The sequence below is a fragment of the Amblyomma mixtum genome, chromosome 1 (genome assembly GCF_055824585.1).
Source record: "Amblyomma mixtum isolate Tamu chromosome 1, ASM5582458v1, whole genome shotgun sequence".
Lineage (NCBI taxonomy): Eukaryota > Metazoa > Arthropoda > Arachnida > Ixodida > Ixodidae > Amblyomma > Amblyomma mixtum.
The window spans coordinates 320,847,258-320,919,346 of record NC_143012.1 but is presented as its reverse complement, the minus strand read 5'-3'; the positions used below and the strand labels follow the sequence as shown (position 1 = coordinate 320,919,346).

At 48.3% G+C, this 72,089-nt stretch overlaps 1 long non-coding RNA gene across 1 annotated transcript; it reads left to right on the top strand.

Moving 5' to 3' along the window:
- Positions 1-20,438: 20,438 nt before the first annotated feature.
- Positions 20,439-49,156, top strand: LOC149372672 (uncharacterized). The gene is made up of 3 exons (XR_016290921.1): positions 20,439-20,526; positions 21,332-21,444; positions 49,123-49,156. It is a non-coding gene; the product is annotated as an uncharacterized LOC149372672 (long non-coding RNA).
- Positions 49,157-72,089: the final 22,933 nt, after the last annotated feature.

The window sequence follows — 72,089 nt, the reverse complement described above, 5'->3', positions numbered from 1 at the left end:
ACGGCAAGCGACAGGAGATCGCAAACGGCCAACTACAAATCGCCCCCCCCCCCCCCCCCCCCACTCCGAAGGGGAGATCGCACGACAGTGACCCTTCCGGTTTACGGCAACGTCTTAAGCGTGGGAAACGCTCGGGAGGTCATAATTGAATGTGTTTTAGGAAGGCGCCGGATAGACCCGTGTAGAACTCAACTCCGGGGTCAGTTTAGTTTGTTTTCTTTTTAATTTTAAGAGAGAGTGTAGTGTGCCTGGTTTTCGCAGGTTTTCAGGTATAATCGGAGTGCTTCCCTTCGAGTCGTGAACAATATTTCCGTGTATTCTCGTTCCATACATATAAATAGTAAATATAAATATAATGAACTCTTATCTCCACCCGCATAACCTAGTAGTAGTAGTAGTAGTAGTAGTAGTACAAGACCTTTATTCGGCCATAATTTACAGGCCGAGCATGTCGACCGCCTGGGCGACCAGGAGTCGCTGTTCTGCCTCCCCTTCAGCGCCAAGCCAGTCGAGCCAGGTGGTGATAGATAAAGAAGGTGGGGGGTAGGAACCCGACTGCTGAGCAGCCGGGCAATAGAAGGGCAATGAGCCAGGTCCACATAGATACAGGGGCAGTTGGGACAGGAAGGGTCTGATCGATAGCGATAGAGAAAGAGGCGAGACGGGGTGATAGCTGCATTCATTTGGATGTGCCGAAGAATGCCAGCCTCCGGCACCGTGAGCGATGGATGAGGGGCCTCTCCCTTGTTCTGGCTCGTAATTCCGGGAAGCTATCTCATGAGACTAATGATCTGATTAAGAAACTTCAAAGCATGAGGACGTCTAACTCCATAGATAGAATAAAACTACTAGAGCTGTCGAAGTTAATAAATAAGCGCAAGGTAGCCGACATCAGGAAGTTTAACATGGAGAAAATCGAGCATGCTCTGAAGAGCGGAGGTAGCCTAAAAGCAGTGAAGAGAAATTCTAGGCATAGGTAAAAACCAGATTTATGCGATAAGAGAAAGAGGGCAATGGGGAGCCTCGGCAAGAGCGTCTGGGTCCGTGGGGCCGGCCGCCCGGTTGGTTAGTCCTCGGGCTAGTCGGTCGACCCCTTCGTTTCCAGAGTTTCCCGCGTGGGCGGGTGCCCAGACCAGGTTGGTCTTATGGTCGGGAGTGCAGCCGCGAAGGATGCGTGCAGCGGGGTGGCAGATAACACCTGCCGAGTAATTTTGTATTGCTCTTTTGGAGTCGCTGAGGACTGTGCGGGTACGTGGGTCAGCGATGGCCAGCGCGATGGCGGTTTCTTCTGCCGCTGTCGGAGAGTGAGCTACTACTGTGGCGGCGGTGACGAGAGAAGACTGTGGCGTGGTTGCACAAGCCACGTATGTGTTTGCACTTTGCCGTGCAGCATCTACGTATATTGCGTGTTCGTCGGCAAGGTATGTGGCATCTAGTGCTTGGGCTTTCAGCTGACGGCGCGTGTCATGGCGGCCAGGTAGCATGTTTTTGGGGATTGGTTTTATAACTAGGCGGCTATAGGCCCCTATCGGAATGGGCGTCGTGGGGTGGACGTCGCCTATGGGGTTGATGTTGAGACGGTCAAGTATGAGCCGCCCGTGTTTAGTGCGGGAGAGGCGGTGGATTTGGGCGGTCTTGTGTGCCTCTATGAGTTCTGTGAGCGTGTTGTAAATGCCGAGTTGGAGGAGGTGCTGTGTGCTGGCGTACTGAGGTAGCCCCAGTGCCGCTTTGTACGCTGAACGTATAATGCTGTTCACAGCTTCCTCGTCCTTCCGGCGGAGGTGATAGTAGGGGTAGGAGTAGACTATCCTGCTAATGAGGAAAGCTTGCGTGAGCCGACAGAGGTCATCCTCCTTCATACCTCTGCGGCGGGTGCTGATGCGGCGGATAAGTACAGCGTTATGAACGCCGCTGTGAGGTTCTTAGCTTTGTTATTCCATTGCCCAAAGTTTGTTTTCATGCAAAGAAGATGTAAACACACTGAGAAAGTTAGGTCCTTGCGAAAATTCTCCACGTATACATAACGAAGTCCGTACTAGCGAGGTACGACTATATATAATTCCGAACCACGATGAGGGTGAAACGCCGTGCCATGTTTGATGAATACATAGTATAGCGTTGTGCTAAAATAGTCTAGTGGGAAAACAACTCAAATGAATAAAGAAGGAATGAAGGGACGGTCTAGCCAATACCATGCGACTGACATACACGTCGAATGCATAAGCTTTGACTGATTCGGTTGCTTCGTAAGCAGCGTCACTTTTTCCAGGACCATTTGCGTTGGGAACTATTATTTATACGCTGAACAAATATATTCCAGATGGTACATCACGAATAGTTCACCTACCACGTGTTTTTTTCGCCACATTTTGCATTGGGCTGATCATGGTGAAAAATTCGTGGTCGGTGTCGCACAAATCTATTCACTCAATTTATTCTTTTCATTCACAGTTAGTGAATCGAATCGATTACAAAGAGGCGTTATGGAGTGCATAGGCGCGCAGTTGTCCTCTCCTTTTTAATTTCTCCGGCAACAGTCCTGTTTTTACTTTGCGATTCTCGTGGCTTCGTCATCATTCTTTTCTTTCCCTTTTCTTCTATCATAGGACATAAGTTAGGTTGGCGAGCTGTTTTCGTAAGGATCGGCAGCACACTACACTTTTCTTCAGGCGTTTTGCAGGGGCTTCAGATGCCTTGCAGAGAAGCGAGAGGTTTCGCTCAGGTGGACTTTGACGGGCGAGCCGATGTAAAAAACGCGCATTTCAACCTATGCGCCGTTGTGGCCTACCTGTTTTCACGAGTGTAATTTAAAGAAAGTAGACATTTGTGATGAATAATAAAAAATAACAGCCAAATATACAACGAAGCCACTTACAAATACATATAAATGAATACAACTTGGTTCTGTCGTGCCTTAATGAGCGTTATTCATGTCGCGTGTGTCCTGCAAAATTTGTATGTTTGCTCATGATTGTGTTTTTTATCAAACCGGTAATATAACACGTATCATCAAATATCCCTCAAAACCGACCTTAAAAAGCGGTATTAGTTGCTGTCGACATAGAAGCCATACATAAACGCTCCGAGCTCTCATGCCAGAATACCGGCTTTTCTTCTTGCGTACGCGTATACTTTGGATAGTGTATGCAATGTCGGGTGCAAAAAGTTGTACGCAACATTAGAGGTTGTATGGCTTGCTGCTTTTGCGGCCATTTTCGGCATTTAGGCCAAGCTGGAGCGCCACTCATCGAAACGAGCAAAATGACTTGGCTCTGGATCAAAACGGTCTCCTTCGATCACAGTACACCACATATCTAAGGTGCCGTAACTAGTTGTTACCAAGCTTCTCACATGATTCTCGGTCGATAGATTTTTATTTGCCTACTCAAATTTGTTCTATTTATTTTTGATTTTTTTGAAGCCGGTATCCGACCTTGAGGTCGCTAATGGAAACCTCAACCTCAGATGCTTAGAAACACTTCTAGAAAAGCTACCAGAGCCATATCTGTTAGTCGGAGAACTCCTCTTTCTGGGGAAGTGGAGAAACTAATCCCAGAGGTCGCATTTTAGAAGATTTTATTCTGTGCAGTAATGTGTGCCTACTGAATTCAGGACAGCCCATGTACTGCTCCCTAAAAACTGCAAAAATTAGCAGTTTAGATTTATCGTTTAGTTCACCATCACCTTTTAATGATGTTAAATGAGATCTTCTGGACAACCCACGCGGAATGGATCATTTTCCACCCATTATTATACCTGAAGAGATAACTGTACAGCAGCTGTATCCCACCTGTAGTCACATACGAGGCAGAAACGAGGAGGCTAACGAAAAGGGTTCTGCTTATGTTAAGGACGACACAGCGAGCACTCAGGACCAATGCCACTCCGCTAGCCCCGATTACACTGTGGAGGTCGACAGGACCAACACACCGAGGTATAGCCCGCAGGCAAATCGTTTATTTGGGGTGATTCCAAAATACGATAACCGCCCTCAGTAGCGCAGGCAGCAGGAAACGGGCACGGGGAAAGCTCGATGTCACCTGGAAAAGCCGCGTTTGTCTCATGGCTCCGTCCATCCCGTCCATCCCGTCACGCGTTGTCTCATGGCTCCTTCAACTCTCTCCCCGTGGTGGGCTGCCCGTGCGGCCACCGAATACACGAGGGGGAATGGAGGGTCGCCCACGTGACGATGTGGATGCTGCTTCCCAGCTTTCTTCTCTGCCAACCCCGAGAGAGCCGGGAGGGTAAAGGCCGTTGTACGATCGTTTTTGGGCGGATCCGCCAGCGAGCGAACCGCTCGCTTTCGGCCTTCGCTCGGCCGTGGGGCGGAATGGGTGTTGTATAGGGGTGTGCGAATATTCGAAATTTTCGAATATAATTCGAATATTATATTTTAGTATTCGTATTCGATTCGAAATCCAGGTATTCGTGTTGTTTCGAATACTCGACACGACGCTAATATTCGTATCTAGCCGAATATTATATTGCGAGCACCAGCGTTCATTTCGTTCCGCAAGTCCTATCGGCAGAGACATAACAACATGGCGGCGCCCAGAGCAATGCGTAACTTTGGGCCATGCAGTAGCTGACTGCGCTGGTGAACTTCTTTGTGGTTATACCTGCGAAGCTGGTATAGTCAGAGCTGTGCACGAAATACCTCGCAATACGTATCAGTTCAGTTCCAATTGAGAGGGCATTTTCTTCGGCTGGAGAAGTCGTTTCAGCTAGAAGGGAACTATACTTCTGCCTAACCATGTGGAGCAGCCGGTTTTTCCTTCACGACAACCTTTTATGTTCATCCCAGCAACAAGCTTTTGTGCTTATGGCAAGCTAGCCTTGATCAATGCTGTGTACTAGCCATCTTCTCTGATATTTCCACTATTTCCACTCTTCTAAGAACAATGTTCGAGACTTTGATACTTTTTGTGCAGCCACACACACCTTTTGTGCTCATTTCATCACTGATAGTTGAACTGTGATGTTCTTGGATGCTTAAATAAATGTTTTGTAGTGGTTAAATGCGTCTGTTCTTGATTATTCGATATTCGATTCGATACTCGGAACCAAGTATTCGTATTCGATTCGTATTCGAAAAATTTGATATTCGCACACCCCTAGTGTTGTACGATCATTTTGGAGCTGCCGGACGAGGCGGATGGTTTAAAGCGTTCCGATTGGCGCGCCCGGGATTGCCGTCTGTCCAATAGCATGCTCCTGTTGGCAACCTAGACGGTGCGAAAACGTGGTCTTTTTTTGCTCCTCGGCGACCGGCACCTAGGCTGAACTTCGGCATAGCCATGGCGTGCCGAAAGTTCAGCCGACAACAGGACGAAGAACTTTGCACACGCAAAGGTGACGCCACGCGGCGAACCACGGAGATGCGAACCGGTTTCAAAGTGAATCGTCTCGTGGGTTGATGCCTTGATTCCCCGCTGTGCCCGCGCATTGAGCCGCTGCGAAAGAGCTTCCGTACTACTGGGGCACGTGATGGAGGGCGAAGAAACGGGCGCATGTACAGTATGGTAGCACTCGAAATTAAGGCAGGCTGTGACCTGTACATTTCCGCGTGAGCGAATTCGGAAGCACATATTTGCGGAATCTGTAACGCGTACCAATCCCACGGATGCCGGGATGGATGCGTGCAATGTCAAGACCGCATACTAGGGGTATTTAAAATGAAGGATGTCAAATTTTCAGAAAGGAATGCTGCGATGGTCATACAATGACAAAGGATAACAAATTAACTGACAAAAGAGATTATGAAGTCTGCATTTATTGGGAGAAGCCCAAAAAACAACTAAGACAGTTGGAAAATGACATTATGGAGGAACATGTACCAGTGAACAGCCTCAAGAGGGAACAGTTATTGATGGATGAACTGAGGGGGCTAATTAGAAGCACTGTCCCCATAATGGGACAGAGGTGTGAAAAGGCCCAGGGAAAGTACCTGAAGGCATTCCTGAGGTTATAATTGAAAAGCAGGATTAATGATAGCCATCACGGGTGAACTGCTGACACCTACTGGGAATTCTTGTATGCAGTGCTGTACAGTTGGATACTAATTACCGCACATGCATTTGAGCATTGATCTTGCATAGTGATGGAAATGGGGCAATAGCTGCTGGGTGGTAACTGGCAAAGTCGAGCATTCTGAAGTAAGAAACAGTACGTGCAGCATGCACTCCATACATGCGTATAGGGAAGCGCACCTGAAGTTTGCTTCCACTGCACCAGCGCCACTTCTCCCCTGCCGGTCATTTTGGCGTTGCTGTCCGGGCACGTCGCCGGCGGAGCGCATTGAGCCAGCAGCCTGTCGGCTGGTACGCGCGTGCTGCTCGCGCAGCTGGCACTCTCTCTTTCATTGTGAGCACGTGCCGTCCTGCTCGCGGGCGCACAAAAGTGGTGTTGCCGCTCGCTGTGAATTCCGCGGCGTTCTAAGAGTGGAGAAACTGGTTGTGTGTGCGGCTGTCACAATAGTTCTCTGAACATCAACGGCCAAGGAATGCCCGTGTAAATCTACAGATTTCCTGGTGATGTCCTACATTCTTGGGAAAAAAATTTAATATTGGAAAATTGTAACGTACAGTAACGGAAATATTGAAGGTAATGGTCCACCCTTTCTATATGCAGCAAAATCTTAAATATTTTTCATCGCTCGTATCGAGCAGTTGACGATAGGAAAAACGTTAATACGAAAAAAAAAATTCAAGCCTATCGATGGGAGATTGCTATAGTCAAATCTTCCAGTATATGAAAAAAAAATGTGGTCATACATTTTTTACTATTCAAAAATGTTTTTGTCCGGAATTGTTGCGTATGAAATGGATCAGAACGAGAAACGGCAGGCCTCGATAACTGCTATGGGCAGGGTGAAGTAAGCTTTTTCCTGTTACTAAACACGTTTGGTATGTCGCACGCGTAATATTATTTCTGCGTAGTTTTTGCTGTAATTCACTAAGCATGCAGTGTTTAGTAAAGCTCGCGCTAACGAAACTCATTTTTTTTACCGTTTTTTATTTTGGAGACTGACTGCAGCTAGCGGCATTATGCAGACGCGTGTGAGGCAAGGTCAGTGATCGCCTGAATGTTCCGACTTGTGACGCCGGGCTCAATTTTCGAAGTTGCTTTACATGTAAAAAATTTCAAGACATAAAAATAATCAAAATGTTTGCTTGCACATGAATGAGCGTTTGCATATGAGCGATGGCTCTGCAAATAATTGTTTTGGGAATGCGCGTGCGCTGTAATCGGAATTAAAATAAATATACGAACCGCTTATCTCCGTTGTAGCGATTGACAAACTAGAGCAATTTTTCTCTTAGCCGTATATAGCAAGCAGCTGGTAGGCGCATTTCGTGCGTGTTTTCGTTTTTCTCCTCAGCCTCGCGTGTCGCCTTAAGGGCACTTTATTTTAAGTTAAAATAAAAATTATTTCCATCATTATTCATCGAAACACGTAACAAAATCATTATTATTTGGCCAACAAACCTGCATGCACCGAAGTGCTCAGTCACCCAACGAAATTAAGCATCTTGCGAAGATGGCCGTGCCAAAAAAAAATGGTATTTACCTCGAATTCCACGTCTTAAATGATCTCGTCATTTACTTGCGATACACATTTCGCCGTTACGGTACCGGCTTTTTCGTCAACAATCTGCTTCACGTAGTGAGCCTGATCCACTAGCAGTTCTTTTTTCAAGTTCGCAGCGAAAAAAAAAATTCACTGTCCACTATTTCTTTTAACCTACATCTCAGAGCGTACTGCTGCGACCGAAAGAAGTGCGAACAGCGGAGTGCCTAGGCTCTCCGCTGTTGGAATTTATTTTCGTCACGCTTATACTTGGCTCGCAACACAAATACGCTAGAGACATCCGTGATACAATAATGTACCACTCTAGCGTCTTTTTGTTACTACCGAGATAAAAACGCATTGAAGATAAATTCCGACTGCGCAGCGCGTGGGCGCCGTGCTGTTCGCATTTTTTTCTAGCGCCCCTGTACATTTTGCTAATCCTCTGAAGCTCGCCAGCGTTCAAGCACGAGGGAAAAAGCTCGGGACTGCACAAAGAGATTTGCACGCTGGCCAACACGTGCAAAGTACGTGCAGAACTGGCTTTTTTTCAGAGGAAAGCGCGCTGCTCGCGCAGCTACTCAATGGGAGGGGTGACCGGTTTGCCCGGACAAAAATACGGAGTCAGTCGGAGAGGGCGCTTTTCACTGGCGTCCGCAGCGCCCCCCTGCGAAGCTGCGGTCCCCTATACACAGTGGTTCCTGCACTCTGTCGTTTGTTGCCACAAAATTGTTGCATAGGGTTCTCTGTGCTGCTTAATGATAGCAGTGATGTCGGGTGAATATGACTTATTATTTTCAACTGGTAACCGTCTGTGCAATCAAACACATGCTTTTAGTGAGTTTCCATTGTTTGCAGAAGCAAACCGGCATCCTGCGTGGAGTACTTTAACACAGACGTTGGCTGCCTACCTACAACATAACTGCAAGTAAAAAAATAATGGTGCATTTCATGACAATGGTTTGCTGGATTTGAGGATGGTGACCTTGTGGAACACACATCAAACATCTGAGCAAGATGAAATTGCTGTGACTGAAATTTTATGAATCTGGTTCACATACCGCGTACCTCATGTATAGTAGGATAAAACTTAAAAGAAACAGCAGTTGTTAGCACTCGGTCATGGCCCGAGGCATCCTGTATTACTCCACTAACCAATAACAGTAAGCAAAGTAAGTTGTTCGATGTTTGACTTTATTAATCTATCCAGGTATCAGAATTCTAGAGCTTATCATTTTTTCTTGTAATAAGCTTCTTATGGTAGTATACAATAAAAGTTTTAACAGCGGACTACTTTTTTTGGCACGGAAGAATTCTGTGCGGCGGTCCAGATGGCAGAGCTCCACTGCAGACTTAAATTGAATCTGACTATAGTGTTCGGTGATAACATGTTCTGACAGCCAAAAACCAAAACTGAACATTGGTTGTTGGCTGAGCTTAGATGCCAATTCAATGCAAACAAAAATATTTGTTGTAGGAATAGATACGCATAGTTAACATGAAACAAAAAGAGACAACCCGCAACAAACACCTCACTGATACTGCCAACTGTCCAAAGCGATATCACGAACAGTGTATGCTGGACTGTCCTACACAAGAGGTGACGCAGAGCAGATGCCTCTGTGTGCTCTTAGATAAAAGGGAATAGTACCGAGGCTTAGTCCATGCTACTGCTTCTGACGTCAAGGTGACCTTGACAAGATTGGTTGTTGCATCTGTAGAGAGGGCATCTGCTGCTGCTGATGAGGACTGCTTGTTCACAGCCTTTAACAATGCTCTGTCATAGCACGTTAAAGAACCCCAGGTGGTCGAAATTTCCGGAGCCCTCCACTACTGCGTCTCTCATAGCCTTAGACGCTTTGGGACGTTAAACCCCATAAACCAAACCAAACCAGGTCATTTTTTCCCAGCTTGGTTCTTCAGCTGTGGGAAATCCAGCATCACCTGTATATCATTCTTCTTGTGTCCCTGTTCACTCCCGCCGCACTTCAACTCTATCCACATCATAGTATGTGTGGTAAAATGACATCAAACACGCCGCTGTCTCTCATTAAAGAAAAGGTGTATGTGTATGTGTGTATTATGCATGCATGAAAAAATCAGCATATTTTAGCATGTTACCATCAGATATGAATGCATCTATACATGAGAAAATTGCAATGTTCCCAACCTTTACTAATATGGAAGATCAGTGTTAACTGCAGGTGTTTACAATATCACAGAAAAATGACGACGCAATAATACTGATTTCTTTTCTGATTTTTTTTTCGTCATGTTTTTCACACCATTACAAAAATCGAAATAGAAATACCACTCAGTGGCTTCAAAGCGGACATGGTGCGCATCACTGTACTAAAGTGCACGCTTTTGTTCTACAGTGACAGTGGGCAGGCCGCTTCCTTTTACCAGTGCTTCCTGAGGTGACATTGCAGTGAACATTGTGCAAACCAGTATGCAGCATAGTAAACAAGTGTGGAAAGTTCTGTTGAGAGCCAATCAATGTTGACATGCACAGAAACAAGGTGGCATATTGTGCGTACAACCACAAAGCATTCTTAACTGTCCCATGAATTTAAAACAAAGTGGTTGCTCCGTATTTCAGAAAAGTATACATGTGCCATCCTCATTAATCCATACATAATTAGATAAGGGAGTAAGTACACTGGCCTAGAGGTTAAGGAAATGCAAGAACCGATTTGGAAAGTTTACATAGCAAATATTGGCGGAGACTAGGATAGAATGCTTTGTATAGTCAAGGGAACGGGAACTGCTTCATATTTTGCAGTTACCTCAAACAAACACCATCATATCAAGCAGAATGCGAAAAAGTTAATTTTCAGAAATAAGAGCTATGATGTCTCAGTACAGAATGGATTGAAAAATAAGCCATTGAAGTATGTGTGGGCCATAGATGCTTAAGTTCTCCAGTAAAGCTCTACAGCAATCTTGAAGGTACGTCCTTTCTGATCAGTAAAAAATAATATGAGAAATTTTAAGGGCAACACTGATTCCCAAAGCAGCAAGCAAAAGAGAGAATCTGTATTTGTTAATCGATATCCGCACCACTTGTTATATATAGAATAATGTCGTACTAGTTACTAATTACCAATTTCTTAGCAAAATATCCTTATTCCACTGCCAGTCTGGGTTGCAAGGAAACGAATTAACTGAGCCATCAGTAGCCATAAGGAAGTTGGAAAAAAACCAAGTTGAAGTGAGGCCGAAGGATGACGAAGAAAAACAGAAAGGCAGTGATGACTTTTGTCTTTTATTGCTATCTCTTTGCTGCAATCTGATGATGAGAGCTTTTAAGCTGAGCCAATTGCCCAGTTAATACTATCCTTAGTACATGTGACTATATACAAGTTACATGCATAAGCATACACATGTAGAATTCTCACTGAGCCACATCATGAGTCAGTGTGTTGCACAGCTGAGCAGAACAGACAAGCACAAAGAGAAGCCTGGTCAACAACAGGTGGGTGCACTAATGCATGTTTAGCTTTGCAGTCTGCGAATGTAGGTAGCTAGAGCTAGCTTGTGCAAAGTTAGCCCAAATGCTACTATTGTGTAAATCTGCCCCGATATAGTTTGAAATAAATTATGAACAAAGTTCTCAATGAACACGTTATGCATAAGAGAGCATTGTACTGGTTTGCCGAGATGACTGAGTGACTGAGCACTATATCAGATCTATTTGTTTTCATATGTATCACATCTCAGTGGTCCTAAATGACGTTACTTTAGTAGCGAGCTTTAAAATGGTGAGCCAGGTAGGAGCTCAGTGAGTTCGTAATTTATAGCATGATTTCTGTAGTAACCACTTCGAAGGACAGTAAGATACACAGCCTTGTGGGATGCAAGACCGTTACAGCCTTCTGTGGCACGAACAAAAACGAATCTTGAAATTCAGTGGCATATGAGCTAAACGAGGCACAAGAGTGTTAGTGCACCTAGTGCACGAGAGACTACAAGTTGGGACTGATTAGTTGGGGACGTGTTGGTAAGGAGCAAAAAAAAAAACCTGCATAAGATGAAGACATTCAAATATGCACTTTTGGTGCAGTCACACTGGACCTTCAAAAATGGCCTGAGAAAATAAAACAAGCGGCTCAGGACTGAACTAATTCAAGGATTCTAGTTAAGTTAGATTTGTGCCATGTGCCATTAGAATACCCAAGTTGATGACACACAGGGGAATTGAATGCAAGTAACTTGGAAGACGGTGATACTAACAACACGCCATGGTGTAAATATCCTAGGTTGTGGGTGGGTGTATGAGGATTATTAGGTATTTGAACCAGTATACAGTGAATATACCTTTATCGGAAGGCCTTATAAGTTGGCAAAATGTAATGCTGACAATAAAAAACAATATTACTGCATTCTTAGTAACATTAGCAAACAGGATAATCCAGGGCATGTTAATTGTTGTTTTGAACAACTGAAATGCTGGTATTGATTGCAATATGGCACACACCATATGGCTGTCAGTGAAGGCATGTGACAAAACACTGAAGGGACGGTAATAATGCAAGTAATGAAAAGCTGAGGCCCAAACGAGTGCCTTGGCGGACGTCCGAGATTGCAGGAAAAGGCAAGATACATAAGAATTGGCAAAGGAAATCTGCCGAAGGCTGGCTGTTTAAGCTTGGATCCAGTTTAGAGCTATTGGATGCAAGTTAAAGCACGAGAAAACCAGCCTCACATAAATAGGGGAATCGCATGCTTTTTCAAAGCAAAGAACAAAAGCATCATAGGGGGATGTTGCAGTCAAGGTGCATGTCGTGAAGAACAAGAAAAAGTTGGCTATTGCAGAAATGTCTTCTAAAAGCTTGCCGATTTGAATCAAACAACTTAATGGGCCAAAACAATCTAGCAGGGTCAAGAGTATGAAATGTGGTGATTTGCAGCACATGCCAATAACACAAATAGGGCCATAGGTGCTGGGTGATGAAGGATTAAAAACAGAGGGGCCAGGCTATAATAAGGCAGGAAGCTATCTGTACAGCATGCACTAGATATGCCTATACAACCTACTTCCTCTCCCGTTGTTGCTTTCTGTAAATTTCACAGAACTTGATCATAGCGTACTGTGGGGTGCACCGGTGGCAAGTTGGCATGTCGAAACTGTGCTAAGGGACGACAACAGAGCAAGAATTGCTACCCTGTGCAGTGATGTTGTTACCATCGTCTTTGTTCCTAGCGTAGCTTTACCAGCTCCACAGGGCTTATTTTGCAGTGTGCAAGTAGTCATGTCTGTAGCAAGCAGTCACAGGCAAATGAAGGTGGTAGCAGACAGACATATGCAAGTGCATCGACGAGATCTTCGCAAAGCTTCGAGAATGGCTTGTTAAACAAAGTGCTGCGGCTGACCCAGGAAGCACCGCTGAACAACCACTTAACACCAATAAGGCCGATTTCGCGAGCAGCTCTGCAACAATAGCATTGCGAACACATCCAGTTTCGTACCACTGATCCCCGGATCGAAAAGGACCATGAGCAAAATCAACAACAGACACTGTCATTGCCTATGAGGTGCTTCAAGACCACTGTATTTTTCTTATTGCAGTGGAAACCAACATCCCACTTAAACTGAATACTGCCAAGTATTTGTAAATATTGACTGAACACTGCTAAGCAAAAAGAGAAAAAAAGCAATGGCAAAGGTTTTCTCAATATTTTTTTCTTCTTTTTCATCAAGACTCGTTATGCTCAACTTGCTCTGTGGTCAGTTTTGATTGCATAAGCTGCTGCCACACTTTTTTTTTCTGCGCTACATCAATTGAAATGCTCATGAAAAACAGACTTATGAGTTGGCACATATTAGAGATTTGTACACTGTCAATCAGTCGTGATTCAAAAGCGGCAATGATTCTTGTTTCCATGTTGTTACAACCTAAACCGATATGGCTAGCGGAAGTGTTCAGTCACCCATTCATCGCGCCGATATGTTTATTGCAGGCAAATGTGCGCACAGCCGGCAGGAAATAAAAAGAAATGACGCTCCCGAAGATACATTTGCACTGCACCGATGTTCTAACACAGGTTACACAGTTTCTCCGGCGAGTCGTAACCCGAGCACCCATCATCAGAAAACGTACTGAATGGAGCACCAAAGCGCAGAAGGATGGCGACATCGCTGTTGTCGCCGCAAAACAGTCCTACGGCCGTGCAGCCAAGCTCGCGTCGCGTCACGTCGCACACACGGCAATTCTCAAGCACAGTGCCAACACGAATCGCGAACAAAATGGTAACGAATGCGTAGCCAGCAACAACGTCGTGTGCACGCTCCGGTCGCGATCACTGCAACCATCGCAACGAATGCGACTAGCTGCACAACGCCACGTTCATTTCAGCATTCGGAAAGCACGGCGTGCGTAGTGAGCTCTCGAAGGTGCACATTTCACTGCCTTGACGTAAAAGCACTCGCTTCGATCGCAATCACTCTCACTACGCGGACACTAGTCACTGTGCTAGGCAGCTCATGCACGCACAGAAGTTCACCGTGAGCAGCTTTTGCTCGCCGCTGTGCGTGATGATCCTCGCAGGAATTAGGAACGCTTGCAGCAACCACAAACAGCTCCATATAAACACTTCGTGACACCGCCAACGCGTAGGTCTTGCGTCGGTTTGAAGAGGCGCTCTGTCAACTACATCAGCGTCGATTTCAACTCGGGAAACTGTCGCTGCTCGCCGCTGCTGCACGCGGAGAAGTTCGCAGTCGCTCTGAAGACTCGTAATATCAACATGTGGCCAATATAGTATGCCTCGCGGCATAGGTGCCACCACTACAGCCACGACCTATGCCTCGCTCCCCAGTTCAGTCGACGGACGGCCATCTTGCCCGGCAGGAGCGGATGCCTACGTCACGTAAAAAAGCAGCCAATCGCTGCAATTCGGTCGCCGGGCGGTTCGCTCGTCCGCCCCAAAGTTGAAGTTCACCAACTTTCCTTTCGCCTGCCGAAGGGGGGCGAATGCCTATTGTCTGGTCGTTCGGTCCGCCAGTCCGCCTGCCTGGCGGATCCGCTCAAAAGCGATCGTACAACGGCCTTAAGGGTCGCTGTAGGCCACTTGAGAGAGTTCGGCAGGATATGCGCCGCCTAGGGCGGTCGAAGGGTAGACTGGATGCTCGCAACTGTTATCCCCAACCGTTCCCAATCTAGGTCTCCGAATACCTCCAGCAACTAGGCGGTGAATAGCATTGGAAATATAGTGCCTCCCTGTCTGACATCCTTCCGTACTGCAATTTTATTGCGGTGGTTATGGAGGACACCTGCGATCCTCTAGTCAAGTGCACCCTCGGAGGGCGAAGCCCTCCTCTAAAATAAGAGAATCACGGAACATGTGTTACTCTCGCTTGCACACACTTCCTTCTCTCGACCTCATCCCCTCCGTTACTCGCATCCCCATCCCCGAAAAATTAATTTGGGCCCACTGCTCTCTAGAGTCCCGTTGTAGTTTTTTCGGGCGCGTTCCGACTCGTCCTATAGAAACTGCCCCCTTCCATACGCCGACCTAGGACAATGCCACTTCCATTGTCTTATCGCCCTCCCAATACCTATACTTCTGTCAAAATCCACCTAGCGTGCCTGGCTGGGATCGGCACAGCTGGCCGACTAAGTAGCCCTGGGCGCTCTCCCAAAGTCGTGCTGCTCTACCCTCCACCATGCTTTTCCATCCGCCACCATGATTTTCATTACAATAATTCAGCAATATGATGGCTTCCAATATTCCCTTCATAAGCTGTTCTAGTGTGAAGACAGTGGCATTCTTCGGCATTGAACACCAGTCCTCCGGCTCAGTAGCCGAACACCCTTACCACAGGGCTAAGGCAAAATGCAACAGCAGCCATGGGCTGTGCACTGTCCGGGCGCGTTAAAACGTCGGGTGGTCCAGATTATTGTGAAGATCTTCACTGCGGTGTCTTTCATAGCTCATGAGCAGTTTGGGGACGTTAAACTGAACACAGCATGTAGCACTGTCACCTTATAAAAGCTGAAGCTGATCCAGGGGTTGCCTGAATCTTTTCTTATCTTGCCCTTATGTCACAACTATCGCCCACCAACCGGCTGCCTGGTGCAAGCCGTCGAGGCACAGGGGCCGCTTTACGCTCCCCTGTGGCCTAAAAGCGAGCGTTGTGCAACATTTATTTGTTGAGGTCGGTCAGCCCGTGCGAGGTGCACGTGTGTCGGTGCGTCAGTCCTCCAAAGGAACTCAAGGGGTTGCGGGTTTAGAAGAAATATTTACTCGAATACAGGAAAACACAAAAACAGGTAAAACGAACAGAGGAGTAGCCTGAAAAACTATACAAAACACGAAACGCGACAAGCAAGAGAGAGACAATACAAAGAACACACAAATCCAACTACAGAGAACAAGAAGGCGTACAGGGCATGAAAAGAAGTAATATACAAAAAGTTAGAGCTAGAAAAAAACAGAAAGTCCGACGGACAATTCACATACGGGGGCTGCGGCGATGACTCTGGTTCGGGTGGTTGTGGATGCGACGATGGCTCGACGGCGGCGGGCATTGTGCGATAGAACGCGTGCCTCGGCGCGGTAACTCGGCCCTCCCCGCCCGCAAACACACCACCCAAATTCTTCAGCTGCCTATTTCCTCCCGACTGTGCAAACCGCCCCCTGCAACCTGGACGGGCCGGCAGATAGCATACTTCTTCCCTTTCCCTCATCATCAGGGCGCTTTTGTCAACGCGGTGACGACGGGGCAGAGGGGACGCATTAAACCGCGAAGTTCCCTCGGAGCGCCGCGCGGGAGAGCAGGAGGGAACGCAAAAGGTCTTCCGTGACAGGCGTCGCCGAGTCGGCTATGCCTGCACTCTCTACTTTTAAAGAAAAAACTGCGCACCCGTACCACCGCTCTAGAACATACTAGAACTTTCCACTCTTCCTGGAATTCCAGTGTTCCCTTCGTTCGCCGATGGCTGAGCCCCGAGAGAATTCCTGACGAGACACATTCCACTGGTCTGTGACACAGCCCCCCACTAAAGAATATTATACCATAATATTTTGCTAGGCACAGACCAACGCCAAATCGCTATCAACAACGAGAACATGGAAAAAAGGTTTTAACCGTTCCGCGTCACAAACACACACAAAAAGCAATGAGCACTCAAAAGTGGCGTACATGTTACAACCTACAGCCATACAAGCGGCTATTCAATCATTTGACCACCGCACAGTCACGACAGTCTCTTCACACACGCAAGAGTATCTGCACTCGATCTCGCGGACGCTTGTCAGTTCACGCGCACCGCACTGCACTCACTGTCGGCGTCCTCATGAAGTCCAATTCGGGCATCACATGACACGTGTCACATCGTAACAGCATACAGCTAGCTTACATTTATATTACGACACAACGTCATCACAGTGGACACAGTCAAGGGTATACAGAAGATAACTGCATGTAATCAAGACAGCGGACACACACACAAAAAAAAACTGACACTAGAAGGGTGTGACAGCAATCTAAACAACCCGCCTCGGCCAATTAGTCTACCTGACTCGTGTAGTCTGCCCCGACGTTATCACTCTCTGCAAGGGCGTCTCAGTGACTGGAACCTTCGCACGGGGTGCCTCTCGTGTGTGGCCTTTGGGAGTGGATCGCTGGCAGGAGCCGCAGGACATGACAAAACGTTTCGCTTCGGCCTGCAGTCCCGGCCAGAAAAATTCACTTCGAACTTTGCGCACTGTTTTTCGGGGGCCCTGATGTCCTCCCATTACACCGCTGTGAGCGTTTTCGAGCACAGCTGTCCGAAATTTCGTGGGAACAACTACTTGAATGTAATCCCGTCCAAATCTAGACGTGAATTTGCGTTGGAGAACTCCGCCTTGGAGGAAAAACTGGTAGCTGTCTCCTTTTCTGCTCTGTACCACCCGATCCACTCGGTCAAAGCATGCCCGCAGCGTGGGGTCACGCTTCTGCTCTTGGCATAGGACTTCGCTGCTTACGTTTTCAGAGTTCACCGACACTCTCAGTCCTCGTAGTTTTCCATTCTCCCGGGCCTGCCCCCTCGTCAGCACGGCGTTTGCCCGGTCATCATCTCTGTCTGCGGAAGCTGCTTTCCCATTTTCCCCAATGGCGTCCACCTCAGCAGCGCTACCACTCCCTGGTGGCTCTGACCCTTTTGACGACGGCATCTTCGCAGCCATCGTTTCTAATTTCCAACTGGGATCTGGGTCGGCGGCATGTCTGGCTCCTTCAACGTTGCCTAATACGAGGTCGTAAAGGGGATCTTCCACGCACTTCGCACGGAGCCGTCCCTTGATGTATGGGGTGTCAACGTCGACCCAAGTCTCCGGAAGCATGAGAACCGTCCGATCGAGGAGGTAAACGGGAGATTTGAATGCTGTGAGATCGGCATCTTCGACCAGGCTCCTCCTCACTATCACCGTGTTGCACCCGGTGTCTCTAAGTACGCGAACCGTTTGGTTGCCAACCAAACCGGTGACTACAGGAAGCTTCTCACTCATAGTTAAAGCCTTGTTAGACAGAGCGGCGCCAACAACGGGAACCTTTGTCCCATTTTTCAATTCAATGTATCCATCCTCGATACATACTGATGATGATTCTTCAGCGCCGTCTGTTGGCTTGGTCGAGCTCTTCTGCCAACACTTCCAGCTAGTGTGGCCTGTTCGCCCGCACTTGAAACACTTCGGAGGTGGTTTGTTGCCCTCCATTCTGCCCACGTGGCAATTTTCGGGTCGGTGTCCGAGGCGTGAGCAAATGAAACATTTTTGAACTTTCCAATCATTCGGCTTCGCAACCGACTTGCTCCCGTCTTTCATTTCGCCTCTTTGTTCAGGGCTGGCTCTAACTGACAGCTCCCTCTTTGGCGCTTCAAGTTTTGAAAAATTCGACCATGCGTGAGCGTCCACGTACTGCTCCGCTCTTTCCACCAGTTCTTCGAGGGTAGGGTCCTTTTTCTCTTTAAGAAAGAGCTCCAGCGGTGCCGCCCAGCTTGAAAGGAACTGGTCCTTCACCATCAGCTCAAACAAAGCCTTATACTCCTTCTTGGTGCTGGAAAGCTCTACCCACCGCTCGAGGAAGTTCCTCAGCCGAGTCACAAACTGGGAGCACGTTTCTCCATTCATGGGCGATGCACCCTTAAACTTCTCTCGGAATCCTTCCTCCGTCAGCCGAAATCGCAGCATCAGAGCTTGCTTCAGCTTGTCGTAGCTCGTACAATCGGGCGCGGACATTCGGCTAAAAACGTTTAGAGCCTCGCCGCTCAAACACAGGCTCAAATAAGTGGCCCATTGATCCCGTGGCCAACCTTGGCTCTCTGCCACGCGCTCAAAACGCCTCAAATAGGCATCGAGGTCATCGCGCTGTTCATTAAAAATAGGCATAACTTTGTGCGGGTTCACTTTGTTCCCCTGCATCGTCCCTCTCTCTTCCGAGCCGGACCTGGAGTCCGTTTCAGAGGCACTTGCGGGTTCCCGCCTCAACAGTAACACCTCCTTTTCCTTTTCTAGCAAAGCCATTCTTATATTGGATTCTTCTCGTTGCCTCTCCAACTCCTCATCTCTCATACGTGCTTCGCGTTCGGTTTCCTCCTTGCGCCAAGTGCGTTCTGCATTTCTCTCCTCTCGGCGCCTAGCGCGCTCCTGTTCAATCCACGAGAACAGTTCTTTCCCGTCGAAGCCGAAGCTTTTTCCCTGCTCGACCAATTTGTCAAACTCGACCTCTGCCATCGTGCTCAGGAAACAGTGGATATCTAACCACTAGCACGACCCTCTCCTTAGTCCCTTCGGAGCCTCAGCCCCGACACGCGGCTGACCGGTCCTGTCGCGCGGACGCCAATTATTGTCACAACTATCGCCCACCAACCGGCTGCCTGGTGCAAGCCGTCGAGGCACAGGGGCTGCTTTACGCTCCCCTGTGGCCTAAAAGCGAGCGTTGTGCAACATTTATTTGTTGAGGTCGGTCAGCCCGTGCGAGGTGCACGTGTGTCGGTGCGTCAGTCCTCCAAAGGAACTCAAGGGGTTGCGGGTTTAGAAGAAATATTTACTCGAATGCAGGAAAACACAAAAACAGGTAAAGCGAACAGAGGAGTAACCGAAAAACTATACAAAACACGAAACGCGACAAGCAAGAGAGAGACAATACAAAGAACACACAAATCCAACTACAGAGAACAAGAAGGCGTACAGGGCATGACAAGAAGTAATATACAAAAAGTTAGAGCTAGAAAAAAACAAAGTCCGACGGACAATTCACATACGGGGGCTGCGGCGATGACTCTGGTTCGGGTGGTTGTGGATGCGACGATGGCTCGACGGCGGCGGGCCTTGTGCGATGGAACGCGTGCCTCGGCGCGGTAACTCGGCCCTCCACGCCCGCAAACACACCACCCAACCTCTTCAGCTGCCTATTTCCTCCCGACTGTGCCAACCGCCCCCTGCAACCTGGACGGGCCGGCAGATAGCATACTTTTTCCCTTTCCCTCATCATCGGGGCGCTTTTGTCAACGCGGTGACGACGGGGCAGAGGGGACGCATTAAACCGCGAAGTTCCCTCGGAGCGCCGCGCGGGAGAGCAGGAGGGAACGCAAAAGGTCTTCTGTGACAGGCGTCGCCGAGTCGGCTATGCCTGCACTCTCTACTTTTAAAGAAAAAACTGCGCACCCGTACCACCGCTCTAGAACATACTAGAACTTTCCACTCTTCCTGGAATTCCAGTGTTCCCTTCGTTCGCCGATGGCTGAGCCCCGAGAGAATTCCTGACGAGACACATTCCACTGGTCTGTGACACCTTAATTCCCTTATCGCCCCCCCCCCCCCCCCCCCCCCCCGGTAACAATTTTGTGCAGGTCCGTGCTGTACCCGAGCGCGGGGCTGGATGTCCGGAGGAACAGGAGAAGTTGTCCACGCCGCTGCGCCTGAAGCCTTGGGCGGCAGAGCTCACCGTCTCCGAGAACCTGCACACGGTGAGCACATCGCGCAATTCAGCCAAAGCTAAAATGCTGCGGAACCATCTAAATGCATAGTCCGCAGGAGCAGGACTAAGGAAAGCGAACTTTTTTTGGATGTCTAGAGTATATGAACTCCCCTTACTGTCACAGTTGTATTGTGGCCATGATGTTCATGAATTATAAAAGATCAGTTGCGTTTGGTATATTTGAAGGACCGGTCATGCTTGCAGTCTTGCTTTACATGTTGTTTGGCACCTGTGCACTGCTGCAAGCGCGCTATAGTAGAAGATATACGCGCAGTGCAAAAGCAAGGAGGTGACACATCAGGGAAAAAAAAAGGCGAGGATCCGTGTGCGAAACTACATATACATGAACTACGCGGACGATTGGGTGCTGTGTGAGTATTTGGAACCCCGGGGCCTGCTGAACTAGTTGCAAGTGAAATTAGTGATGACACATTGGAATGATGCGTGAGTCACGGATACGCTGCGAAAATGCTGAGAATGATTGAGTAATTGGGTGCGATGTCAGGCGTCACTGCAATTCAGCAGTGACGCCGTATGGCTGCTATTTAGTAATTACTTCCTTATTATAAATCTACTTCACCGTGGGGGATTTCCCTAAACATCGCACTACTCCTGTCTTCTAAGGTCCCTATAGTGGCATGCTAATTGATCGCATGTATAAAAAGAGAAAAAAATTCCAGAAACAGAAAAGAACAAAGAAAATACCTGAAGATAACCGTAGCAGGCACCGGGCTAACCGTGACGAAAGTTGACAATGGGCTACAGTTTAAAACCCCCATAACGAATTTGCGCAGGTCACGACTGTAGGCAGACACGTGGTTGGATGACTGGAGGTGCAGGACACGTTTTCTACGTACACGAGAATCTTTGGACGGCAGAGCTCACCGTCTCCGAGGACCGGCACACGGTGAGCACGTCACTTATTGCATTCCGTGCGACAATGCCGCAGCGTCAACGAGATGGTCTGTAGAAGCAGCAGGATTGTGGAAATTGCAAACTTGACTTGGCTGCACAAAGTACCTGCGCTCCCCACACTCCCACAGTTGTGTTGTAGCCAGGGTGTTTATAATATATCTCAAGGCAATGATGTTCGGTATATGAACGGACCAATCATGCTCGTCAGTGGGAATTTCGAACTGCATTTTCTATGACTGCTCAACTGTGAGCATTATGGAGTAGTAGTATAAACTTCATTCCGCAAAATGGGACGGGGTTTAGGGGTTGGGGTCTTGAGCAGCAGGTGGTGTTCCAAGGTACAGGGTCCCATTGGTTCTTGCTGCCTCCTCGGCCCGCTCAACCAGCGCAAGCTGATCTTGCGGGTCGGAGCTGGACAGAAGCTCCTCCCGCTGCTCGACTGACGGGTTTGTAATTTTGGGCTCTATCGGACTCACCCGACAGCCCCATGTGGAATGGTAGAGGGTGGCTATCTCTCCGCACCACACGCATTCTGGAGTGTATTGCGAAACACAAGGCGCCATGATGTGAGGAGAAAGAGGCCTAGCTTCTCTTTCGAGGGTGACAGCGCCCGAGCAGTTACTTTTGTGAGACAAGATGAACATCATAATCAGAGAGGGGGGGGGGGGGGGGGTGGAAAGGAACGCGGATTTCGCGCTGACTGTTGACGACGCGCAGAGACATTGCAGAATCGTTTGGAGATAGCGACGGCCCCACGGAAGCGTTTTCCCTTACAATCAGGCTCATCCTTGCATTGATTCCGCGGAACAAGAATTCCTTGCTGCTGGAGGCTAAAAAAAATAATGTGGCTTGTAACCGCTTATGAAGTGAATGAACGTAATGGCCTCATTATACGCGGAAAGCTTACAAGAAGGTTAGGCCTTAGCGTCCAATGGTGGCCATCAGGGTGGTTCCTGGTATCGTGTTCTCCCCGCCTTTTCGGTCGGGTTTTGCACGTTGTTCGGCGGCTGCCGGCATGGTTCACTGGAACAAATTATTCGCTTTGTCGCTTTGGGGACCGTAGGCGAAGACACGTACAAACTGCGAAAACGAAGTGCCCACAGTAATGGTTAACTGGCTAGCGAAGCAGCACTTACCACCAATTCATTCTGCACTGTTTAGTTCACACGCTTCTACTGCAAAATTACAAGACATCAACATGACGAAAGCCGGCGCTGTGGCCGCTGGGCCCAAAAGACGCTGGTTCGATCCCGCGGCGATCACGTTTCCACGGAGGCGACATGCTAGAGGCCCATGTGCTGTGCGATGTCAGTGCACGTTAAAGAACCTCAGGCGATTAAAACCTTCGGAGAAATTAACTAAGGCATAGCCCATATCGTGAACATGAAGACAGGAGAGACTCCGACTTATAACTTTGTTTAATGAAGGTACAGTCGGGGACAAAAGTCTCCGGACCACGTGTTCCTCTAACGAAGCCGATAGCTTTGCTAATAGTCGGCGGCTGGGGACCACCCTTGTGGAGGCAAAAGTTAAATTTTTGTTCTTTCATCTCCACAAGTGCGCTCTCCAGCTGCTGTCTGATAGTAGAGCTATAAGCTTTGTTTGAGGAACACGTGGTCCGGAGACTTTTGTCCCCGACTGTACCTTTATATTTTTATATCGATCGGCACACTGCTGTAGGTACCGAGGAAGGCCACAGCAAGGACACGTGGACAAGACATCCGAAAGATACCACGCACGCTTTTTTTTTTACTGGACGTTTTGTTTCATAAACGTTCATGAAACAAAACGTCCAGTATAAAAAAAAAGTCTGTGTGGTTGCTGCGGGCTTCTGCGGTACCTGCAGCAGCGTGCACCCTCCTCTTGCGCTTCGCTTTTTTTTTACCCAAACAACTTAAATGGTTCCAAAATTTCCTTGGCCCACCTTTAGCTGCGCGATCAGGGGATTACTTTATTTTACTCTGGACGAGGACCTATACAAGCAGTTTCTATCATCGATAAGATTCCCATTTTCGGTCTATTCCTTCCTCTCTGTTTCTCTGAAGCCACCCGTAGTTGTTCAATGACCTCCTTAAATTCCTTATTGCGTCAGCCTCGTGGTTTCCTCTTTCCTTCCCAGCGGTTTGTAACTTTGCTTGTTTCATTTCCATACTGCTGAGTAGTTCTAATTACAATCCCACTTTTCCATGGGGCGTTAATCTTATGCTTTCTCAACGCCTGCTGCTATTAGCGCTATTTGTTGGACGTTGAATTTTGCTTTCGTTTTTTTTGTGTTTTATACATTTCTCTTTTGATCAGGGCACGCATATGCAGAATAATACATCTATGATCACATCCTAGGCTATACTCTCCCTCCTCGTCTATTTACATTTTGGCAAGCTTGCTGTACAGGGTGTTTCACGTAACTTGAACCAGTGATTAAAAAAAGTGGTGAATCGGATCTGGGTGCAACCAAAGACATATTGTTTCCCGTCGTGTGGCGCCCCTCAGTGTATCTTTAAAATTCTGTTTAATTAGTTAAGCATCAAATTAAGCAAGTTTCCTAATACTCACTTTAGAGGCACGTGCGTTCTGTTAAGTGTGTAGAGGGGGTTTAGAACGAATCGATTCAGTTTTTTGTAGCAACGTACTTCCTCCTGGTCATCATCAGCCTGACTACGCCAACTGCTGGGCAAAGACCTCTCCCGTGTCTCTCTATCTAATAACCCTTTCTTTTTGCCAGCTGCGGCACCCGTATCCCCGCAATCTTCTTAATCTCATCCTCTCACCCAACTTTATGCCCCCCCCTCCCCCCCTGCTGTGTTTGGTTTCCTTTGGAATCCGCTCCGTTACCCTGAAAGATCAGTTGTTATCTTGCCTTCGCATTACATTCCCTGAAAATGAAAATTGGTTTTGAGGAAAGGAAATGACGCAGTACTTGTCGCACATATCTCGGTGGACACCGTAACCGAGCCGTAGGGAAATGGATAAAGGAGGGAGTGAAAAAAGAAAGGGGGTGGTGGTGGTGAAAAGCATTTATTCGGCTATATTGTACGCAATTTATTCGCCTTCGTCGTCGTCGCCTCTCTGGCTGCGACTTCATTCTCTTTCACCTGAAGATTCCCATCGTCATCGCTTGAGGCTGTTCGCTTGGAAGACGTCTCTGGCGAAAGGGCTAGAATAAACGTCTTACGTGAAGTCTTCCCTTACAATATTTACAGAGAGGTGCTTGCCCCTGAGAGGCCCCTAGTGGGTCTCGCCCCTTGCAATACTTGGCGGACTCCCTCATTCCGGGATCTCGTTGGTCATGACCACTGCGCACGTCCTCCGAACCAGGCCCTGTTGGGCGGATAGTTCCTGGCAGCCGGGCAGGGCCGCCCCCCAGTCCTCGCGGGTAGGGGAAGGGGTGATGGGGGGAGAGAAGGATTTTTCATGCATGCCCAAACCATGTGGAAGGTGTCGGCCACCTCCTCACAAAATGAGCAGCGGCCTTCCAAAAAGGATTAAAGTGCTTGAGAACCGCCGGACACAGCAGGGTGTTTTTAATGTTTGTAAAGAGCCTGAGGAGAGTTCGTTCGCCAGCTTTACCCAGTCCCTTCATAGGAACCGGGTAGCGCCGGCGTGCGGCACGTTAGTGCTCAGCAAAGTCTTGAGAAGAAATAAGAGGGCTGTGATCTGGGTTAAGGTCCTCCCAAGGAATGCCTGGTGCCCGGTGAGTGAGTGCGCGGGCTACCTCATGGGCGGCTTCGTTACATGGTATGCCTTGGTGGCCGGGGACCCATATGATTGAGCGATGAGTTGGATCGCCGTCGCGAGTACTATGATGAAGAATTTGGTAGAAGAAAGGAAGAGGGGCCGTCGTGGCGGTGGCGAAAAACATTTATCAACAATTAAACAATTACAGAGATGTGATTGGGGTAGGGCCCTATTGGCACCTTCCTCTCACAATACTAGGTGAAGCCCCTATTCCGTAATCGCATTGGCAAGCAACGCCATCCTCGTCCGTTGAACCGAGACCTTTTTTTGGGTCTTGAGGTCTTGACAGCCGAACAGGGCCGCCTCCCAGTCCTCTCTGGTGGGGTTGAGGCGGGGGGGGGGGGGGGGAATAGATGGGCACTCCCAAACCATGCGGGAATTGTCAACCACCTCCCCACAGAGCTGGCACGCGCCGTCAAAGGATGTGTTGAAATACTTAAGCCCCGCCGGGCACAGTACAGTGTTAGAGTTTTGATGAGGAGGCGCTCGTCAGCGCGTCCAGTCTCTTATAAGGGGTCGGGTAGTGCCGGTGCTCCTCCTTGTAGTAATCGGTGATTTGTTTGAATGTAAGGGCCAGATTGTCTGATTCGGAGTAGGCTTCCAAGGACAGGGAGATAGCCCGGGGAGAGAGTGCGCGAGCGGCCTAATCGGCCTGTTCGTTTCCCTGGAGTCCCTGGTGACCGTATGCGCAAATCAGGTTTCGTGAAGCTGGATCTTCGCATCGGCAGCTAAATTGCAGTATGCGCCAGGCAAGGGAGGGCCACTGAGCCACCGCGGCTCCGCTTAGGCCCCATTTATTCCTCTTGATTTCATCTACGATGTCTTTTGCCAGTTGCGGCCACAGTATCCCCGCAAGCTTCTTAATCTCATCCGCCCACCTAACTTTCTGCCGCCCCCAGCTACGTTTGCCTTCTCTTGGAATCCACTCCGTTACCCTTAAAGGGCAGCCCGCAAGGGCACCTTGTGTAACGAGGTGTTGGTGCTTGGCGCCACCACGGACCCTTAGTCCCCATACCGAAGCTGTCATCCGTACCGTGGCGATAGGTTGAAAGGTGGAGGGAAGAAACCTTGAACGGTGGCGGTCGAGGAAGTGGTCAATCCTCGGCCGATGGGCTCCTCGTCTGTCTACCAGGCGGGGAGTCCCGGGACCTTCCTCTGTGTATAAGGGTGAATCAGAGGCGACAAAGTATCAGGAACCCTTAGTTTATAAATGCCGTATGGAAAAATCTGCAAAAAAATCTGATCGACCCCCGAAAAGGGGTCGCACCGATGTGAAGAAACCGAGTCCACAGAAGCCAGAAACGTTTGCGAAGTTTTTTATGCTTCACTCAAACACTAATGTACCGGTAGCCAACCTATCTGCATTTGTCATCGCCAACACCCTAAAAGTTGTGTAGGCAAAGACTACAAAGCAAAAAAGCAACGAACCGGAGACCTCCTTGTAGAAATAAACACAAAAGAACAGAGCACCAAACTGATGTCATTACAGAATCTTGGAGAAATGAGCATACAGGTAACCCCGCACCGCACCCTGAACCACTCAAAGGGCGTCATATCTGAATATGAACTCCTACAGAGTACCGATGCGGAAATGGAAGAAGAACTAGCCGAACAGGGAGTAATAGCAGCCCGACGAATAACCATCCGGAGAAACAATGCTGAAATCAAGACCAAACATAGGGTACTAACTTTCAATAGCACAACTCTGCCTGACTCCATCTATGCCGCATACCTCCATTGTAAAGTCCGCCCATACATACCGAATCCAAGACGATGTTTCAAGTGCCAGCGCTTTGGACACAGCATGTTGGCCTGCCGAGGCAAACCCACTTGTGTCACATGCGCAGAAGACGCACATACAGAAGAAAGATGCGAACGCACACCAAAGTGCATCAACTGCAATGGCGCACATGGCGCGTACTCCAGGTCGTGCCCAGTCTGGAAAACAGAAAAACAAATCATAACTTTGAAGACCACAGAAAACCTGTCCTACCTTGAAGCAAAAAAACGCGTCTCTTTCCAACAGAAAGGGACATACTCTGAAGCGGTGACGCGGGGACCGCCGCCGCCTTCAGTTTCTGTCGGCACACAGGTCGATCCGAAGGACCTGGGGTCGACAACCAAGTCCCCACTACATATGTCGGTGACACAGTCCACAGGGCTGAAAATTTCGCGGGAAGACCACGCGATCCTCGCCGGAGGCCCTCAGGCCCCACTTTCAGCAGCGGCATCATCGGCGACAGACACCCAAAACAGCTCTGCTGAACTGGACCTGTTGCCCCATTCCTCTAAGAAGGCAACTGCTGACCCAAGAGACTCTGCCCCTGGAGCAGAGCATGGTTCACTGGTGCCAACAAAAAAGACGAATGCGAAGGCCACGGGCCATCGCAAACAAGAAACACCCTCCACGTCCACCGTGGAGGAGATGGATGTCAGCGAAAGTCCGCTGACATCTAAAACACACGTATCCGCGGATTCTCCGCGGAAATCCGGCGCCACGAAAGTGGCGATGGATACAACTCCTGGTTCGCCACCGCTGCAGCGGCGGCGAGACTCCCTAGAGAAAAAAGGGAAACCACGAATCACTGCCCCTGAGAATAAGTAACTTTCCCCAATCCCCAACTTATCACAAGGGCGTATCTAATACAATGGAACTGTAGAGGTCTACACAGAAACTACACAGACATAACCGATATGCTCAAAACAATGGCACCTACATCTGTCTGCCTGCAAGAAACGCACCTTGGGCCACAGCACACAAACATCTTAAAAAATATAATATTTTCCGGAAAGACCGAGTACAAGCTAGCAGACTCTCAGGAGGCGTCGCTATCATAACGCAAAGCGATGTCCCTGCAAGAGAGGTATCATTAAAGACGAACTTAGAAGCGGTCGCAGTAAACATCATTAGCCATAAAACAATAACAATATGCTCTGTGTACATACCACCACACAACACAATAGCCATGCATGACCTAGAAGAACTTCTGGAACAGTTGCCAGAGCCATATGTAATAATAGGGGATTTTAACGCACACTCCTCATTCTGGGGAAGTGAGCATACTGATTCCAGGGGTCAGCTCATCGAGGATTTTATTCTTTCGAATAACATATGTTTAATGAATACGGGAAAAGCCACGTACTGCTGCCCCAGCTCTGGAAAAATGACCTGCCTCGATTTAGCATTTGCATCACCATCTGTTTTTAATGATTTTATTTGGGATGTTTTAGATGACCCCCGGGGAAGTGATCACTTACCTACGGTTTTAAAACTAACATCAGCTACATTCATCCTCCCTACGAAGCCACGGCGATGGAAAATTCACCTCGCCGATTGGGCACTTTTCAGAACGAAGGCCACACTAGAAAAAGAATATGCCGAAACCCTTACTATAGAAGAACTAAATGAAAAATTTGTCACATGCTTAATATCTGCAGCAATAGAAGCCATCCCACAAACGTCTGAAATTTCACGAAAAACACATAAAGTTTGGTGGTCAAATGAATGCTCAATGGCTAAAAAGCAGCAAAACAAGGCTTGGGGCAACCTTCGCAGATATCCCACTGCAGGAAACTTGCTCATCTTCAAATGGGCTAGAGCCAGAGCACGATACATTAGACGCAGCGCAGAAAGGGCATCATGGCAAGAGTACATATCCTCCATAAACAGCTCAATATCATCAAAGAAAATGTGGGAGGAGGTGCGGAAATTCACAGGAAATTTTACTCCATTCACATTTCCAATGCTAACAACACCCGGTACTCAAACAACATTAGAAGAGCAGGCCAACATATTGGGTGAGCATTTTTCCACAGTTTCAAGCGCATCCAACTACACACACACATTTCAAAAGCACAAAACAATAGTAGAAAAACAAAGCCTGCCCTTTGGAACATGCATACATGAAGACTACAATCAGCTTATTACCATGCAGGAACTAAACACAGTACTAACATCCGGTAAAATGACAGCACCAGGCCCAGACAATATACATTATGCCATGCTTGCTCACCTCTCTGAGGCTGCCATAGAGGCTCTTCTAAAATTTTTCAATAAAATATGGATGAGTGGAGAAATCCCCCAAGCATGGAAAGAAGCAATCATAGTACCCTTTCTAAAACCTTGCAAACCACAAACTAGTCCCACCAGTTACAGGCCAATAGCACTAACTAGCTGTATAGCAAAATCATTCGAAAGCATTCTAAACATCAGACTAACCTTCATACTTCAGTCCCAGCAACTTTTAGATATACACCAGTACGGTTTTAAAAAGACATGTTCCACAACCGATCACCTTGTACGCTTTGAGAACACAGTCCGGGAAGCGTTCATCCACAGCCAACACTGTACCGGAGTCTTCTTTGATCTGGAGAAGGCTTACGATACCACGTGGAGGTTCGGTATCCTCCGTGACCTAGCGGACCTAGGTATCCGCGGCAGGATGCTGAGCTGTTTGAGCGACTTCCTGACCAATCGAACGTTCAGAGTCCGCCTAGGCGCAACCTTCTCCAAGACTTTTATCCAAGAAACTGGAGTGCCCCAAGGGTGCATCCTCAGCACGACCATATTTGTCATCAAAATGAACTCCATAGGAAAAGTAATCCCAAAATAGATAATGTACTCAGTTTACGTAGACGACCTCCAAATAGCATGCACGTCTTCCAGCATACCTACCTGTGAGCGGCAAATACAAATAACAATAAATAAACTGGCTACCTGGGAAGATAGAAACGGATTTAGATTTTCCCCTCAGAAAACAGTAGCGGTTCTGTTCTCTTTGAGACGAGGCCTAAAGGCCGACCCCACACTATATTTAAACCAAACCCCACTACCTGTCAAACAAGAGCATAAATTCCTAGGGATAACTTTCGATAAAGAGCTCACTTTCTTGCCACATATAAACAGCTTAAAGAAAAAGCTTCCCTGGCCCTCAATGTGCTGAAAATACTATCAAGAATACGCTGGGGGTCTGATAGAGCTTCCCTGTTACATATATATCGTTCTCTGGTTCGCTCTAAGTTAGACTATGGGTCCATAGTATATGGCTCAGCAAGACCGTCCTACATAAAACGACTGGATCCTGTCCACAATCTTGGTTTAAGGTTGTCTTCCGGTGCTTACAGAACTTCACCAATAGCAAGTCTGTATGTGGAAACTAATGAACCTTCCTTAGAAGATCGAAGAACAGCACTAACTTGTGCATACATCCTCAAAATCCTTTCTCAGCCCAAACATCTCTGTTACCTAATTGTCACGAAATGCCCATCCCGAATACTCTTCAACAACAAGCCCCATGCGATTAAGCCGTTGCTCTTGCGCTTCGAAGAAAAATGTCAAACTCTGAACATACTAAACGAAATGAAAAATATTGCCCCAAGACACGAAGCGCTACCACCGTGGTACACTCTCCCCACAGTGTGTGACGTCACACTAACACGCCTCAGGAAAACCTGTACACCACACGACCATATAATACAAGAATATCTAGCACTACAAGAAAAATACAGAAATTACACGTCATTTTATACTGACGGGTCAAAAACTCATGCTCATGTAGGAAGCGCAGTAATACAAGGAGAAAATAAAAATGCAGTACGACTGCCGTCTTGTGCTACAGTTTTCGCCGCTGAGTGTTATGCCATTTGTGTTGCGATACAGAAAATAACAAATGAAAACATCAAAAACAGCATCATTTATACAGATTCACTGAGCGTTCTTACAGCATTAAAATCCAAAAATGCCACGGAGCCACTGATAGGAAGCATCATACACAACATAGTAAAGCTCACAACACAAAAACATGTTATAAAATTCTGCTGGGTTCCCAGTCACGTTGGCATTAGGGATAATGAGAGAGCCGACATGTGTGCTGCACAAGCCGGAACCATGGAAATAAAACATGTGAATTTGCCTCCTAGGGATTACATGAAGTTAGTACGTAGCAAACTAAGAGCCAAATGGCAAGCCTCTTGGGAAAATGAAGGAAACAACAAGCTGCATACTGTAAAGCCCATTTTAAAAAAAATGGAAATCATGCCGCCATAAAGAGCGTTTTATCGAAGTAATTTTATGTCGTTTACGCATAGGTCACACACACATCATCCATAACTTCTTATTAACAAAAAAAGACAGACCTCTGTGTGAAATGTGTGGTGAGGAGCTCACAGTAAATCACATTTTAATTTCTTGTTCGCATCTCGAAGTACTTAGAAAAAAGTTTTTTTACGGCATTTTACAATGAACACATTCCATTTCATCCCGCATTGCTTTTAGGCGAGCAAACACTTGTCGAGTTTTCACTTGTTTGTAAGTTTCTAAAGAAAGCCAATGTTTTAAATCTATTATAATGTAACCTCTGTACACTTGACATAACATCATCTAACCTTGTGTTTGGCGCATGATAGCCATAGTTGCTTATGCGCCATAAAACCCCATATAACGTAACGTAAGCTTAAAGGTCAGCTGCACCACTTTTGGAGAATTTCGCGATGTTCAAGGATTCAAATCTATATAGGCTGTAGGTAAAGCATGCCAAGTTTTTTTGCACTAGCATTTAAAATGGTCACGTAATCGACGATTGAATTTTGCGCTTCTCCTCAAAGCACCAAAGGAGTGCGGGGAAGTTTAGCGTGACGTCACAGAAGGTATGATTTCAAGTTACCGCTGCCGTCAGCCACACACTAGCGTCCCTTGTTGAATGCTGCCTAACAACGTTCGGAGGGCATTGCCTTTGGCGACGTTGGTTTTTTCCTTCAAATTGGGCGTGTATGCATTGAAAATGTACCGATACCTTCGATGACGTCATCATGCCCCCCCCCTGGCGTTGTTCTCTGCGGAGAAGCCCGAAGGCCGTCGCGATTTTAATCGGCGATTACTTCACCATTTCAAATGCTAGCCCAAAAGGACTACGCATGCTTTACCTGCAAGTTTCACACATCCGACCCATTTAAGCTCATCGATTTCTGAAACCAATGCAGTTGCCCTTTAACGACAACCGGTTATTTTGCTTTCGTATTACATGCCGTGCCGAAGGCCATTTTCTCCTCTTGATTTCGACTGGGATGTCCTTAACCAGCGTTTGTTCTTTCACCCACTCCGCCCGCTTCCGATCTCTTAACGTTACACCTATGATTTTTCTTTCCATAGCTCGATTCGTCGTCCTTAGCTTAAGCTGAACCGTTTTCGTTAGCCTCCATGTTTCTGCCTCATAGGTGAGTACCTGTAATATACATCCGTTGTATACTTTTCTCTTGAGGGATATTGGTAAACTACCAAACTACCATTCATGATATCTGAGAGAGCCTGTCATATGCGGTCCACCCCATTCTTATTCTTTCAGTTAATTCATTTCATTTATTGTTTTCTTAAACGCCTGAAGGCATTACATAAGGGTGGACGTATTGTTGAAACGGCGTAAGGCGATGTGAACATGCATAACAAACAGGAAATCAAACGTGCACACTCACATGGCAAGGGCTCCAACCATGACAGGATTCGACAACAGGTGATACACCACTCTTGAAAGACAGATTAAACAATATTTGCTGCAAAGTGCGCTTATGCGACCAGGATCTGTATGAGATGAATTTTTATTTTCTCCCGGAATGTTTTGTGATCAGTGCATGAAACGATGTCGTTAGGCTGTGAATTCGAGTGTTCTCGCGTTGGCAAAGAATGGGTTGTTGTAAGCATTCGTGCGGGCACCCTATGCGTGCTATCGGGTTTCCGTGACTGAGCCGTAAGGACGTTCGTAGTGACGTGGTTAATAGAGTGTGTCGTGTTCTCGTGCTATGACAAATGTATTGAGTAATCATAGGCGGGAAACGACAGGGCGTGACTCGGAGGGACTGCTTGAGGGCGGTGACGCCGGTTTCTCTTGAGTAACATGAAGTAATGAACCGAGCTGCACGATTTTGGATCGATTCCAAATCGACGGTGAGATAGGATTGCCATGGGTGCCAGATGGATGATGCACACTATAATTTTGGCCGTACAAATGTTTCGTACGCCAGCTGTTTTATGTTAGGGGATGCAGATTTCAGATTACTTCTCTGGCAGCCAAGTGTGAGTGAAGTATCGGAGCAAATAGTTGTAATGTGGGTGACCCATGAAAATGATGGTGCGAGATGTACACCTAGGTGATTATAAGATATTGCAGCGGTGATCGGCACTGATGAGATACTGTTAGTGTGCACATGCGATACGGGGCGGCAAGCCGCCTGGAATGATGAAACCGATTGACAGTGTGCGTCCGTGGCAGATGGCCACCTGCGATTTGATGGGGCCTTTCCCCAGGAGCAAGCAGGGGTTCATAGACCTGAAGGCCTACGCGTCACGGTCTGACGAGCTTGCGCCGGTACCCATTGGTATCAAATGCAAGCGCAAAGGCACAACTGGTGCTGCGGAACGCAAGCGTACGGAGCACCGGTACAATCTGAGGCGACGGTTACCGGTGTGATTGATGCCGGACGGCGGACTTTTCCGCAACCGAAGGCACGCAGCCTCAGCTAGCTGGCGAGCTTTCTCGTCAGGCCCTACCCAGGCGAAGCACGGTGTGTTATTTTTTTGTTGTTGTTGTTTTGGCAGCATGCTCAGTTCCAGCCTTGTGTGTTTATCTGTTTATTTATTTGTTTGCTTGAGTCAGTTTCTAGCCACTTTCGTTTCCCGCTTGCTCGTCTGTTTTTGTTCTAACTCACCGAGATGTACATAGGCAACATGCGTTTGTGTTAGCGTTCAGTTTTTTTTACCCGACTTGTACATAGGCAAACTTCAGCCCGCTCGCGCTTGCTCTTATCTTCTAGAAGCAAAAGATGGGTGTCGTTTGTACGGCGCGCCTTTTCTCCTTTCCGGCCCGACTGTGGGTGGTTGGCTCGTTAAGGAGCCGTGTGCCGCGGTGCGAGTTTTGTGCGGCCCGTATGGAGGGGAAGTTGGCGGGGCGTTTGGGGCGATGGGGGCGGAAAGTGCACCCTTTGACCCTCGCCGCGGCGCCTCTGGACGCTTCTGCTAGGGGATCGTTGTCGCCGACCGGTGTCCGCGCACGTGCCGGTGTACATGTGTTTGTGTTTGTGGCTGTGTGTGCGCGTAACCATGAGACGAGGCGACGCCTGTGAGTTGTGCCGCTGTGCTTCTGCGTGAGCGCGAGGATGAGAAGGACCCCTCGCTGTGGCCAAGGTTACACATCAGGACGCCGCCGAACGTCCTCGCCCGTTTCAGCCGGCGTGAAGGGGGGTGTACTAACTGTCTTGTGCCGAACGTGATGTCGTGTCCAAGGGCGCGAGGTCAGTGCTCTGCCGCGGCCCCGTCGTCATCAACGCACCCTACATCAACGGAAAGAAGACCGCCATCAGTCGTCGGCCCTCCCAACCTGTTCAACTTGAAGTCTGCGAGCGGTGAGTCGCCGACAGGCCCACTGGGCCGCGCCACCGAACTTTGAGGCTGGCATCCACCTGTAACAAAGTTGTACAGTTGTATTCACATCTTCTTGTGTACCGTGTATATAATCTGCAAGCTGTTTTGATTTACTGAAGCGTACGCAAGTGTTGTTTTGCCTTGTTTTCCTTTGTTTGTGTTGTTTTTTTTCTTACGTTGTTGTGGCTGGAACTGAAGTGTATCTAGTTTTTTTTTGTGTATTCATTTCTTTATTTTGGAACTGAAGTGTAGCTTATTTTTTTTGTGTATTGATTTCTTTATTTTGGCCGCGTGCTTTGCCGATGGGTAGGAGGGCATTTAAGGAGAGGGGGATGTGGGAATCTGGCTTTCCGCCGTCACCTTTGCGCGGCTGTGACGGCCGCCCGCGTTGTTTCTCCTCTTTCCCTTGCTCCCGCCTCAGGCGGTGGAGAGGCGGCTGGGTGACTAATCACTGTCATTTAGCCACAGCTCCGCCCCGGCTCCCCAAGGGCCTTTGCCATTGGCGCCTTTTGGCGGGAATCCGGGACCCGTTTTGGCGGCCGCGCATCCCGCGACCGTCCGAGCGGGGCCCAGAGAGAGAGATCCCTCCGAGACAGCGTAAGGTGCGTACGTTACTGTTTGTCCGTGCCGGCCTTTGCCGTTCGGACCAGTGCTTACTCGAGCTCGCCCGCACGTGTCCTCTGACCTGCAGCGGCTCGAGCCTGTCCAGCGGGGTTCAGCGACCTCTGATAGGCGTACCTTGCGTTGAATGCCCACTCTCTCTCGCAACCGGCCCAACGGTCGACACGAGAGAGAGATCACAGCACTGCCGCGGGGACATTCTCCTGCAGCGGCGTGCTAGCGGAGCCTTGCTCCTCGCGCGCCCCCGGGACGGGGTGACTATTGAGTGTGTGTGTACTGCTGAAGGACGACGTGAATAAACGTCTCCTTTGTGAACTTGGAGGCCTATTTCTTTGCGGCGAATCGCTCTCCTCCCAGCGGAGGTTGAGTGCGCCGCGTCGGTGTCCCAGTGTGTGTGTGGTGACGGCTGATCGGGGCCCTTGGCTCGCGCGAAGCTCGAACCCGCGGTGGGTGGTGGCCTGTGTCCACTTAGAAACCCACAAACTTCGCTGATCGGCAGGCCATAACCTGCGCAGGTCCGGACACCCCTGAGTAGGACTATATAAGGGCGAAGCCGAGGTTGCACTAAAGATCAAGATGAACTCCAGCTGTCAGTTCTTCCTATAGCCTCGTGTGCAGTACTGTCTCATGCTCTTTATCTGATGGATGTGTAGGATGTGTATGTATATGTATGGATGTGTATGTATATTTATATACATAAGTGTTTGTGCGTATGTGTGCAGCGCTACGTCACAGGGGTGATGGCTTCACGTTAACGAGAAATCGCAGCAATATGAATATACCGCCGAAAATTGCATTGGTAGTCGATCCATCTGGCGCAATACGAATGCATTCCCAGGATTTTTTGCTGTTTTACCCCAGCCAAGATTCAGAATGGCGTGTTGATTCACTCCCGTAATTCCGACATGAATTCAACATGAACGCAAAGCAGAAATTTCATTGAGAATGCTCAACTCTAGCACAGTGGCCACTTTTCCAATGAGTTTCAACTCGGCCTCAACAATTCACCAACACTAGCCAATCCTGGCCACAACAAAAATTCAACATGGCGTGTTGAGTCTGCTCATGAGAACTTCAACACTGTCTCAAGAAGCATTTTTGTAAGGGTGGGTTTGTGAGTGAAGGAAAATGATGTGCATTCAGACAGATGTAATGGCGCTCGCCATTTTTCGCACCATGATGCAATAACGTGAAGGTCCTGTTGCAAAACAAGGTTATCAGTCGGGATATTTATTGCATTATAAATGGCGAATCATGCGCGAAGACTCGTAATTTGCATTGAATGTTAGAGGGTAGGTCGTTAATGTACATTAAGAAAAGTAATGGTGATATCCCGGCCCCTTGAGGGACACGTGATGTTACATCTCGTAAGGGTGACTATAGATGTCATTTGCGGATTTGAACTTCGAGCGCTCTTTTAAAAAAGTGTTCAAGCCAGCATAATTAGATTGGTAGGAATCCCGAGGCGCGAAAGTTTCGCAAACAGACGATGATGAGATACGCATTCGAATGCCTTTGAAAAAGTCTAAAAAGATTGCATCTGTCTGGAGGTTATGGTCCATGTCCTTAAGTATGTGTTGGGTGAACACGGCCAGCTGTGTTTCACGTGAAAGCGATTTCCTGAAGCTATACTGATGCGGATAAAAGAGGTTAATTGAATCTAGGTGGGAGATTGAGTTTGATGCTATAATGTTCCCTAGAAGTTTAGAATTTATGCTAGTAGGGGATAATATATTGTCACGTTGTAGTGACTGCAGTCCAGCGGTCAGGAAGACACCAGAAAGACTTGCAAACGAAGCTCTTTATTTGGGCTGACTTGCGCCCGCAAAAGAACTGAATCACTCGGTGGCGGCGTAAGCAACAAGCGTGCTCGTCAATCGTCGAACTACGAAATGCCCGCTGCTCGTGGCATCGTTCAATTTAAAGCCGGCAAGGAAACTTCGAGATAACAGGTCGAGATCATCTAGAGTAATCTAGAAACACGTAGATGCAGCTGTTCATGGCTGTGAACAATCGAGATAAGTCCGGTCGTTTCTCGCGTCACGAACAAAAATGATAACACCCGTTTTCTGCGAGCTTGCGCGAACGAACGGATGCTACAATGATACGTGGCATTACCCCCCTTCCAAAGAAGCATCGTCTCGATGCTTTAAAATGAAATTAAACACGGAGAATGCTTCGAGAACTTAAAAGAGTCCTTTAGCGTTCCTAATAAGGTGTAAGGGCAGCGGTAAAAGCTTCAAGTCTGGCCGCGTCGTCGTCGTCGTCGGTGTTGTCGTCGTTTTTGTCGTCGTATTTTTCGTAGTAGTCGTCGTCGTCGTAGGGGTCGTCGTTGTCGTAAGGGTCGTCGTCGTCGTACGGGTCGTCGTCTTCGTACGGGTCGTCGTCTTCGTAGGGGTCGTCGTCGTCGTACGGGTCGTCGTCGTCGTACGGGTCGTCGTCTTCGTACGCGTCGTCGTCTTCGTACGCGTCGTCGTCTTCGTAGGGGTCGTCGTCGTCGTAGGGGTCGTCGTCGTCGTAGGGGTCGTCGTTATCGTAGGGGTCGTCGTTGTCGTAGGGGTCGTCGTTATCGTAGGGGTCGTCGTTGTCGTAGGGGCCGTCGTTGTCGTAGGGGTCGTCGTTGTCGTAGGGGTCGTCGTCATCGTAGTGGGCATGGTCTTCTCTTTTCGTCGATGGAGGATCTTAGTTCTAACGCTCAAAAGCAACCTCACTTCCAGAGGCTGCTTTATTCAGTTTAACCCTCGGGGGCTGGGGAAGTGTCCACGCACTGCGTAGACTCGGCTAGGAGATACTTAGCGCGGTGACTATGGCGACGGAGAACGCGATAGGCGGCTGGGCGATGAGTATCCTTCCCGACGCAAAAAATCCTCGATTTCGGCTGGTCGCTGGCCGGGTCGTGGGTCGTGGAGCGTCGTAAGAGAACCCTCGGATGCCCAGTCTTCTGTATGGGCAGTGCCGGAGGACGTGACCGGCTTCGCCACAGTGGAAGCATTGTGGGCGGCGCTGGTCGGGTGTTCTCCACTCGACGCATTTCCTCGGCCTTGTACGACGCTCGTAGAAGGGGCGAGTTGGGGCGAGAGGGCGGCGCTCCAGCGCAGCTGGCTAAGGGCGATAGGGGCTTGGGTCCCGCCGTCGAGGTACAGGACGGCGCACTGCTGCGGCGTAAGTCATGGCTGGAGGCTCCAGAGGCTGCGTGGTAGACTGGAGTCAGGTCTTCCGGCGAATAACTCAAAGGGCTGGCGTCACGACTTGCAGGGGTTGTCCGGTACCTGGAAGGTTACCCAGCACCTCCACCAGATGTCACGTTGTAGTGACTGCAGTCCAGCGGTCAGGAAGACACCAGAAAGACTTGCAAACGAAGCTCTTTATTTGGGCTGACTTGCGCCCGCAAAAGAACTGAATCACTCGGTGGCGGCGTAAGCAACAAGCGTGCTCGTCAATCGTCGAACTACGAAATGCCCGCTGCTCGTGGCATCGTTCAATTTAAAGCCGGCAAGGAAACTTCGAGATAACAGGTCGAGATCATCTAGAGTAATCTAGAAACACGTAGATGCAGCTGTTCATGGCTGTGAACAATCGAGATAAGTCCGGTCGTTTCTCGCGTCACGAACAAAAATGATAACACCCGTTTTCTGCGAGCTTGCGCGAACGAACGGATGCTACAATGATACGTGGCAATATGATAGCTGGGCATGCGCAATCAACTGTTTTGAAGATGGGAACAATTTGGGCTATCGTACGATCATCAGGAATACTTACCGTGTGCAATGATGGGGTAGATATTAAACGTCTAATCTAATCTAATAAATCTAATCGAGCCGATTAGATTTATGTCTATAGGGTAGAGGATACACCAGAATTTGATGGGATTTGTTCTGAGAATAGATATAACAAGCCAGGAGATAAAAATTTGTCTTCCCTTTCATGATCCGGAATAGCGGTCACTACGTGACCTAGGTTGACGTATTGCCTTACCAGAGTACACATTTCTTCCCTCCTTTATTACTTCTATTTCGGCGAGGTTCGGGTGTCTATCGAGACGTCAGGAAGTTAGAGCGGCATTTCCGTTCCTCAAAAACGAATGTTTTTATGCTGCGGAAAAGGTAACACTGGAAACTAGGCAGTTTTTTCGTGTAAGCTGGCCCTTGAGTCCGTGAAGTGTGAAGACACATGAGTGATACTGCCCTGCTAAGGAAAAGAGGGGTTAGGGACAATTATTTTTTTTATTTCATTGACCCTCGACAGCCCGTCATAGTTACGGGTGATAAGACGGGCAGCTCGGCTCTGTACTGCTTCCAGGTCATCAATAACATCATCAGCCTGACTACGGCCACTGCAGGGAAAAGGCCTCTCCCATGTCTCTCCAATTAATTCAAATAATCATAAATTACTTAGGTATTCTCCATTAACTCTTATCCCCAACTGCTCCCACTTCAGGCCCCAGAATACCTCCTGTAAACAGGCAGTGAATAGCATAGGCGAGATCATGTCTCCCTGCCGGACACCCTTCCGTATTGGAATTTTATTGCTGACTTTATGGAGGACTATGGTAGATGTGCAATCGTTATAATTATCTTCCAATGTTTTCACATAAAACTCTTCTACACCCTTAATCCGCAATGCCTGAATGACAGCTGAGTTTTCTACCGAGTCGAATGCTTTCTCGTAATCGATGAACGCTATATATAGGGGCTGGTTATATTCTGCGCATTTCTCTATCACCTGATTGAGAGCGTGAATATGGTCTACCATCCAGTATCCTTTACGAAAGCCTGCCTGATCATTTGGTTGATTGGCCCCGCCGCGGTGGCTCAGTGGTTACGGCGCTCGACTGCTGACCCGAAAGACGCGGGTTCGAATTTCGATGAAGGCGAAATTCTAGAGGCGCGTGTACCGTGCGATGTCACAGCACATTAAAGAACCCCAGGTGATCGAGATCTCCGGAGCCCTTCACTACGGCGTCCCTCATAGCCTGAGTCGCTTTGGGACGTCAAACCCCAATAAACCAAACCAACAATTCGGTTGATGTAAGTCTATGGTTGTCCTGACCCTATTAGCATAACAGAGTTAGCATATTCGAATTTAGCACGGACACGTGACTTGTACACAAGAAGCTTGACAGGTGCCGGTGCTAAATAAAAATTAAATTTCAGATGTCCAAGCATGCGGTTAGAATGACGCCGAGATGTTTGTAAGTTGTTAGGGGCGTCAGAATAGAAAAAGAAATAAAATAGGAAACGTAGCATGAATTTCTGCGACGCAAATGTGCATTACATTACACATAGCCGCGTTAAGCGTCATTTGCCATTGCGAACACCAATTAGAGATAGGTATTAGCTTTGCCTGGAGTGATGGAACGTCATTAGTATTGTTTAATTCACTGTAGACCACACAGTCGTCTGCAAAGAGTCCTATTGAAGATGTTACATTTTTAGGGAAGTCGGTAATGTATAGAAATGCATTAGTGTGTGTGCAGTGGCACATGGTACGAAAACTCCCAACAATGGCAAGAAGAATAGGGTAGCGTCAAAACAGAAGCTTGAAAGAACGCGAACATTAATTCATAGAAAAGGAGACGTCAAGGACTTGAAAAATTACAGGCTGGTCAGTTTACTGTCCGTTGCCTATAAGGTATTTACTGAAGTAATCGCTAATAGTAGGTATAACCTTAGATTTCAGTCAACTGAATGATCAAGCAGGCTTTTGAAAAGAACACTTCACACAGACCATATTCATACTATTGATCAGGTGATAGAGAAATGAGCAGAATATAACCAAACCCTATATATACCGGGTGTCCCAGCTAAATGTAACCAAACTTTTAAAAAAGGCGAAGTGTCATAGTCTAGTGAAACCAACTGAGAGTTGTTCATAAGTCACGTGGCCTAGTCTTGAGTATTTCTTCGCCCTTCAAAGTTAATTAATTAGATAAGTTTAATTAGCTAACTTTTTAATTATTGACTTCAGGAAGAAGGTGTCAATACAAAAGTTTTAGATCACCCCGAAAAACCGCTAGTAGTGCTGTTTCTGTCAAGTTACGATTTACGTAGATTCATTTATTGGCATTAAAAGAAAGTTGTCACGTGACCAGCTGCTCGCTCACTTCTCTGCCCCAATGTGCACCCAAAGTCTCATCGAGGAGAGGACTTCAGAAAAAATGGATTTTATTCTTTAAGGCGCGTCTTGGGACGTTGAAGTGGCACAGTTGTCATGTGGAAGCTTTTCCTTATTGTGCGGGTTATGGTTAAAGGCTGGTAAAAAAACTGCTTTACGTAAATATTACTTTGCTGCAAATGTCTCAGTAAGCTGTTTCTCAAAGCGATCTACAACTTCTCCATTGACACCGTGTTCCTCAAGTCAATAATTAAAAAGTTAGTTAATTAAGCTTAACTAATTCGTCAACCTTGAAGAACGAAAAAATACTGCAGACTAGGTCACGCGACTATAAACAACCCTCATTTGGTTTCAGACGGCTAGGCCACCGTGTGTTTTTTAAAAGCTTGGTTACATTTAGCAGGGACATCTGGTATATCGCGTTAATTGATTACGAGAAAGCGTTTGACTCAGCGGAAATCTCAGCTGTCGTGCAGCAATTGTGGATGAAGGGTGTAGAAGAGTGTTATGTGAAAATATTGGAAGATATCTATAACAACTGCACAGCACAGCTACCGCATTCCTCTATAAGGTCAGCAATAAAATTCCAATAAGGAAGTGTGTGAGGCAGGGAGACACGATTCCTCAAATGCTATTCACCGCCTGTTTGCACGAGGTATTCCGATGCCTGATTTGGGAACAGTTGGGGATAAGACAGAGTTAATTTGAGGGACATGGCAGAGGCCTTTGCCTTGCAGTAGGCGTAGTCAGGTTGATGATGAGGATGTATGAGACCAAGAATGGCTCAGAATACGGTTCTGTGAGCAGGACGTTAAAATTCGAGAATCGTAAGTCATTAGCATACATAAATCAGGCGGTCATTCCAGGCGAACTCAGTGTCAAGTAAGGCATCCGAACATTTAACAGATGAGCCATGCGGAACCAGCGAGCGAGTGCAACAGTAGTGGAAGAGTTAAACTTTCTTCAAATGATTGTGGAAAGAGATAAGCTGTTTTAGAGACGTTTACACTAACTGCATTTTGCATTTGGGAGCTTGCGTCTGAGAAGCGGTAACCTTGAGACAAGACAATCGTATCGTCTGCGTAAAACCAAAGTAGTGTTGAACAGTCTAGCAAGCGAACAGCAGTTCACAATTTGTAGCGGTGTGCTGTAAGTGGTAATTGAGTACGTGCACTTAGGGCAGGTAGTAGCTGCTGATGAAAGGGAAAGGAAAATAACTCGAAGAATAAGAATGGGGTGGAGCGCATATGGCAGGTCCTCTGAGATCATCAACGGCAATTCACCATTTGATACCGAAACAAAAAACCGTTCAGCTTAAGTTAAGGACAACGCGGCGAGCCATGGAAAGAAAAATGATAGGTGTGAAGTTAAGACCCTTGAAGCAGGAAGAGTGGGTGAGGGAACAAACGCGGGTTAATAACATCCTAGTTGGAATCACAAGGAACAAATGGGCTTGAGGAGAGCATGTAATTCGAAGGCAGGATAACCGCTGGTCCTTAAGGGTAATGGAATGGATTTCAAGAGGAGGCAAGCGTAGCAGTGGGCGGTGGTCGCAACTGGCAAAGGACAGGGTTAATTGGAGCGACATGAGAAATGCATTTGCCCTGCAGGGGGCGCAGTCAGACTGGTGATGATGATCAAGCGCCCTTACGACGCACACAGCAAGCCAAGCACCGCGCCTTGATACAATAATATATGTGTCGTAAAGACTGGAAGACGTCTATAGCAGCTGCACAGCTACCATAGTCCTCCATAAAGTCAGCAATAAAATTCTAATAAAGAAGGGCGTCAGGTAGGCAGACATGATTTCGCCAATGCTATTCACGGCCTGTTTACAGGAGGTATTCCCAGACCTGGTTTGGGAACAGTTGGGGATAACTGTAAATGGAGTGTATGCAAGTAGTATCCGATCCACAGATGTCACTGCCTTCCTAAGTCACCCAGGAGATGAAGTGAAAAGCATGATCAATGAGTTAGACAGTCAGTGTAGAACGGGTCATGAGTGGATAATAACTAGAAGAATAAGAATGGGGTGGAGCGCTTATGGCAGGTTTTCTCAGATTATGAATGGCGGTTTACGAATATCCCAATTGGTACAAGGCGCAAGGGTGGACAGGACGAACGAAGAACGAACACGGACAAGGGGGGGGGGGGATAAATGAAAAAAGAAAAAACTTTATTGTAAGAGAAATTCGGGGCACGCCCCAGGGTCCCCGCACGACACCACTGCACTCAAGTGTTAGGATACTAAGGTCGATAACACTGGCAGCCCAGCCGGGTCTCCCAGTCCTCCCATGTCTTGAGGTTCTCTAGGTCCCGCGGGGGAGGCTCCGCCGGGCAGAGGCGAAGGGTTCTGAGCATAGGGAAGGAGTGAAGGGAGAGAGTGTGTAGTCTGTACCAGAGTGTTGCTTGTTTGTTATCTAGGGAGGGGGCAGAACTGGCGTGAGGCCCTGTAGGCCTACGTCAGCACGCTGAACGAGTGCATGCGCTTCTCCGTGAATCCCCGATCCGAGACCACCTGAGCCCGGTCTAAAGAACCTCGGGCTAAATGGTTGGCGGCCTCGTATCCGGGATTCCCGGAGTACGCAGGCATCCATATCAGCTCCATTTGGCGGGGTGGGGGTGCATCGGGTGAGTCCAGTATGCCAAAAGCAGGGACTTAGACTCGGTATCGAGCAAAATTTAGAATCGCAGTTTTCGAGTCACTTAAAATGTACCGGGCTTCCGTGCGGGTGATATCAAGCGCAGTGGCGGCTTCCTCTGCAGCCTCTGGGGAGGTGTCTGGAGGGAGAGGTAGTGTGAGGAGGCCACCACACCCGCTGTCGCTTCATCATCCGTGCAGGCAGCGTCCACCCATACGGCGTCTGGCTCGGAGCCGTACACTCGATGGAGTGCCATCGCACGTGTTCTGCGGCGCTGGTCATAGTGGGACGAGTGCATATTCCTCGGAGCTTCTTTCGCTGTTACTTGAGACAATGGGACGGTCGGGACGGTTTGGTTTGTGAATTTTCGAGAGGAGGTAGAACCGTGCGGGGACTGGTCTGGCCGGTTTCATTGCTTTGAACATATCCTGGGACATCTTTTGTTTTTGATGGAGAGATGTTATCTGATTGTTAACTTCGACTTCGAAGTCTCCTATGGGGTCGCCAGTGAGTTCAGTGTAAAAGTGTTTATTTTGGAATTGTCAGAAACCTTCCTTTAAGTAATCGGTCTTGTCCTTAACAACGATAGCGTCGCCTTGGTCCACAGGCTTGAAGACTTAAGGGGTTGTTGTGGGCTGCTTTTGGTTTAGATTTTGAATATGATGATAGGAAATGCTATTGAATACCAGTGATGTATACATATGTAAATGTTTACCTCTGTGTTTGGCTGGAATCCATGATTTGCCGGGTGTCCTTGGTACGTTCATTTCATGGTCCGTTTCGCGGTTTTGGAAACACTCACGCAGGCGTAAGTTCCATGCGAACTTATCTGGATCCTGGTATAATTGGAACTGACTAAATTTCTCCCGTCATGGGGTAGAAGGTTAGACACGTAGAGAGGAACTCATTCCGATGATTTGAGTGCCAGGCTGGATACGTTCACCATGTTATCAGATCTAATGGAAGACTCGCTATTAATAGTCGCGCAGTTCTTCTCAGGGCTGACGTGTTTCTAGTAGGAGGCAGGGAACGGGGCACTGTTGTGACACCAGCCTGCCTGGGTTTCCTAAGTACTTTCGTTCTTCGAATTTCTTTTCCTTAATTATTTCTGTCGCCGTGAGATCCGGTTAGCGACGGGTATGCTCCAATTCGATTGTTTTTCGTTGACTGTGCCGTATAAGTAGGTCTGCAATGCATACTGAACGGTTGCGTAGAATACCTCTCCACTCAGGCTTCTCGTCGGCATTAAGAGCGGGGTTAGTTGCAACCGCAAACCGTTTGGTACGTTTCCCTCTCATCATCATCATCGCTCAATCTTGTCTTCGGAGGCGTGGCCGCCATTCTTGCAGATTGTGAATAAGGGTATTTCACCTAAGACTCTGCACAGTTCTTAAGAATATGCTCTAAGCTAGAGGAGTGCTTTTACCCTACAGCACCTCGTGCCGGCAATAATTGGGGGTTGCATAAAAAAAAAGATCGTGTCATGCCAGCCGTTTGCCGCGGAATGTTCCGGATGGTGTCATAGGATTCAGCGCGTCGTGCAGCATAAACTCACTATTATTACTATTAGTATTGATCGATTAAGTAGTTGAAACAATGAAAAAAAAATGCAAAATCTGTTCAAAGGTGCCAAACTGACCAGAATGGAAAGCCTAACCAACTATACCGGGTGTTTTTTTTTAGAAGGCCCAAAATTTAAAAAAAAAGGTAAATTGCTTTAGATTTATTTTAGCACTGGGGCTATACTGGAGGCTACGGCGGGCGCCAGGCAAGAGGAAAACTGTTTTAATTAGTTCGCTGATTAACTAAATATGTTAATTAACATTTCTAATTTTTGTTTTAGGGGCTATGTTGTATTCGCAGAATTGGAGATCGTCCTCTAAACAGTCCAACCGAGAAAAAACAATTTCAATTAAAAATTTTACACGCACGTTAAGAGGCGCGAAAAATTCAGCCTGGTAGGCATCTTCACACCGTAACGCAGCTGCGGGAGCGCCTCTGACGTAGTTCACTGCGCCCTGCGCTATCGCTGCTTATCTCGCTTCGCTCCGCGGCCTCTCGGAATGCCGCGCTGGAACAAAAACGCATTGGGCGCATTTGTTTTTCAGTCCCGTACTGTCCGGGACTACTTGCGGACTCGAGTCCGGTATTTGTTTTTTTCGGGCAGCCCGAAAGCTCCGCCCACCTGCTTGCATCGCCATAGCAACGCGTTCGTTTTTAGCCTATGGCAGTCCGCGGGCTGCTTGGGGCTGCTGAGAAGGCAGAAGACGATAGCTGCGGGCCGCGCTGGCAGCCATATTAAGTTAGACTCCGTGTGCATTTTGAGTGCTTTTCGTGTTCCTGGAGGTCGATATCATGCGTTAAGCCTTCACATGAGCTCCGTAGCTCCTCTCTGAGCCATCGCAAGACTTTTTGTTCTTGCATCTTCGTTTATTTTCTTGAAATCCACCGCACACGGACGCGCGTTCGGAGCTGCGAGCGCGTATTGTTTGCTCGTGTCGTCAAGAGGTTCTTGTTCGCTTGTTTTGCCACATGCTGTCTGTACGCTTACCTGAAAGCATCGCAGGTGAACCACTCGTATACTGGAGCAGCTATAGAGCTTGTTGTCAACATTTTTGCGGAGGCTTTCGTCTATCCGCCTTTCCGCAACGAGTTGGGTTACTTTGTGCAAACTTCGCCGCAAGCAGTAGCGACGAGCATACCTCCGAAGCTGAGTTCTGTAATGCACCTACGCTAAGCTGACAGTACAGTCTTTAAATAGACTCAGTATCATGATCGAGCGCACGGCGTTGCTTCGGCGTCGTAGTGGCCGTGGCTTGCATCGTCTGCTAGCAGATGACAGCGTCCTTGTACGGTAACCGAGGGGGAGCCCGGCTCTGGCGCCGTGTTCGAAAGCAGCCTATGGCAAGTAGGTCATGTGACCATGACGCTTTTCCTGTCCGAGCGGAAGCCCAGACCTGCCAGCAAGTAGTCCGGGACTGGAAAAACAAATGCGGCCATTGACACAAAGTGCAGGGCGGAGCGAGCTACGTCACAGGCGCTCACAGACGCTGTGTTACAGTGTGAAGCTGCCTACCAGGGTGACTTTTTCTCGCTTCGTTACGCGCGCAAAAAATTTTTGCATGAAAATCTTTTTTCTTGGCTGGACTGTTTGGAAGACGATCTCCAATTTTGCTAATACAACATATCCCCTAAAATAAAAGTTAATTAGCGTATTCAGTTAATCAGCGAAGTAATTAAAGTAGCTTGCCTCTTACCTGCTGTCCGCCGTAGCCCTCGGTATAGCCCCAGGGTTAAAATAAATCTAAAGGAATTTACCTTTCTTTAAAAATTTTGAACCTCTCAAAAAAAAAAAAAAACACCCGGTATGCTATCGCGCCACCTTCAAGGTGGAGCTCAAGTGTCCTCTGTAATATTTTATTCGGCATCGGAGTGTTAGCTTTCAGTATCGACCAGCATGCTGCTGCAGGTACCGTAGAAGTCCGCAATAGCAACCAAACACTGGCAAGAAATCCGAAAGGCACCACGAACACTTTTTTTTTTATTGGACGTTTTGTTTATCATGAACGTTCATGGAACGAAACGTCCAGTAAAAAAAAAAAAGAGCGTTTGTACGTGGTGTCTCTCGGACATCTCATCAGTGTGTGGTTGCTGTGGACTTCTGCGGTGCCTGCAGCAGCGTGCGCACTCCTCCCGCGAATGATGAGGGAAAAAAAAAAAAAACCGTCCTCCCCTGGGGACATCTCCGCAGGAGCAACGGGCATCCGCCCTCTGGATACCCGGGGGACAGCGAGAAGAAGAGCTGTGCTTTTAAGCACAGATCCTCCCCTTGTCCTCCACACACGGCGGCCGAGCTGTGACGCTGGTGGGACCACCAGGCACCGTTTTTCTTCTACAGCGATCCGCTGTGTCGGCGCTGGGAATCGAACCAACGTCGGTGGGGATATTCGCCCAAGCATTGCCAACTGGCGCGCTAACCACTCGGCTACCGTGCGGCTCTGGCTTTTGACGGCGTCGGCGAGTGCTGACAGAAGGGAAGCGAAGCAGGCCGAAACTGAGCATGCGCGGGGGATGCGGTTATCTCGAGATCACGCGTGCCAGCAGAAACATGCCACGCGTCGAACGTGGAGCGGCCGCACTAGTGTGGAAGTGCGATACCGCGTGGGGCACCAGCACCGTCATGGTATTTCGTCCGTGCAGATAAAAGAGAGTTGGGAATGCGAAAGCCGCAACCTGAAACTCGATTGGTGCCATGTAAGCGTTGATGGGACCAACATGGCACGGAGTACATCGCTGTACACATACAGCCAAAGCGTTGAAGCACTGTGTACTGTTTATTAAATATAATACAGATTTCCGGTCCTTGCAGCCGGACCGAAGCGGAAAAAATATCGCGAGCAATGAACGCTCACACGTAATCGTGTTGCACTAACCCAAAGAGGCAACAAGACAGGAAAAGGGCAAATTGGTCGAAAGAGACCAGTTACACTGTCCAGTGTCTGAAATGGAAAGAGAACAGTGTGTACTGAATATATGGGACACATCACATCGTCTAGTGTCTGAAATGGAAAATGAACAACGTATACTGAACGAAAGAGACCAGTTACACAGTCTAGTGTCTGAGATGGAAAATGAACAGTGTATACTGAACGAAAGAGACCAGTTACACAGCCTGGTGTCTGAAATGGAAAAAAAGAGTGTATACCGAACGAAAGAGAACAGTTACACAGCCTAGTGTCTGAAATGGAAAATGAACAGTGTATTCCGAACGAAAGAGACCAGTTACACAGCCTGGTGTCTGAAATGGAAAATGAACAGTGTATACCGAACGAATGAGACCAGTTACACAGTCTAGTATCTGAAATGGAAAATAAAGAGTGTATACCGAATACATGATATCCATTACACTCTCTAGTACCTGAAATGGAAAATGAACAGTGCATACTGAACGAAAGAGACCAGTTACACAGTCTAGTATCTCAAATGGAAAGTGAACAGTGTATAATGAATAAATGAAACCCATCACACTCTGTCTAGCACCTGAAATCCTACGAACTCCTGCGAATTTGAAGTGGTCTCTCGCGATGGCACTGCCGTTGCAACCTTGTGTTTCTTGAAGTAACTTGTATCCTGCTGTCCCTTCGTGCAGGTGTGAAAGAGCACTCCACGCTGGGTAGTGGCCCCAACACGACGAATGTCCACGCACCTCCTTGTCCTCGCCCTGGGACTGAAATCTCCGTGCCACTGCCTGCGAGGGTGGAGATTACATATGGTCGTTACAACTCCGATGACGCATTCCTCATTCAATGCACGTGACACTGCCATTATTAATACGGCAGCATCTCTGTGCGGTAGGCCACGCACATGCCAGAAAATGTCTGCCATTCACGAATCATTAATTACCAGGAGGTTACATACGTTTCGCTCACAGAAACAACGCTCCTTTGCGCGCAATTACCGACAGGTCCCTTCCCGACCTGTCAATCTCACCGATACGGGGCACCAGGAATCCCAAATGTAACAACTCTCCAACGCTTTTGCGTGCTACTGTATACGTACACTAAAGCATCCCATAAGTTTTTGGCTTGCGCTTCTACACCTACAACAAAGCCATTCCCGTTCAAAAGGTTCTCGGCCATCTTGCCTCGCCGCGCGGCCACCTTTTTCACCGCCGAACAATCGCACCGATCGTGTTTCAAGTTGCGGCTTTGGCATTCTGACCTTTCTTTTATCTGCAAGGACGAACCACCATGACGGGGCTGGTGCCCCACGCGCTATCGCACTTCCGCCCTAGTGCGGCCGCTGCACGCCCGATAGCGAGGTAACCGCATCCCCCGCGCATGCTCGCTTTCGGTCTTCTTCGCTTCCCTTCTATCAGCACTCGCGGACGCCGACAAGAACCAGAGCCGCACGGTAGCCGAGTGGTCAGCGCGCCAGTTGGCAATGCTTGGGCGAATATCCCCACCGACCTTGGTTCGATTCCCAGCGCAGGCACAGCGGATCGCTGTCGAAAAAACTGCGCCTGGTGATCCCACCAGCGTCACAACTTGGCCGCCGTGTGTGGAGGACAAGGGGAGGATCTGTGCTTTTTCGCACAGCTCTTCTTCTCGCTGTCCCCCCGGGTATCCAGAGGGCGGATGCCCGTTGCTCCTGCGGAGGAAGTTTCTTTTTTTCTTTCCCATTGTTCCGAATTCGAGGGAGGAGTGCGCACGCTGCTGCAGGCACCGCAGAAGTCCGAGAGACACCACGTACACACGCTCTTTTTTTTTTTTACTGGACGTTTTGCTCCATGAACGTTCATGAAAAACAAAACGTCCAGCAAACAAAAAAAGAAGGGTACGTGATGCCTTTCGGATGTTTGGCCGGTGTTTGGTTGCTATTGCGGACTTCTACGGTACCTGCAGCAGCATGTTGATACTGAAATGCATCCGAAAACGCTACGTACGGTTTTTTTTTTAATGCACTCATATCCTGATGTTCCATAACAAAAAGAGAAAAAGGGCGTACGCAGTGTGATTCGTATTTCTGCCCAGTGTGTGCTTGCTGCTATCTTTCAGGCACCTGCAGCAGCGTGCCCTTTCGTCTCATAATATCTAGCACATTCATGAAAGTACGCACAATACAGCGGCTGCACTCCTCATTGTCTCTCTCTGCACTGTCAACATCTTCGTGTCTTGTATTGTTGCTGTATTAGCGCGCGCACTGCACAACGTAAAATTCACTAGCTCTAGTTATTGCTTTGCCAGCTGGTCCATATCGCCTTGCTACAACTGAGCAACGTAAGGTGCAGGCTGCAGACAATCATTGGAATTTACTCTCCTTGTGCGAATGGCTCACCACTTCCAATTATCACAGTCCGTTGCAACTGCCGAATTGATGGCCACTTGCCACAAAAGTCTGCGAGAATCCGGTAAGTGGAACCGTTAACACTTAGCGAGTTTTCTCTAATTACTGGCCTCCGTCTTGAATGCGGTACGTAGTTCTACATTGTGCAGTTCACGCGGTGCTACAGCAATATTGCATGTCACAAACACGGGGAAAGTGCAGAGAGAGTCGATGAGGACCGCAGCCACTGTAAACAATTTCCTTTTATGATGATCATTTTATATCGTTATACTAATAGGCATGCCGCTGCAAATACCATAATAGACCGCAGCGAGCACACATCAGAAAGACACTAGGCAGACCTTTTTTTTTTTTTTTACGGGACATCAGGATATGAGACGATGCTAAAACAATTATCCAGGAACAAAAAACCAGGCGCGTACGTCGCGTTTCCGGATGTCCGGTCGATGTACGCTCGCAGCTGTCCTCCAGCACCGTGCCAATCAACGTCCTGCGGTCGCAATCAGTAGTTCCCCGCTGAATTTACTCATGCAGCGCAGTCGTCTCGCGTACACCGTATCTTTGGTTTGGCCCGTGGAAACCCGTTTTTCTCGCGCCGACATTCCGCCGCTTCGATTTTGCAGTTTCTGCATGTTTTAACCTCCATAGCAACTACTTCGCTCTAGAGAAGCCTGCAGGCAGTGGTGCGCAGCTGCCGGGAAACTAGCAAAACGCGACCGCGAAGGATGTATATAGTGAGTGTTCAACTTCAGACTTTACACATCTTTTTTTCTTCTAAAATAGGCTTTCTGTGTTCGAAAAGCACTTTTTTCGCACTGTCGGCGGTGTAGTACATCAGAATGCAGCTACTACGTGCTATCTAGCAAGACGATAAACCAATATTCAATAGCTATCTTCTAAACTGTTACTGTTACAAACCTTGATTATTAAAGGTGCAGTGAAGAAAAATCTGAACACGTTCCGAGCATTGTTAGAAACTGCGACTTATTGCTTTGTGTGGCCGATTTCTCCAATTCAATCGAATTAACGTCCGGCTCCCGCCATTATTTTTTTACTTCTCCCCCGTACGGTGGGCGTAGTCGACCAATGCGTGGAGTGCCTTCAGCCAGTCCCGTGGAAGCTTTGCTTTCGCTTTATTTTGTCTTTTTGGTTTCCGCGAATAAATAGTTTCATTCGCAGATAATATAGTCGCAAAATAGGCCCGCAGAAATAAAAATACGCGCGGACTATTTGCTACTATACTCCGTCTCACTACATGTTTGCAGCACTACGAAAGGTAGAGCTCTCTCGTCCAATCAGGATGGCGCGCACAACATTAGTGTGTTCCTACGCGCCTGTTGCCCGATCCACCTGGCTGGACATCAGGTGGCTCGTTCCATATAAAGGAAGGCGTACTGCTAATTAGCTTCTTTCTACATCTAGCAGGGGGCGCTTGATGTCTGTTTATTTTTGTACAGGCAGACGCCCGTTCCAGACGCACTGGCCCCACTTTTTCTTTTTTTTTCTGTCGCCACCTGTTTGTATCATTTCCTCTGTTGTCACGTCACAGTTATTTTCAATGTTCCTGCTATGTTTAAATGAATTTATTTATTCCAGCATGGTCACTACATTATTAAGCAAATGAAAGGGTCAAATGCAGGCCGGGGCAGCCGAATGTCGATGTTGGCGAAATGCAAAACCCCATGCGCTGCGTTAAAGTCAACGCACAAGCGGTCAAAATTAATCCGGAGCCGTCTGCAATATCTCATGAGAGACGCTGCGAGGGTACTCCGACTTTCGCGCGTACGTTAGCACATTAATGGGGCTCATCACAACTCCACTCAACTCTGCTGGTTTGTGTCGTCGTCCAGGTTAACAATAGATGGTCCTTGGTCAACAGCATCGTCAATGACATGGTCCAGTTTCCTCATCCCATCTTCCTCACTGATAGCATGCTGCCCGTAATTCTTCCATTTCTCAGTAGTCACTTGCATCATGCCTTGCCAAACCAGAGGCTCCACGTCTTACAGCTTAAGCGTCTTGTTTTGACTGGCGACGAAGCCCTTGACATCGCTGCAAACAAACTCTATCGGGTTCGATTGGCAGTGGTGGGGTGGCAAGCGCACATCGAGACGGCCAGCAGCTTCGGCGCTGCAGTCCACACGGTATCGGTCCCCACCTGTGTTCACGTTGTTGCCAAGCTTCATGAGCTCGGCCTTCACCATGTCGCTACTCCACGCGACCCGTTTTCCAGGCAGCCAAGTCTATGTCTTTTTTTGAGGCTAGTCATCCGCCGCACTTTATCCTGCTTCACAGAATGATATGGCGCGTTGTCCATCGCTGTAACGCAGCCGGCTTCTTCAGGGACAACATTCGGCCCGCCTTCAACGTCTGCGTTGTCCACTGGTAAAGCGTTCGCTCGCTCACCTGAGTGAGTTTTGCCCTCCTCTTGGTGAGCGCATTCGTACTTGAACTGCCCCCGTTCTCGACACGAAGCACTTCAAGAAGCCAACTGCGATGGTCTGCTTAGAAAAACAGCGCACTGTCGGTGTAGGGCACACTGACGACACAACCGACTCGGCCGGCGCCATGTTGGAAAATGGCGATGTATCACTACCTCGCAGCAAGCCTCCGCAGAGCTGTGTTCGTACGGGCTTTGTCTGTTAATTTCACCAGTGATTGAAGCACTCTATACCACCTAAATCTACCAGTCCACATTATGGTTTGGTTTGGTTTATGGGGTCTGACGTCCCAAAGCGACTAAGGCTATGAGAGACGCCGTAGTGGAGGGCTCCGGAAATTTCGACCACCTGGGGTTCTTTAACGTGCACTGACATCGCACAGTACACGGGCCACTAGAATTTCTCCTCCAAAGAAATTCAACCGCCGCGGCCGGGATCGAACCCACGTCTTTCGGGCCAGCAGCCGAGCACCATAGCCACTGAGCCACCGCGGCGGCTTAGTCCACATTATGCTTTCAATTGCTGTGCTCATTGTTTGATTAATGGTCCTACACTGCTCAAATATTCGAGGGACTATTTTTTGTGTTCCTGCAGCCCTGATTGGACGAGAGTGCTCTGCCTTCCGTAGTGCTGCAAACATCTTGTGAGACGAAGCATACGTATTACTCCGCCGATGGCACAGCGGCAAGCCGCCACGGCACTGGGTGGCGCGTTGGTCGACTCCGCCCACCGTACGGGGAGAATTCAAAACAAAAAAAAAGGTGGGAGCCGGACGTTAATTTTATTTAATTAGGGAAATCGACCACACAGGGCAATAAATCGCAGTTTCTAATAATGCCAGAAACGTGTAGATTGAGTTCCCGCGGCAAAAAGACGAGTTCAGATTTCGCTTCACTGCACCTTTAAGAGGCCTGCAGCCCACAGTAGCATCCAAAGTTTTTACAATAATAACGGCTACCCTCAGCGCTGTGGCACAACAAACGTTGTCTGTTTCGACGTCTTACATGCACTAGGGAGTTTGCTGTGCCTCCAAGTTTCTTGAAAGAGCGTGCATTTTGCCTCGTTGTAGCCACGTAACTCGTCGAAATAGCCAAGATTTGTTGGCCCACACCGTCGAGGGTAAGCGTATTTTCGAAATTATAAAAACTGATGTAGAAATTACGATAGGCTACAGGGGTCTCAATAACTAAGCAGCCTACTAGTTATAGTTAAAAAGACAGCTAATGAGTATTTGTTAGTCAGCCTGCTATTTAGAATGTGTTAGCTGTATTCTGATGTAATACTCAGCTGACAATTCTAAGCCGAAAAAAAAGTGTTCTAACTCATTACTTTTATTTTTAAGAAATCCTGTACTGTCTTCGGGGACACACCCTAATGGCCTAGCCTTCTAAAACATTTTCTGCGTACGGTCGTCCACACACCTGCTGAGAGCACTTGCATCATTTAGCTCGGGCCTAGGACCGGAACCAGACCGGGGGAGGTTTCGCAATACATTCCGGCCTGTATGTCTCCGCAGCAGTTAATGCAAAAACTGTGCTCATTTCTTTTTCTTTTGTTATTACAATTATAACGTTCATCCTGCCTTCGACTTCGAATTGCTCACGCAAGGCAACCCTCGGAATATAACATCAGTCTCTCGTACTTTTCATAACACTCACTCTTCACCGAAAGCACACTTGTGCAGTTTTCGAGAATTCAGTTCGGAGCTGACACTTACACTCACCCGATTATTCGGGCCAGTTGCTATAGCATTTTCGAACTGTAAACGTTACCTTTGACAGAACGAGCGCTCGGTTTCCATTACTTATTCTTCAGGCGGGAAAAGCATTTGTAGCATGGTATTAGTAACAACTTTACTTTCAAGCAAAAAATGAAGTGAAATCAGCTCTTTCCCGGTTGTTGGTTGGGTGGACGATTAGGTTTTCCGTGATTTGCTGAGGGTGTTGTCCAGGGGGGGGGGGGGGGGGGGGGGGGGGCTTGGGATGTATCTGCCTGTGTTTGTGGAGGATAGCCAGCAGTACAACGGGCTTCAGACAGTTCTTGTAGAGTGTTACGGACCCCCCATGCGGAGGAGCCTGTTGGTTGAAGTCCCTTGAGGCGGATTTAGGCCCGATTTGTCATCAGCATCAGCCTGACTACGCCCACTGCAGGACAAAGGCCGCTCCCATGTCTCTCCAATTTACCCTGTACTTTCCCAGCTGCGGCCACCGTATTACTACACATTTCTTGATCTCATCCTCCCACTTAACATTCTGCAACCCCCTGCTGAGCTTGCCTTCTCTTAGCCACTCCGTTACCCATCAGGGCCAGCGGTTATCTTGCCTTCGCATTACATGCCCATTTCTGCCTCTTGATTTCGACTAGAATGTCATTAACCCGCGTTTGTTCCCTCGCCCGCTTCCAATTTGTTAACGTCACGCCTATTATTTTTCTTTGCATAGCTCGCTGCGTTGTCTTTAAGCTGAACCCTCTTTGTTACCCTCCACGCTTCTGCCCCATAGGTGAGTACCGGTAAGATACAATATGGTTGTAGACTTCTCTCTTGAGGGGTATTGGTAAACTGCCATATGCGCTTCACCTCATTCTTATTCTTCTAGTTAGTTCCCTCTCATGATCATGATCAGCTGTCACTACCTGCCCTAAACAGCCATATTTTCTTCCTAGACGGTTGAGTATAACTCATTGATCATACTTTGCAGTTCATACCCTGATCGACTTAGCAAGGCAATATCATCAGCGAATCGCAGATTACTAAGGTATTCTCCGCTAAATCTTATCCCCATCTGGTCACATTCCGGGCCCCGGAATACCTCCTGTAAACATGCGGTTAATAGCATAGGCGAGCTCGTCTCTCCCTGTCTTATTAGCACGTTTACTCTTTCCTCTTCTATCTTTGTGAGGTGGAATATAGGGCAGTGAGTATACCATTCTGCTAATCACGAATGCTTGTTTGGTATTTTTTTGATTAGCCTGATGCTTTGATGTGTCATGACCGTGTGTTTGGACAAACGTTCCCAGATGCGGAGTTTCTGTACCTCCGATACTGGGAGGCCGTCGACCGTCACTTGTATAGAGGGCTTTCCCTTTTTGTGACGGCCCGCAGTCGGGTGGAGCAGCAGGATTCGGTCAGCCAGTGTGCAAGGCCTATACAGGCCACGCAGTCCGTACCGCTTCCGCTTGGAGGCTTTCCTCCATTTCGCCGGCATTTTGGCGTGGTCGTCTGCGTAGGAGTGGGATCCGCTCTAATTTTCGGCCCATGGGTATGGGAGTGGTGTCGAAGAGTAGTGGAGATAAAACTCAGCCTTGGGATGTGCCCCTGCTTTCTAGAGCTAACGAGGGGGATTGTGTGGACCCAAACCATATCTCCGCCGTCCTGTTACTCATAAAGGCGGTTAAATACGCGTGTGTTCTAGCCCCTACACCTCAGTAAGATAGTGCGTTTAGTTTGGTTTCGTGCGTCTGCCGTGTCTCAGGTGTAGAATTTCTTCTGAGTAGGGGTGTGCGAATATTCGAAATTTTCGAATATAATTCGAATATTTTTTTATTAATCGTGTTCGATTCGAAATCCACATATTCGTGTTGTTTCGATTATTCGACACGACGCGAATATTCTACTGCGAGCACCGGCGTTTATTTTGGTCCGCAAGTCCTATCGACAGAGACATAACAACATGGCGGCGCCCAGAGCAATGCGTAACGTTGGGTTCTAGGCACTACAGTTGGGCCATGCAGTAGCTGACTGCACTGGTGAACTTTTTTGTGGGTATACCTGCGAAGCTGGTATAGTCAGAGCAGTGCACGAAATACCTCGCAATACGAGCCAGTTCAGTGCCAATTGAGAGGGCATTTTCTGTAGCTGGAGAAGTTGTTTCAGATAGAAGGGAACTACTTCTGCCTGACCAAGTAGAGCAGCTGACAACCTTTTATGTTCATCCCAGCAACGCGCTTTTGTGCTTATGGCAAGCTAGCCTTGATCAATGCTGTGTCCTAGCCACCTTATCTGATATTTTCACTCTTCTAAGAACAGTGCTCGAGACTGATACTTTTTGTGCAGCCACACGCACCTTTCGTGCTCATTTCATCACTGATAGTTGAACTGTGATGTTCTTGGGTGCTCAAATAAATGTTTTGTAGTGGTTAAATGTGTCTGTCCTTGATTATTCGTATTCGATTCGTATTCGAAAAATTTGATATTCGCACACCCCCACTTCTGAGATTTGAAGCATCACGTCCTGCGTCGTGTACAGTTTGCTTCTCAATCCCAGCCTCGCATGGGGGAAGAGGCCGTGTTTTAGCATGTGGGTTTGGAAACGGCCGAGGATAGCGTGTTCGTACAGTTTTCCTAGGCACGAGGTGACCGACATGGAACGGAGGCTTGCCAATTGAACTGGTTTACCTGGTTTTAGAATAAAGGTGACCTTAGCGCAGGTCCATTCCGGGAGGGGGTGCCCCTCTCCAGTGTTCATCGAAAAGCTTGGTTACGGCTTGAACCAAATTTTCGTCCAGGTTCAGTAATGTTTTGTTGGTGATTTTATCCGCGCCCGGCGACGACATGGTGCGCAGCTTGTGCATACCTACTCTCACTTCCCTTGTCGATATGTCTTCGTCAAACGCGGGGTTCAGAGGGCTTGAGTATTTGAGGGGTAGGCTTCTAGCTGTGGTTGTAAGATACCCGTCTTTTAAGTTTTGGATCAAAGCGCTGTCTTCCACATTTAATTTCTTGGCGCTGCGATTTACGTTACGTTGTTGGGAGTCTTTAGTGTTTTATGCTTCTAAGAGGCAACGTAGAAGCTTCCACGTGTTTTTCAGTCCCAGATTTGCAACCGCATGGAAGCAAATCCAGATTTGCTTCCATGCAGTTGCAAATCTGGTCCCACTGTTGACGGGTTAGGTGTACTGCGTGTGCTTCAATCTTTTTCCTAAGGCTGCTATCCTTAGTTTAAGAGGCCGTGTTTGTTTTTCAGCCATCTTTTTTGCATACTGGAGTGTGTTTCCCACATGTGGACAAGTCTGCTGTCCACGATTTTCGTTTCCCGATTACTCGGGATGTGGCACTTCCGACGTCCTATGTGAGTGCATTCACCCAGTTTGCAAGGTTCTCTATCTCAGTAGTGGATTTCTTCCGGAGATTCCAGAATTTATTCCAGTCTGTGATTTTTAGTGTCCTTTTTGCAGAGGGAGAGATTGACTTCAGTGCGGAAGTTGTTTGAATGTTGTAGTCGTCGCTGCATAGGGAGGTCTGCGTGTTGGTTCACAAACACTGTGCGATGTTTTTGGTGATCGTGGGATTGGGTTGGTGTTTAGCTGTGCGCTGTTGTGTATCGTTAACGGGTTAGGGCCTCATTTTGCATTAATGTCCAGTGTTGCGATTCTTTTCTGCACTCTTGCTTGTAACCCCAGCTTACGTTTCTTGCGTTAAAATCTCCTCGGGTTCTTCGCGCGGTTGTTTAGCACTTTTGTAATAACCGCAAGCAGAGGGGGCGAAGGGGGGGGGGGGGGGGGGGGGCTCCGCTGCTTTTTGGCGCTGTGACGACCCCACATAATGCGCAGGTCCACACGGGACGGAGAGGCAAGAAGACACCGAATGGCTCAGTTTAAACAAAATGATGTAATCAATAATTATACATTGTACATCAGAGGCTGGGGTGCCCGAGCTTACGTGGCGACGCCGTCATGGGGCGATGGAGGGTCGCCGGAGTTGCGATCCGTCGGTGGCTGGCAGAAGCTGCGCGCCGTCCGGCTTCGGCGCTGAAGGACCCTTTTCCGTGAACGATCTCGTCCTCTGCGTGCCTTTCGTCCGCACTCGCCAGCTATATCTGCTCCGCCGGCCACGCCCGATCTCCTGTCTTCCCGACTGGAATGTTTCTTTCTTCCTCCTTTCCACGGCGGCGCCCTGCGGCATCCCCGACATCCCTCGTTGGAATGTCGTTTGTCTCCCGCCGGCAGCTTTCTTCTCTTGTCCTTGTACGGCCAGGCATGCCTAATTGGGCTGGCTTTCCCTCCGGCCGGCGCCTTTGTACCATTGTACCCCTTCAGTGGCTTGCCGCCGCTGGGGGCTCCGTCTAGGCGGCGCCGCCGAACGCGGACCGTTTAAGGGGAGACAAGGGAGTAGGACGGTTGAGCACAAAGAAGATTCCGACGAAGATATGGGCCCTGGTATTTCACGCACGGAACGTCACACTCGCTCACCCTCCAGAAGAATGTTCTCCGAACATTTGAGTCCAGGCAGCTCCCCTTCTTTTTCTGAATCGCCTCGCACATTCCGTCCGACAAAACACTTTTCGCAGCACACAACACCACTGCACTGCACCATATGCCGCAGCTGTCATAACTGGCGTCTCCAGGGGCAGCACTGATCTTCTTTCACAGACAAACATGAAACTCAGCACCCAAGCCTCTCCTTGCTAGTCCAAACTGGACGAAATAAATTTACCACAGTTACAAAGGAGCTCCCACTTCCAGCACAATCACGGCACAGACAAAAAAAAATATATAGAAAACGAAAGGAAGTCGGGCATGTTCTGCATCCTGTAAAAGTGTTACTTAATGGCAGAAAGGTTTAACTAGCAACTCCGATATTTTAACACATAAGCACATAGCAATGTTATGAGCTGCAGCATTACACAGTCTTAACCAGTCCCCAACTCCGCTCTGTTTACGCCATTAGTCCGACTTAGCTTTCCGATTTCGAAGCGGATATCGGCGTTCATGAGCCGTACCAAGTAATTCTGTGACCCCTTGTCTGCTTTGAGACTCGCGAGGGCTCGTGGCAGGAGCCTCTCTTGGCGTTATCTGCGCGGCAACCTCGCGCGCTCCTTCCTCCAGCAATGCATGAAGTAAATCCGGTGGCATTCCTGCCGTAACCTCTGGCGCTTGCCGAACAAATGCAGGAGAGGGCGCTTGCCGAACAAATGCAGGAGAGGGCGTTTCTTGCGAACAATCTGCGCGCTCCGCTTCACTTCGGTCCCCATCAAAATCTGCGCTTTCCCCCTCCTCATTTCGTGAATACTGAACCGGTGCCGACTTGAGGCGATTTGCGTGTATCCTTATCAAGCGGCGGTTCACGTCTCGGACCCTGAAGTTTACCGGAGAAAGCTTCTCGACAACCTCGCACGGTCCTCTCCACCTCGTCTGGAACTTACGAGCCAACCCAATCTGTCTTTGGCAGTTTTCGATGTACACGCTGTCCCCCACCTCAAACGGCGCGTCTCTAGCACCGCGATCGTGCACCTCCTTCCTGCGCTTCGCCGCTTTCTTTAAGGCCTCCTTTGCGATGTCCCTCGCCACTTGCAAGCGCGATTCTAGCTCAACCTTATAGTCGTCCAGTGAAGCGTATGGGACACGACGGGGGCCCTCTGGCACTTCACTAGGCTGGTCCGGGTCTCGGCCGTAGAGAAGAAAGAATGGCGATTCGCCCGTGCTCTCGTGTGCTGCGGAATTGTAGGCAAACATTGCATACGGGAGCCACAAGTCCCAGTCCCGCTGGTCGCGCGAGACAAAATGCGACAGGAACCCGGCCACGGTTTGGTTCAGTCGCTCCACCGCGCCGTTGCAAGCCGGATGGTACGGTGTTGTCTGCTTCTTAGTGATCTTAAGCAGCTCGCAAACTCTCCTCATTAGCTGCGACACGAAGTTCGTTCCCCGATCTGTCAAGAGTTGCCTCGGAGATCCATGTCGGAGCACGATCTGTTCGACAAATGCTCTTGCAACCGTGTCTGCTTTCTGATCTGGGAGTGCTACCGCTTCCGCGTATTTTGAAAGGTGATCGACAAATACTAAAATGTACCTGTTTCCAGAAGTGGTCGTGGGCAATGGGCCCATTATATCCATACCTGTCCGCTCGAAGGGAGCCGAAACCTCAGGGAACGGCTGAATTGGTGCTGGCCTGCGTCCCTTGGGTGTTTTTCTTTCGAGACAGGAATGACACTTCGCACAGTAGTCTCTAACATCCTGTCGCATGCCACTCCAAAAGTACAAACGCTCGACGCGCCTGCGTGTCTTCGCTACGCCAAAATGACCGGCGCACGGCGCATCGTGGAACGCGCGAAGAACCCTTTCTGTCCACGACCGAGGTATGACGACTCTCTCCCAAGCGGTTTTCTCTGGTCTCCCTTTCCTGGTTGGCCTCGTGCGCCGACACAGGGTGCCGTTTTTGCCAATGAAATAACCTAGCTGTTCGGGGTGAGATGGTGCGCCCTCTAAGCTTTCGATTATTCGCTTCAGGTCAGGATATTTGCACTGCTCTGTGCGTAATTCGGCGGGGTCGACTACGGGGACAAACTCATCTATAGCTGACACGGCAGCTGTACGGCTGAGCGCATCAGCATTCAGATGTGTCTTTCCTGACTTGTGCTCCACCTCAAAGCAGTATTCCTGCAGCTGTAGATTCCATCTAGCGAGTCGCGAGCTAGGGTCCCTGACACTCATCACCCATTTCAGAGGATGGCAGTCTGTGACTAGCTTGAATTGGCGGCCGTAAAGGTAGCATCTGAAGTGCTTTACTGCCCAGACAACGGCGAGGCACTCCCTTTCTGTAGCTCCGTACTTCTGCTCTGTGGGGCTCAGCTGTCGGCTAGCAAAAGCCACGGGATGTTCTTTGCCCTCGATAACCTGAGATAACACAGCACCAACTGCTAACTTTGACGCATCTGTGGCCAAAACGAAGGGCAAATTAAAATCCGGGTGGCGCAACAGCGGTGCACTCATTAGCTTCCTCTTCAGGGCCCCAAAAGCTCCTCGTTTTTGCACCAGCGAAAGGCGACATTTTTGGCTGTTAAGGCAGTGAGCGGCTTAGCGAGCTTGGCGAACTCCTCTTGTGCCTTCGGTAGTAACCGATCAGGCCGAGAAACTGCCGGACCTGGCGGACACTAGTCGGGGATGGAAAATCCGAGACACATCTTAGTTTCTCAGGGTCCGGTCGCACGCCGTCAGCTGAAACAATGTGCCCGAGGTATTTCACCTCGTTTTTGAGGAATTGGCACTTAGAAGGCTTCAGCTTGAGACCAGCTCCTCTTAGTCGCACCAAAACCTGCTCAATATCGCGCAAGTGGTTCTCAAAACTGTCACTGTATATGATTATGTCATCCATATACACGAAGCACAGCTTCCCCAGAAGACCCGCCAGGATAACATCAGCGGTTCTCTGCCAGACAGCAGGGCTGTTGACCAGACCCATCGGCATTCTTTTCCATTCATAGTGCCCTGAGGGCGTGTTGAATGCCGTTTTCTCAGCATCTGCCGGATCCATTGCTATCTGCCAGAATCCCGCCGCCATGTCCACTACCGTGAAGTACCTGGCAGAGCCCAGCTGAGAAAGCGTCTCCTGTATATTGGAAATGGGGTATGGATCGATGCGAGTTACGGCATTTAGTTTGCGGTAGTCCACCACCAATCGATACGAGCCATCTGGCTTTTCCACCAATAGTGCCGGTGCTCCCCATGGTGACTTTGAGTGTTCGACAATGCCGCGATCAATAAGGTCCTGCACCTGCCGCTCCATCTCCTCACGTTGGGAGTAAGGAATCCTGTACGCACGTTGGTAAACGGGCGATGAAGTGCCGGTTTCTATCCTGTGCTTTATAACGCCACAGCAGCCCAAATCCAGGTTGGACGCGGCGAATACCTCTGGGTAGTCGTTCAGCAAACCAGCCAGAGCCTCCCTCTCCCTGGATTTTACGTGGGAAAGATCGAACAACGCATTTGGAGGAGCCGAAGGACTAGCATGCTCTACAGTTGCGAGTACCGTATCGGTGGGCTCATGTGTCTCTATCGCAGAGGTGAAGAAAGCCAATGTTTTGTTCCTGGGAAGGCTCAGTGGCTGCTGGCTACAGTTAACCACCCGTAGGGGCACTCTGTGGGCGTCATTAACAGTCACGAGGCACGCGGCTGCCTTCAGTCCATTACTAAGAGAGTCGACCGGTTCAAGCACTCCCACGGCGCCGCTCTCTACATCTGCAGGCACATAAGCGTACAAAATGTGCTCCGACCACGGAAGGACGACAGCCTCATCGACCAGCTTCACGGCAACCCGCGAATATACCTTCTCTAATGATCCCACTGTTTGACGGGTGTCAATATCGGTACTGCGAACCTCAGCCCTGCTCCTGTTCAAAAACGGAACTTTTGAGCCCCCCGCATTAACTTCTTCTTCAGAGAATGAGACTACTACCTTCCCTTTTCTCAAAAAATCCTGCCCTAATATACCTGACACTCCGTTTGGCAGAGACACCGAGTCCGGGCATACGTAGCAGGGGTGCTCCAATGCAATTCCGCCGAGAGTGAAGTGTAACCGGTAGAGCCCACTTATGCCAAGAGGATCCCCCGTTATGCCTACAAATTTGGTTGCCATACCACCAGACGCTTCCAACACCTCGCGATCCCCTTTCCTTCGAAGCGTGTTAAAGCTGCTTTCCTTAAGCAAGGTCACCTTTGACCCCGTGTCTATCAACAATTCCATGCAACAACCGTTTAACTTGCAACGCACAACAGGGCATGCCTCGTCGGCCACACAAACCACCACCACCTTATTACCCACTGCTCCCTCCCCACACTCATCAGGATGGGGAGGACAACCTAGTTTTTTGTCCCTGTATCTGGAGCCTCGCTGTAGGCTTGCTTAGGGCGTATCTCGCCTGCTTCTCTTTGTGGCTCCCCACGGCGCACGTTTGGGCAGAACCTTGCGATGTGTCCGCGACCCTGGCACGCGAAGCACGCGATTTCTTCGAAATCTCGCATACCGCGCCTGCAGCTTTGTGGCGGTCTCCGGTTTCCAGCGAATGGGCGCCGTTGAGCGCCCGCTTCAACCTGGCGTTCCACCTGCTGAGATAGCAGCTGCTCTAAGCGATCTAACCGCTCTGTCAAGAGAGCAACCTCAGGGTTGGGCACCGCTCTCTCTATGACGCGAACTCTCGCTGCGGCCGCCGTTAGCGCCTCATTTCGTTCCTCATCCAATGCGGCCGCCACGGCTTGGTCGAAATTTCTCGGCTTGCGCGAGAGCACGAACCGGCGCACGGGGTCTTGCAGACCAGCCACAAACAAAGCGGTCATTTCCTCTTTAAGTAGTTCCTCCGCGTATTTCTTCTTTAGCTGGTCTCCTTCCTCCTCCCTACTCAGCGTATCGCGAGCTAGGCGCTGAAGCCGCGACGCAAATGTTCGCACGTCCTCCCCTACCATCTGTCCGGCGTCACGGAACCTCTGTACCCGCACATGACGTGGTTCAGTGTCGAAATGCTCGAACGCGAGCTTCTTAAATTCCGCAAATAATTTTGTGGATTTTTCTTTTTCGTCTCGCCAAGCAAAATCATGAGCAGCTCCTGCCATCTTACACCTCGCCATTCCCAGCATTTGAGCATCGGACCATCCTCCCATTTTCCCAATCTCTTCTAGCATGGAAAAGAAATCGCAGATTGGAAGCCCTGTCTTATCCCCCGTAAACGTCGGAATGACGCTTCCTAATGCCAGCATGCTTGCTCCGAGCGACGGCTGTGGAGTGGGAGCTCCGTCAGTTACAGACATTTTTTTTTTCCGCTCCAGCCCTCCGGTGCCTCAAGCCTCTCAAATGGGGGTCGAAGTCGCACAATCAGTCCCGTGATTCTCCTTTGATTACAATTTTGAAGTCATGAATGTCGCAGCATTCAGAGGACATTTGCTTTTGAGACCCCACTTCTGACACCAGTGTGACGACCCCACATAATGCGCAGGTCCACACGGGACGGAGAGGCAAGAAGACACCGAATGGCTCAGTTTAAACAAAATGATGTAATCAATAATTATACATTGTACATCAGAGGCTGGGGTGCCCGAGCTTACGTGGCGACGCCGTCATGGGGGCGATGGAGGGTCTCCGGAGTTGCGATCCGTCGGTGGCTGGCAGAAGCTGCGCGCCGTCCGGCTTCGGCGCTGAAGGACCATTTTCCGTGAACGATCTCGTCCTCTGCGTGCCTTTCGTCCGCTCTCGCCAGCTATATCTGCTCCGCCGGCCACGCCCGATCTCCTGTCTTCCCGACTGGAATGTTTCTTTCTTCCTCCTTTCCACGGCGGCGCCCTGCGGCATCCCCGACATCCCTCGTTGGAATGTCGTTTGTCTCCCGCCGGCAGCTTTCTTCTCTTGTCCTTGTACGGCCAGGCATGCCTAATTGGGCTGGCTTTCCCTCCGGCCGGCGCCTTTGTACCATTGTACCCCTTCAGTGGCTTGCCGCCGCTGGGGGCTCCGTCTAGGCGGCGCCGCCGAACGCGGACCGTTTAAGGGGAGACAAGGGAGTACGACGGTTGAGCACAAAGAAGATTCCGACGAAGATATGGGCCCTGGTATTTCACGCACGGAACGTCACAGCGCGCTGTACGTGTTGAGGATGAACAAGCTGGGGCTTCTTCTGCTTTGGGACGGAGGGGGAGATGCAACGGTTTGTCTGATGTTGCCATCAGACCTCGGGATGCATCGGGCGGTTGGTGTGTGTGTAGTGTTTTATGGCGCACAGGCAACTAAGGCCATCATGCGCCAAGCATACGGTGTTACGTAAATTTTTCCGCTGAATTTTATAGAAAAGTGAAGAATCATCGGTGGTGTAGGGGGCCTAAAACGTTAGTGCGACCTAGTGATCACATAGGAAAGAATTTCTAGAAATGGCTAATAGTAAAACCTTTAAAGGGGGTTGGAAACCTCAGCAGCTATCCTTGTTGTCTTGTTTTGTTAGCAGGAATTGGTCCGTAAGGTGTGTGTGGCCTATTCGGAGATGACAGAGAACCACTTGCTTGAAACGTTCCTGCTGCACACATGACTTCCATTCACCCTGAAGCTATCTTTACCAAGCGCAGTTTGCTATTTACTTCGTTTTTCCAAGGCGAATGCCCTTTTTTTTCTTAATATACGTTGTACTAAATTCGTGCAATCCTTAAATGGTATACATTGTTTATTTTGTCTTCCCACAAGCTTCAGCAGCGCACAAATCTGCTCTGTCGTTGCCTTTCATTCTGACATGACTGGGGACCCAGCATAATTTTGTCTTTTGCTATGTTGTGAATGGTGTCACCCAGTGACGGAGTGATTGCACTTCTAGAGTGAAGAGATGTCAGTACCATTAGGGGGCCTGTGTAAATAATACTGTTCGTGAGATTCTCGTTTACTATTTTTCCTGCAGCTGCACAAATGTCAGGACAGCGCCCGTCCTGTGTTTTTCGTGTTCCTTCTGTCCTCGTTCCGTAGCGCTGTTGTGAATCTATTTGTCAGGTAATGTGTCCTGTATATTGAGATTCTGGCATATCTCTTCGAACCGCAATACCAGCGGCCAGGTAGCTTGCGGTTTGTGGGTAAATAATATTCAACAACGACATTTCGCCACAACTGGATAGTATATATGTTTTGGTAGCGATTCTTCTGTATTCAAGGGAGGTTTCATTTTTTTCTGCACAGAGGTTGACTATGGGAGTTGTTCTGTATGCGCCACATGAGAGCGCTAGGCCTCAGTTTTGTACTCGATCCAATTTTTACGGCATGACAGACCTGCCCAACCGTACAGTGAACCCATAATCTAATAAGGAACGTACCAAACTGACAGTTGCAGGCGGAGTGCTCAGGCGGTCGCATTTATGATAAGGACATCAGATTTATCTTGTTGTGTTTTGATGAGCAAGTGATAGGAAAGGTGATAACTCAATCGGCTGGGGATTCGGGCGTCTGTCATGTTAAGGGTTCCCCTCTTCGACAGGCCCTGATTGCATATAGCAAATCTGCGAATTAAGCCTGCCGTTAATTTCGGTTTCCTTGTCCAGGAGTTCTGTATGAGGGTGGCACCCAAAGTGTCTTGTATATATAGAGGCCAAGGATTCCGAGTCTGTTGGCCAGGGGTGTGTCGCAGTGTATGCGTAGAACCCGTGGAAGTTGTCTGATCACGTGCAGTGATCATTCGAATGGAAAACACTTAACGCCCATAAAGGTCAGTTTCGAAGTGATAATATCAATTGTATATTGTAAAGTATTTTATGCCTCTCCTATGGAGCCTTTTGTCGTCCATGAAGTGGTGTCGTAGGTGTATAGTGCCGCGCGGAGGTCAGGTATGATAGTGGGCTAACGCTATTTCAGTAGGAGGGAGCAGAGAACTGCACCTTGTGGAGTGTCACCTTTATTAACCCTCCCAATCCAGAACACTCCACAAGGTGCAGTTCGTGGCTAAACAACTCACCAACATACCTGTCCTGGATGGGGACGGATGGTATAGTGCTGGCTGGAAAACATGTTCAAACAGTTTTTTCACGCAACTGATGAGGGAGACAGGGCAAAGGTTTCGGAGGATGACTGCCTTGCTGGGTTTGGGAATAAAAGTGATGTGTGCATGTTTCCAGGTGGAGGGCAGCGCTCCATCAGTTCCTAAAGTGAGGTGTCGTCAAGGTTGCGGAGGACCCTGTGTGTCATGTGGTCTGGTCCGGGGGCTGTTGGGCGGCGTATGGTAATCAGTGATCGTTCGACTTCATCAAGGGTGTTGTCCTTGTCGAGGTTCGGATTAGGCCGAGGGGGCCCAGGACAAGTTGTTGTTGTTGTTGTGTTGGGTTTATTGGCGCATAAGCATCTAAGGCTATCATGCGCCAAGAACAAGGTATGGAAACTTTGCTTGAGCAGAGTGTGAAAACAAAGTTGATAAAAACGGTGGTGTAAAGGGCCTAAGAGTTATTTTTATTACCTGGCTGATTAAATACAAACTTTTTAGGAATGGCTGTTTGCAGAAGCTTTTAAAAGTTGGTTAACCTCCGTGGACATCCTTGACTTGCCAAGGATCTCGAGGCCGCCCAACTACTCATAAAAACCTCAGCCTCCTTCTCAGGACTGAGAAAGTGGCTGAGGTGTATCGTTCTAAGTAGAGAAGCACAGGGTCGGAACATTACAGGTTTTGAAGAACACCGGCTTCCCTTAAAAAGCTAAAAACATCAAGCATACTAACGGGTGCATCTTCAGCTAAAATCAACGCTGGAAGAAATGGGATATGTTCTTTGTAAAATGTTGCAAAATATTTTTTTCTTCATGATTCAAGTTTTGTGCATGATAGTAGTATGTGGTTTATGGTAAGTTCATGTCCGCATTGCTCGCAAACAGGTTTGTCTTCTTTTGTGAGCAGGAAGTTGTGTGTGAGATGTGTGTGTCCAATACGGACACGGCATAAAATAACTTCAATGAATCGTTTTTGGTGTGAGCATGATTTCCATTCGCCTAGGATGGGTTTTACTAAATGTAGCTTATTTTTTCTTTCGATATTCCATTGCGACTGCCATTTATTTCTTAGCTTGCATTGTACCAACTTCATACAATCATTGTAGGGGATGTTCACTTTCCTTATTTCTTTGTTCCGAGCTTTTCCAGCACATTCATCTGCTTTCTCATTGCCAGCGATTCCAATGTGGCTGGGAACCCAGCAAAGTTTTATTTCTTGTCCCTGTATTGTGGCGCTTGTTATGTTGTGTATGATATCCCCAATTTGTGGTGTCACTGCATTGCTATGGTGAAGTGAGGTTAGTATGCTCAGAGAATCAGTGTAAATGATGCTGTTCTGAATATTCTCATTTATTATTTTTTCTACAGCCACCAAGACGGCGTAACACTCAGCAGTGAAAATGGATGCACAGTCAGGTAGCCGTACTATTTTTTCCCAATTAGTCTGAACTACAGCACTTCCGACGTAGTGTGCTGATTTTGATCCATCAGTATAAAATGCTTCATATTTTCCGTATTTTTCATTTAGTGCTAAATATTCTTGTAATATCTGCTCATGCGGTGTGTGTTTTTTCCGGAATTGTGTTAATGTGAAGTCGCACACAGATGGTAGGCAGTACCAAGGCGGGAGTGGATCAGGTTTGCGGGCAATATTAGGTAATATGTTCATTATGTCTAGTTCTTGGCATTTCTCTTCCAAGCGGAGAAGAAGTGGTCTGATTGCTAGAGGTTTGTTGGTAAATAGTGTTCGAGATGGACACTTCGTAACGAGTGGGTAACAGATGTGTTTAGGCTGGGAATGGATCTTTAAAATGTATGAGCATGTGAGCATTGTTCGTCTGTCTGCAAGTGGTGGTTCATTGGTTTCTACGTAAAGGCTTTTTATGGGTGATGTCCTGTAAGCACCAGTTGAAAGACGCAAACCCATATTGTGCACAGGGTCCAGTCGCTTCAAGTACGACGGCCTTGCTGATCCATACACTATGCAGCCATAATCTAAAACGGAACGTACTACAGAGCGATAAATCTGTAGAAGGCATACCCGATCAGAACCCCAGTGTTTGCGTGAAAGGACTTTAAGTATGTTCAGTGATAGCGACGCTTTCTTCTTTTCTGTTTTCTGTGGTGAGAAGTGGAAACCATTCTTGTCTGCCCATGTTGCCAGTTTGTTGATTGTAAGTTGTACTTGTCTTTCACATGTAGATATATTGGAAGATGTGCACGCTATCTGAAGATCGTCAACATAGACTGAATATGTTATGGACCTTGGTATTATTTTGTTAAGAGAATTCATTTTTACAATAAAAAGGGTTGTGCTTAAAATACACCCTTGAGGCACTCCATTTTCCTGAATAAAATCCCTCGAAAGGGTTGAGCCTAGACGGACATTAAATGAACGGTTAGTCAAAAAGTCTTTAATTGAGTTCAGTATTCTGCCACGGATGCCAAGCTCAGCTAAGTCCTGGAGAATCCCGAACCTCCAGGTAGTATCATATGCTTTTTCTAAATAAAAAAAGACGCTAAGACAGTGTTGCTTGTGTATAAAATTTTCTCTGACAGTATTTTAAAGGCGGACTAGGTGGTCTGTAGTGCAGCATCCCTTTTTAAATCCACACTGATGGATATCAAGAAGTTCACCAGATTGAAGAACAAAGGTTAGTCTTATATTTAGGACACTTTCGAAGGATTTGGCAAGGCAACTGGTCAGGGCTATGGGTCTATAACTGCTAGGAGAAGTTGGGGGTTTACTAGGCTTAAGAAGCGGTACAATAATAGCTTTCTTCCAGGCTTCCGGTATTTTCCCAGATGTGAAAATTGTGTTAAAGAATCTTAAAAGTGCGTCCACGGCTGGCTCGGAAAGATGTGCAAGCATTTCATAATGTATTTCGTCGGGTCCTGGGGCAGTTTTTTTGCCGGCAGATAGTACTTTATTGATTTCTTGGAGGGTAATTAGACTATTGTATTCTTCATTTGCGCCTCCACTTGTTGGGAGCCTCTGTTTTTCAGCTGTGTTTTTGTATTTTAAGAAAGACTGTGTATAGTGAGATGAACTTGAGACTGCAAAGAAATGTTCCCCTAATATGTCTGCCTGTTCCTCTATGCTTGTTTGTGTGCCGGGTGTGGTTAAAAAAGGGATTGTGAATGGTGAAAAGGTGCCATTTAATTTTCGAACCTGCTCCCACATTTTTTTAGATGGAATCTGACTGTTGATAGATGAAACATAATTTTGCCATGAAGCTTTCTCGGCACTGCGACGGACGTACCGAGCTTTAGCTTTTGCCTTTTTAAAATTTAAGAGATTTTCATGTGTCGGATACCTGCGGAATTTACCCCACGCTCTATTTTGCTGTTTTTTTGCTTCTTTACAGTCTTTTGTCCACCATACTTTATGGTTTTGTCGCGCTACTCCTGACGACTGAGGAATAGCTGTGAGTGCGGCAGTTATGATACAGTTAGTGAACTTTTCGTTTATTTGGTCGATGGTGAGATTTTCTAAAAGTATATTTTCTAAATTTCCTTTTGCTCTAAAAAGTGACCAGTCGGCGAGGTGAAGCTTCCAGCGCCGTGGCCTTGTGGGGATTATTTCCGGTGGGGATGTTAAAGTGATTAGTATAGGGAGGTGATCGCTGCCATATGGGTTGTCAATGACGTCCCAGTTAAAATCGTTAAAAACAGAAGGTGAACTAAAAGACAGATCTAAACAGGTCATTTTCCCTGAGGCAGGGGAGCAGTATGTGGCTTTTTCTGTATTTAAAAGGCATACACTATTTGTGAGGATAAAATCTTCGATTATTTGACCCCTAGAGTCGCAGCGCTCACTTCCCCAAAAAGGGGAGTGAGCGTTAAAATCCCCGACTACTAGATATGGTTCTGGAAGTTCATCAATGAGGCCTTGTAGATCGTGGACTGTTAGTGTGAGATGTGGAGGAATATATACACAGCAGATTGTAATTGTTTTGTAGCTGACAATGCTGACTGCAACTGCCTCAAGTTTTGTTTTCAGTCTGATCTCTTGAGCAGGGACACCGCTTTGTACGACAATCGCGACGCCTCCCGAGAGTCTGTTTGCCTGCTCACGATCTCGTCTAAAAGTTTTATAATGCTTCAGGATGTTCATATGTTGTGGACCTAGATTGGTTTCCTGGAGACATAAGGCTACGGGTGACATTGACCCTAAAATGTTTTTTATGTCATCGTAATTTCTCAACAATCCTCTACAGTTCCACTGAACTAGAAAAGCCATGTTTATGTTTGGGGTAGGGACAATAAAAGTGTTTACTTATTTTCTGGGCCCGTTATGAGGGCCCAATCCTTCTTTCGCTCAAGAGAGCTGTTCCGCCGCTGTAAAGCAGGCGGGCTGGGGGTTAGATCCATCACCTCATCGGAGGTGCTGGAAGACCGCGGTGAAACCGCGGGCGTGTGGGTTTCAGGCCTCCCCCGACGGGGGGAAATCCTGCGGGATGCTGGCCCATGGGCCGGCATTCCCTGCTTTGGGGTTGGCAGAGCAGCCTTCGCTGTCTCTGCCTGGGGCGTGGATGGCCCTGCCACAGCCCACAGGCGCCGTGGAAGTGGCCGCGGCAGGTGCCGGAGTGCTGCGTGGTGCTACGCCCCTGCGCACCACATCAGCGAAGT